The following is a 50,798-nucleotide window of genomic DNA, read 5'->3' as shown; positions in this document are numbered from 1 at the left end:
GGTGTGCAGCTGTGTTCTCAGAATGAGGATTTGGTGGGGAGTTGTACCAGGACAGGTGAGATAACCTCTGATTTGTGCTCTGGAGAAAGCACATCCATGGTAAGGTACATTTTTGGAAAAGTACATCCATGTACAGAAATACTGTCTGGAAATTTGTTGGAGGTGGTGTGTGACACTGAGGCACAAACACGTGAGTTGCAGTGTCAGGAGGAGCAGCAGATCCTGTACAATGACTGTACAGTCTTCCCACATGACATGAGCCTGAACTCTGACATTCCTTTCATACCAAGGACCTCACTCCCACCTGTGTGTAAGGTAGCTGGACTTGGCTCCAGTTCTGCAGACTTAGAGTAGATGAAGGTCTATCCCACATTTAACCATGGAACTAAAATCTCAGCCAGGAAAACTTCCTCATGTTTTGGTTTTTAAAGTCATGGGTTCCTCCATAGGTTCAGTGGTCACAGAGTGCACCAGGCTCTTCCAAGCTCCCAGTGAAACTGGGCAGAAGATCACCCCAGGACCACTGAAATCCTGATGGCATGACATGCCATGATGATGTCATGCCAGTATTTACTTGATCTTTGTACATTTTCTTCGCTGCTATGTGCTCAGCCACAAATTCTTGGCTGTTTCAACAAGGGAGATAAAACATCAGTACAGAGAAGCCGGAGGGACAAGAGCAAGATGCAACTGTAGAAAATATTTTGCTTGCAGCCTTGCCAAAATCCACAGCCATGTTTGCACTGAAGGGAAGGGGTCTGTCCTTACTTTGAAGGCTTTCAGAGTGCTGGAATGCACTGATGTGTGCCATACATCAGCTTTTCTTCATGCTACACCAACCCCATTTCTCACTCCTGCTCTCCAGCACTGTCCCTTGGCAGAACCAGGGCTCCAGTGGGCTGTGGGCAGCTCTTCCTTCACAACCAAGAGGAGTTTTGAGTGAGTGATATCTGTTGAAGCAGAGAAGGTGCAGGTGCACAACTTTGAGGACCATCCAACCTGCGCAGGGATAGACCCCTGTGGTTCAGGAGCAGGTGATGCTGAGGAAGAGACATTCTGCACAGGGCTTTCAAATACAGCACTTGAGCAGTGTAAACAGTCCTACCCTCTGTGGTTATGCCTACACTGAATGTCTTCCTTCAGGCCAAACCTTCCCAGCATGTCTATGAACCCACAAAACCATACTGGTCTTGCGAGGATCCCTTTGGGGATCTTTCCATGGGGAGACAACTTGGGTCTGCACTGCCCAAAAGCAATCCCAGGACGCCATAAGATGTCATAGGGATAAGAGGATGTGCTGTTCCCACCATATTATGCTTCCTCCCGCCTCTGGACATCCCTCAGGATGCACCTACATCACCGTGGGTATGTGTCCTGCCTAGCACTTCTGTGTCCGTGTTTGGTCAACCATGCTGAATTATTGTGGTGATAACCACTTTTTATATCTGCGTGAGTGGGGAAGGAGGACCACTGGAATCTGGATTATCACTGCAAGTATTCAACTGAGTATTTCCAGATTGTTTGGCGTTTGGGCTTTCTGGATTACACTGGGATGAATTCCTGACTTCCAAACTTTGTTTGCTTATCCTGAATTCAAAAGTTTCTTTTCTTTTTTAATCTTCAGGGTTTTTCTTTTTATAATTGCAATATTTTGGTAAAGTTACGGTCAATTAATGATTCATTTACCTTCTTCATGCAAGTGTTTTGTTTAGGGAAATTAATAATAATAGAGCTGAGAGGCAATTTGTTGTTCCCATCAAACTCACGAACTTTGTGCTTTCTTTGGCGCCGTATAGACTCTTGTATGTTTTTCATTTTCTTTCTTTAGGGCAGAAGCAAGAGCTGTGTTCACATCTGTGCCTCAGCTTGCAGTCTAACAGTGACCAGAAATGCATAATAAGTCTCAAACTAATGCTTCTTTTTGTTGCAGTCCAGCTGGGCAGGTACCAACCATACTAAAGAATCACGTATCACTTCTTAAAGTTTGCATTTTCTCGAAGTAGCATCTGAAATGTAACTTTCCCTCCCAGTCTTTGACCCAGTGCAGCTCAGTGTAGCCCCTAAGTGGATGAGATCACTGTTCCACTACAAAGAAAATCCAAAGTTATAGCCATGGTGAGCCCATACTGACCTCCAATGGGAGTTGACAAAAAACTCCTGTTCTCAACAAATAGAGCACAGGTACATGATGGACACACACTTGGAGTTGTAATATATGTAATGCAATGTTATATTATATTATATTATATTATATTATATTATATTATTATATTATATTATATTATATTATATTATATTATATTATATTAGACAGTGTTATATTATTACAGTCAGACTGTATATTATATTATCAGACCAAAGCAGAGGGAAACATGGCAGAAACTGAAGGTTTGGCACTAGACTGCTGTGCCTTGTCAGTACTCAAATGATAGGATTTTACCATGTATTTCAATTACTTTTTGGTCACAATATCTAAAGAGGGAATTCATCTATGATCAGACTAGGGTTGAATTTTGAAGACACTCTGCAGCTTTGCTGCCGCCAAACATCGACAAGTTCACTGCGGAGTCCACTGACAATCACCTTGGAGACTTGAACTGAGGGACTTCCTGCTCGTCTTCCCTCTCCAAGTATTTGCAGTATGCAGAGGACGCCATGTGCTTGAGTTTACCAATGATTCCCATTAAATCTATAGAAAGAACCGACTGACCAGCAATTCCTCTGGAAGAAATTCAGAGATCTTCAGGAAAGAGCCAACAGCACTGGTTAAGAAGGGTTTGTTAGCAGGACACCTGGGGATTTCACTTCTCTGTGCAGAGAAGGTGGTGACAGACCGATGAGATGATTTAGCTCCAAACATGGCTGAACAGAAGGATGGGGTCCTGACACGTGTTCCTGGAAGTCACCATGTCCAGGGATACCTGCAGCTATGGACAGGGCTGTTCTGCCTTGCACCCAGGCCGTGGTCCCCAGCAGCTGATGGACCTGTACCAGGCTGTGCCCATAGCCACTAAGCTGGTTGTAGTAAGATGAGCTGAGCACCTCAACTGCAAAGTATTTAATTCTTTGAATTCTCCTATGGCGATGTAATACAGTAATTCTCTTCAGCTTCAGCCTCGTAACTTGTTTTGATTATCTGTGGCCTTATGGTGGTGATTTAAACCTACTGATTTATTGATTCAGTCTTAATTGGGTCCTGAACTGGGTCATTGCATCATTCTATCTTTAATTGCTTTAATGAAAGTCTAGCAAATTAGGCTGGTAATATGATTGCTTAGAGGAATTCTTGCCTGTTCATGCTTCTTAATGAAATCCATAAAAGTGAAAAAAGGAAGGAGTCTGAGCAAAACTCAGAAAATCAATCTGCAGTGTCCTTGGCTCTTCCTCCAAATATATGTTCTCAGAAAGCGAAAACCTAGCACTTCAGCAAACATCCCCACAGTAGAAGAAAGAAAGGGAAAAAACAGTAACATGTGAAGCTAAAAGCTGGGTTCCAGTTCCCATTTCTCAGATTTCCTTTAACTTTGCATGCAAGTCATTTAGGAGGAGACCTAAAAACCTACTTATATCCCAAAATTGAACTTCAGCCCAGTGGCTAGAGTACACGCTGGGATCCCTTCTGCTCTGGGAGCCCAAATCTCTCTGGGTTTTGAGGTCTTTCATCATGTCCCCAAAAGTTTGACTCATGCCCCGTTCTCTTTGCTTTCAGTTTGGTGCCCAGACAAACATTTTAGGCAGAGGATTCAGCACTACCTGTGAGAAGGACGATTTTCTCCTTGTTGGGTGTTGTGACATTCATGAGAAGCAGCTTTGGCCCTCGTGGCTGCCCTCCATCACCACTGGCAGCTGCCTGTTGCCCGCACAGTTCCTTTCCACCTCTTCCACTCTGGATTTCCAGCAAGGCTGCTGCATCTGCGATGCATTTTCTACCCACTGGGCTAATGAGGTCTGTGTTGCCAAAGCTGCCTGTAACTTCTTAATGTCCCCCTGTTTTATAGCTGGAAATATGCTGCTTCCTCCCACTCCCTGCTCATCAGTGAACACTGTACTTCACATCTCACTTGACCCTGGCTCCTGCTGCAGAGAAAATATCATTACTTACCAGCAGGGCAAAGCCCCCCACCAGCCCTGCTCATATACCCCGAAGCCTGTTCCATAACGATTACAAAGAATCTGCTTCAAAACTGAATTTGCAAAACCAGAGAAAATCTGCAGTCAATTAAAATCAATGAGAATTAAGAATACAGCAGATGAGGAATACGAAGTTCAGATCAGCTTGATCCCCAGTGTGACAATGCATTTTATTTTATCCCCCTAGGAGAATGGGGATTTTTGTCTCTGCATGGGCTGTAACGATGTGGCTGGAAAGCTTCCATTATCTTTTAATTAAACAGTGTGATTACATTTTGCTTTCTCCAGCTCGTTTAGCCCCCGAGTCAGAGCACAGAACAAAGTACCTGTCACGGGTGCTCCAAGTGCAGCACTAACCACACTCCATTGATCAAGGCTCAATCTGGAACCCCAGTACCTGTCCCCAGGCTGCCCACAGCTCTGACTGCGTTTCCAGTCCCCCTGCCATTAGCAAGGACATCTTCCACTATCCCAGGTTGCTTAAAGTCCCATCCAGCCTGGCCTTTAACACTTCCAGGGATGGGGCATCCACTGCTCCTCTGAGCAACCTGTGCCCATGTGTCACTAACCTCACAAGAAAGAATTTCTTCCTTATTTTTTGGCCATGCACTCTGTCTTGGAGCAATTTCAGATTAATGGTGTTTTTTGTCTCCTTAGGGTGAGATATCAAATGTGTGGCTACAGAGTGGACTTCCCAGGTGACATCAGGATGTAGCTACAGGTGGTGATTTCTGGCAGGGGCTGTTAGCAAGTGGCACCACTGGGACCATCACATTGCACTGTACTACCCAGCTGTGGTACAATGCTGGGGATCCACCAGTGACCAGTGGTTAAGAGGAAATTTGGCTGACTGACTGCAGCTGAAAAATTTTCAGCCATTCATTATAACCTGCTTGAATTGGTGTGGATTTTCCACAGAAGTAATAGACCAGATGTAAAAATGTCCTCATCAAACTCCAGCTCTTTGCTCCAAAGATGGTGATGGTAAAAAATCAGAAAAAATATTTAGAGAAAAAGAAAATGTTTTTCAGTTGCAAATAATTGACAGTTTGGAAACTACTTTTTCCATGCACTTGAGGCAGAGACCAGCACCAGCACGGAAACTGTCAACTTGAACAGTGTCAATACAGCTACTGAAATGTTGTAAAGTCACAACTGCCCTGCTTTCCTGGTGAGCAATGCTGCTTCCAGGCACAATTTTAAGGTACATTTCCTAAGGCAGGAATTAGCTCTTTATCTTCTGTTCATGGGGAGCAAAATGAAGAATTGAAAAATGGATTGTAATCCTGAAATGAGCCTGAATCACCTATGTATGGACAAGAAAAGAGAGATCTGGTTATGTTTTGGTTTTACTATAGAAAAGGTTTTCATTGTTGCCAGCTTCCAACTAACACACTCTACTTATAGGTGCATATTGCAATTCCTAGCATGTCTGAAACAAAGAATTTGAAGATGGTATAACCCATGATCTGCTCTCCTACAGCAAGAACTGCTTTTCCTGGCATCAAGAAATGGGAAAAATAATTTATTGACAACAGTCTGTGACATTTTTCTTCCTTATCTCTTTAGGCCAGGGCTACAGAAAGCAGAGTATTTCAGAAATAATCATAAGAGAAATAATAGAAAGAGGAAAACAAAACAGTTGCCCTGTTCCCATGGAAATGCATGGGAAGAGTTCAAGTGAGTGCCCCTTCTGATGTGGCCATTTGTTTGTTCCCAGATGGTGAACAGAGATCAGGAGGTTCATCCTCTCTGTGATCTGCCTGGGGTTTACTGGCATGGCAGATAAATAAACACCTTTGGCCTTGGAGGGTCCCTGCTCTTCTCTGGGCAGGGCAAGCGGAACAGAAATGTCATCTGGAACAACCTGCTGGTTTGCACTTTCCTCCTCCCTTCTTGGTTGGTCCAGCCCTTCCCTGGTGGACCCACCCTGGCACAGATCAACACAAGGGTCCCTCTGACCTCTTCTCAAGCCACCAGTGGCCCCATGGAATCATCTGCCCATCAGTCTCACTCTTACCTCCTGGGTGAGAAAGGGATGAAGAAAATTGGTCTATGGAGCTTAAAAGAAGTGGTTTTGCCCCTCCACTCAGCTGTCCTGAGACTCCACCTGGAGTGCTGCATCCAGCTCTGGGATTCCCAGCATGAGAAAGTCATGGATCTGCTTGAGCATGTCCAAAAGAGGGACAAGGAAATGATCAGAGGACCGGAGAACCTCCTGCATGAGAACAGTCTGAGAGTTGGGGTTGTTTAGACGAGAGGAGAGAAGGCTCCGGGGAGACCTCATAGCAGCCTTCCAGTTCTTGACAAAGGCCAACAGGAAAGATCAGGAGGGACTCTTGTCAGGGAATGTAGTGATAGGACAAGGGGGAGTCATTTTAAACTGAAAAAAAAGGTGGGTTTAGATTAGATACTAGGAAGAAATTCTTTACTGTGGGGGTGGGGAGGCCCTGGCACAGGTTGCCCAGAGATGCTATGGGTGCCCCATCCCTGGAAGCGTTCAAGGCCGGGTTGGACAGGCCTTGGAGCAACCTGGGATAGTGGAAGGTGTCCCTGTACAGGACAGAGGGGTTGAAATGAGATGATCTTTAAGGTCCCTTCCAACCCAAACCATTCTATGATTCTGTGAATGAACTGAAATGCTTTCCCATGAGGCTGAAGCTCCTCCCCTACTCTATGAATTCATGAGACAACCCACAGGAAGCTCATCAAACACCTCTGATGCCATTTTTCTGCCCAAGGTCTCAGATTTGCTTTACTGACTAACCAGCAGTTTAAAGAGCTGCTTCCAGCTGCAGGTCCAGGGCTTCCAGGGAGGCTGTGGGCAGAGAGGAAAATCCTCAACATGTGGGCTCCAGCACTGACTCAGCTGAGCAAAGGCCTGGCATAAACAAACATTTCCTTTGGAGCCTGTGGGATTCTGTGCATGGGCGGAGGGAACAGAGCAGATAACAGGGCAGACACTTACCAACTTCAGAGACAGGACTGACTGAATCATGTAAAAATTAGGATTTGGATTATGGCCTATCTACTAGAGCAAACAGAACAAAAGAAAAGAAGTGTCAGCAATCCTCTCTGCTCTCTGAAGAGCATGTCAACTCTGAGCAAGGAAGAGTCAACTCTGAACTGAGGAGGAGGAAACACTGAGAAAAAGCAATGGGTTTCAAACCTCTGCTTGCGTGTGGAGCACTGGGACAGCTGATGGGGAGATGCTACAGGTGGTGGTTTACCTGCCCAAGTGCTCCTCATCCTCTGTGCGTGGCCACATCATTCCTATCAGGAAGGATTTCCCAGTCTGCCTCCTTCCAGGCAATCTGGGTGTATAAGAAGTGCCAGATCCTGGCAGTCCTGGAGAAGGACCCACAGTCATGTGGACTGTGTAAAAACCTTCAATAGTCCAAGGCTGTCAAAAGAGCTCTTGACACTGGAAAGCAGAATAGACCTCTCTGGGCTTTGCTGGAGCCAAACATTTGTCTCCGCCTTTAGCTGAGATAGGTGTTTTCCTGTCTGAATAAACAATCCAAAACTTGGCAACTAATGCAGATTGCTCTGGTTCACACTCAGCAAGGCTCTACACCTCTGATGTGCCAGCACCTCCCCTCCCTGCCCCACTTGAGCAGGTGACAGTTCTAGAAACTGAGGCAGGTGCCAAAAGTCAAGGGACCCTGAATTCTCTTATGCAGACCTGCCACTGGACTGCTGTATGAGTTAAGGGATTTACATGCATCTTGGTGCCTCTGCTTGACTTTGATTGGAGACATATTATGCAAAATGCTTAGGGCATTTTAAGGACCCAGGGTAGTCAGTGGAAGGATGAAGTATTTTGTTGCATTTGTTCCCAGACTGTGATATGTAGGCTGCACATTGGCATCTGGTGACCCTCTAAAACCATGCAGTTTTCAGTTTCCTTTTGATGGCCTTTCTTGCAGAAAAGATCTCAAGAGTCTGTAAGAGCAATTACAAATGAAGAAAAGGAGCCAGACCACTTTGTGTGCTCTGGATGTTGACAGCAATGGCTTGAGCTCACCTCTACTCTTCACCATGCTGCCAGGTTGCCAACCAAAAGCAATGTCTCCAGGTCAGCAGCTTGCCTCGACCACTCCCTCCACAGAAGGAATCACTTATCCACTGCCCTCCAGCCTGGTTCTTTACCTGGAGCTAAAGCTGGAGCTTTAGGAGCTTTAGATGGCAGCTCCTGGCCATCTGCTCATACAAAACACGAGTGACAGAGGCTGTCTCTCTCCAGTGGGGACCTTTGGGCTCCCTTACGCAGACTCTTGATGGACAGAAAATGGCTGTCCCTTTTCCAGAACCTTTTCCAGATCTCCAATCCAGGTGCTGGTGGCCACTTCTGTAAGAGCAGTTCTGGCCCTGTGAGTGTTCCCCGTTCCAGTGTCTCTCCTGTAACTGCTCCACGCCTTGTTGAGCCTATTGGACCATTGTCATTCCTTATGGCACCACCCCCAACACATACACAAAGCCCTGGGCACTGCAGAGGAATCCAGGAGCTGGAGATCCAATGAAAATGTGCTTTTATCAGTCCTGGCCTGGCTGGCTGTGCTGCCACCTATGCTGGACTGTCAGGAAGGGACAGGCTCAGGAAGGTTCATTTAGTGCATTTGCTGTGGTTTTAGCCATGCAGCACCATGCATGCATTGCAAACCCAAAACATTTCAAAGGCCTCCTGCTGATTTTTCTTGGGGCAAGGGCTGCATAAAAGGGACTTCTGCCAAATGTTGTCACCCCGTCAAAGTGGGAGTTTGCCAAAGAAAACTTTGTCACTTTACTGATTATATTTTAACATTTCAAAACAATTATTTACCACCAAAAACTTGTCCTGAGAAATGACTCTTTGTTTGTGGAAAGTTTCAGTAAAAACAAAAATTAGTACCCATAGGCAGATAACCAGAGGGGGAGATGCCATTATGTGCAGTCAACATTAACCAAAGCAGCAAGCAATTGCTAGGACACTCTGACCAGAAGAAACCATCAGGCACCTCAGGAGTAGTGTGATGCCACCAAGCCCATCTAATGGAAAACCAGCCAAGTCATAGAATCGTTGAATCATTTATGTTGGAAAAGACCTTTAAGATTGAGTTCAACAGTTAAACCAGCACTGCCGTGTTCACCACTAAACCATGTCCCCAGGTGCCACATTTACACTTCTTTAAAATATCTCCAGGGATGGTAATTCCACCACTTCCCTGGACAGCCTGTTTCAAGGCCTGATAACTATTGCAGTGAAGAAATTTTTCCTTATATCCAAGCCAAACCTCCTCTGGCACGACTTGAAGCTGTTTCCTCTTGTACTCTCATTTGTTACCTGCAAGAAGAGCCTTTCTACACCCTCCTTTCAGGGTGGTGTAAAGAACCACAAGTACTCCCCTGAAGCACCTTTCCTCCAGGCTCAGCCCCCCCAGCTCCCTCAGCTGCTCTTCATCAGACTTGTGCTCCAGACCCTTCCCCAGCTCTGTTCCTTTCTCTGGACATGCTCCAGCATCTTTCTGTGAGTGAGAGGCCCAAAACTGAACCCAGGGTTCAAGTTGTGGCCTCACCAGTGCTGAGTACAGGGGAATGGTCACTGCCCTGGTCCTGCTGGCCGCACTATTGTTGGTACCAGCCAAGTGCCCTTGGCCTTCTTGCCCACCTGGGCACAGCTGGCTCATGCTCAGTTGCTATTGATCAGCACCCCAGGTCCTTTTCCGCTGGGAAGCTTTCCCGCCACTCTTCCCCCAGCCTGTGGTGCTGCACAGGGTTGCTGTGATTGAAGTGAAGGATTTCACCGTATTTAATCTCATGCAATTAGCCTCAGCCTATTGAACCAGCCTGTCCAGCTCCCACTGTAGGGATATCCTCAAGCAAATCAACACTCGCCCAGCTTGGTGTCATCTGCACCAAATCCTGATCCCCCAAAAGATGATTCCTCACAAAGACAGCATTGCTCCTGCCCCTCTAAATCCCTCTTGGGCCTGCCTTCCCAGATATCCCTGTTGGGATGGCTTGGCCTGGTTTCCTGCACAGCCAGTGAACCCTCGCAGCAGTGCCACATGTGCTGGGACGTGCTATCCTGCTCGCTGTGTTTGTTTTAGGGGATTAGGAACATGCCTGGACCCAAGTACATGCTGGAAAAGAGGTTTCACACACAAAGCAGGCTGGTTTGGAGGGAAATAGGTACATTTCTGTGATTAAATAAAAATAATTGGGGTTTAATAGGGAGCAAAATGAAATTTCCTTGCAATTACTTGGATTTGTTGTAAGAAAGAATGACACATTTTCAGTTTTATCTGCTTTCTACAGTTTTGCCTCTATGCTTTTTCTCCTACTTTCAGAAATTAATTTGGACTCCTTTGCCTCATTAATGGGAGATTACCTAGCTTGGTGAGAAGTTCTGTGTATTAGAAATGGGCTTTACTGATATAGCTCTGAAACACTCATGTGCTCTTCAGTTCCAAAACCCCCTTCTGCCAAAACCCAACAGAATAACATGACTATTGCCCTAAATTATTTTTCAAACATAAGGAAGTGATTTTTTTCTCAATGGTTTTGGTATTAAGGAGCAAAGAAAGCTGCTAACATTTTCTGCTCTCCATAAATCCTCCCTTAGTTTGTGGTTCTTTCCCAGTTATCCAGGTAGGGTTGTTAAATCAGGATGATATTGGGATTTATGAGAATAGTTTATTTGATGCACTTTGTTCTATAAACATCCACTTTCAAAAACCACAGAAAATTCAGCTGTAAAGTCTAAAAACTCAAGGTATTTGTGGGTGCAGACCACCATCTGAATTATCCACTTACACTCTGGTGAGACACACAAACCCTGCAAAAGTTGTGACTGAAATAGTACAAGACTGACATGTTGATGGTAGAAAGAGGACAATCCCTAAGAGGACAATTTCCCCTCTCCTGTTTATTCTGTCATTTCTCTTTTCTCTTCTCTTCTCTTCTCTTCTCTTCTCTTCTCTTCTCTTCTCTTCTCTTCTCTTCTCTTCTCTTCTCTTCTCTCCCTCTTCTCCTCTTCTCTTCTCTTCTCTTCTCTTCTCTTCTCTTCTCTTCTCTTCTCTTCTCTTCTCTTCTCTTCTCTTCTCTTCTCTTCTCTTCTCTTCTCTTCTCTCTCTGTCCTTGTTACTATTACTCTGTCCTGTTACTATTAATTTTGCTCTTTCACTTCTTCTTGTCATCCTCTGGATCCATCAAGAAAATTTTATTTGTCCACAAAAACATTCCCACAGTGAACACAGATGCCAAAAATCCCATCCTTCTCTCCAGTTGTGTTCAGCTGCTCTGAAAACCTCTAGCACTGGTCCTGCAGATGTTCTGGCAGCCTTCAAGCTCCTGATATGTTTTGAAAAGCAGATGTTACTAATTTGTAAAGCATCTTTGAACTTCTCCGGGGGGGGGGGGCTGAAACATTTGGTGTTGTTTCTAAACAAATGGGGGGGCTTGTCTTTCTTTATTTTTACCAGGATGTTTTTTGGGTTTCTATACCATCCCTTGCCAACCCATCCAGCTATGCCAACTTTCTCTTCATTTCTGCACCTCAGTCCCTCCTTCATAGCTTTTCAAGAGGAACATACTCAATCATGCCTTTTCCATTACTCTTGGAAATGGCATGATATTTTGCCCTTTTTGCAGGTCTCCAGATGAGCTGATCCCTGAAATTGCTATGGAGTGGGTCTAAAAATTATAGCATATGTCAGGCTCTGTGTGATGTGTACCAGCCTGGATAGACATAACCCAAATTCCTTGTCCCACTTGTGTTTCCTGCATGTGCAGCTTTCCTGGTCTGGATGCTCTCTGGATACTGTCACCAGCAGGGACAGGCAATCAGTGCTGACACTTTAATGGCACTTTTATTTAGGTTTGACATCCCCTGTTACTTGTTCAGAGGGTTAACTTGTGACCTGATCTGACTGCTAGTCCTTATCTTTGGAAATGATCCAAACTCGAGCAGGAATGAAAGGGAAGAAACTCACAAGGAAACAACCTTTTTGGGTTTTGTACCCAGTGAGAGCATTTTGGGTTACATTTGGACTTTGCATTTGGGGGGGTTCTTTCTGTTTTCTTAGCAGGGTAAACAAAATTCTCACAAAACGTACAAGGAGAACTAAATGTTTTACTTTTTAAGGTAGACAAAGGGGGAAATAGGAAGACAATTACAATCTTTTCATCAAGCAACAAAAATACCAGCCAAAAGTAAAAGATATTCAACACTGTATTTGGAAAATCTGTAAGAATAGCAAAGGTGTAACTATATTAATTATACTTTCTCAGCTTTATACAAACACTTATAAAACATGAATTAATACCAGAGGGAATATTTTTCTTAACAAAAAATGAAAACACAAGCTTTTAATACCTATCCCAGGAAAACCAGTTCATTTATTTAAACAGCAGTTTAGAAACCAGAAAATAAAACAATAAAAAAGTAGTTACTTTTCTCTGGATTTAAAGTTTGGAGTTAAAATCTCTTGATGGCTTCTAGGGAAGCCTAAGTTCTGTAGTAATTCTCAGGAAACAGCATTGCTGACTCCAGCAGAAAACAATTCAAATTGTGGTGGTGTGGGAGGTGGAGCCTTTGAAACCAGTGGAGCTTGTGGAGGAGTCAGAATCTTAGGAAATGCCAATATTATTTCAAGAGGGGGGAAAAAAGTATTTCCAAAAGGAGCAAAACTGGAAGGTAGTGAGAGTCAGATCCTTCAGTTCTGCTTGGACTGAAGCTCACGTTTGAAAGCAGATATGGGCTTTTCCAAATGCAGGGATAGTTTAAAGGATTAACATTATCAGCCATGGATACTGATGCCTAAACCCATACTGCTTGACCAGAATTCAGTTTGTAAATGTCTAATGAAGGATATGATGGACTTTTCTTTTTTTTACGAGATAACCAAGAAACAGGTTTTACTTCATATTTTAAGAAATTAGACTATATCAAATGTGTAATAAAAATATTTTCTATAGGATTTTAAAATATATACATATATAAAATACCTAAATTTTTAATGCCCTGTTGATATTGATGTGGTCTCTACAGGTTTCAAGTGTAACTAAGTGAGGCTGCCCAGCAACCTCCGTTATACCTCAAACAGTGTCTACAAAACTTGAAGCTTTGTCCACACTGCAAATTAAACCTGCTTGAGAATGGGATCTGAAATTGCCTGCTGGGCCTGATCCAACACCCACTCATAGTCTGAGTCCACTCCTGACTGCAGGATTAGGTCTTAGACACAGACCTGAAATGATGTGGTTTCCAACCTGGTTGGCTGACCACTGATAAAGGCACCTGAGGGAGTTACTGAGAGCCTTGAGGCACTTCTGGGAAAAATAAAAATTATTATATATTTGATTTAGAATATTTAAGGATATATAGAAACAGTCTTAAGACAATTTGGGCACATCTATATTTCATGCTGAAGAGAGGCACAAACTGACTGTGTCTCAGACGTAGCCTTTGCCCAGGCACTGGATGTAGACTTCAGTCAAGCTTAAGCAAGGTTGAGAGCCTGGGGGTGATGAGGGAGAAAAGGGCATTCATAACTGCATCCTTCCCACTGCATCCATCTCTGTATCCCAAGCCTTCCTTGCCCAGCCCATGGAGAGGAGGTAAACTGGGAAGAAGAGCTCCTGTGTCAAGTGCCTGCAATGGCCCAGGGGGCTGGGCTGGCACTTCCATCAAAGACAACCTAAAACTGGTGGTGGAGGTGGGTGAGGGAGGAGAAGCACAGATGACTGTCTGGCCCTGTGTCCACTGAGAACAGCGAGGACATGGCTTTGGGCTGTGCCAAATCCAGCTGGCATTCCTGTTTAAACTAGCACTGTGTCTAAAGCAAGTTCAGATTCATTTTCCATGCGAGGTTTGAAGCACAGCATAGACAAGGTGTGAGGGCCAGACCCTGACCTAATGCAGGCAAAATTTGCCACTACCATTGGCCTGAGCACTTACCCTTGCATTATACCTTAAGGTAGGTAGCATGGGAGTTCTCCTGCTTCAAAGAGTTAATATAGGGGATTTGACCACCTGCAGAGGAAAGTTTCTCGCTGAGCTTTCGATTCACCAGCTCCATGTGCCTGGAATTTTTCCTGGCTTGCCGGAGAGACCTCTTGACTTTCTTCACTCGATCTCGTAGCTGTTTGTTGCGTTTCTCCAGCGTCGCCACTTTCTGCTGCAGCTTCTTCACTCTGTCCTCCTCCTCAAACAGGGCCTTCTGCACCGAGGAGCACATGAGCTGTGGGGACAGCAGCAGGTGAACTTTACACAAGAAGTTATCATAGCAAGGGTTAATTTAGGCATTCCAGAAAACACTTCTCAACTTTTCAAAAGTAGAATGCTTTCTTTTGGGAAACTTTTACTCTGGTTTTATCTCTTTTTTAGTAAAATCCTCTCTTTCACTAGTGGATTTAGCTAAGACACAAAACTGTAGATCTTAATGATATCAGTGACTCACAATTACTTTTATGAACTGACAAAACACTGAGGCTACATTATGGAGAAAGGCTGCCCTAATTCTGGTATGAAACTGGAGTTTGGGTCAAGGGCTGTCACTTTTGGAAAACTCTCGTTTTCATTCAGATTAACAGCACTTCAGAAACCCCAGACTCTGACGAGAGCCTGCGCTTTGCTCTTTATGTCAACATGTGAAACCTGCCAAACACAGAACTGGTTATTTTTCCTTTCCAAGAACAGAGGTGTCTTAAATACTGCATTATATGGGCTTTGTTTAAGACCAAACCCTAAAGGGTAAAATCTCAGCAGTCCCTAGGAGCATCTATGATTCCATAACTTTAACAGAAGTTATTATTTAGGATGTCGTTGGCTGAAAACTGCCCCTCCCACTCTACCCTATACAACTTAACTGCAATTTTGCCCCCAGAAGGGATATCAAGCTCTTGATGCTCACTCTTGCCAGTGGCTTTTAGATAGGAAATAAAAAAGAGAGACAGTTTCAAAGGTGCTGACCCCAAGGCTTAACTCAATAGAAGACAGAAGAGCAGCTCACAGCGCTTTTCAAATCCACGGGGTTAGGTGATGGTCCAAACACAAAACATCTGTTGGACAAGTGTTCAGCTTCTACTGCCTCATCCCAGGATGACCCAAAAGACCTCCTTCATCTCAAGGGTATGTGATTGCCATGTTTATGGTCTCTTGTTTCTCACTTGTTTCCTGTTTGTAGGTGCAGCAACAGAAGTGGGATGACAAACACCAGCTACAAGGGTTGCTGAGTAGTTTCAATGCAAAGGAGTTCAGTTCCCGACACACAGCCTCACCTGGGATGGGATTCAGACCTTCTCTTAAGGTCTGGGCTCCTCTCTTTCCATTTCCCCTGTAATGTCTGCAGGGAGAGACACCCTTTGAGGCTCCACTTCCTGGGGCACAGGGAGGAATCACTCTCTGAACACAACCCTCTCCTTTTACTGACCACAAAGGCACCAAGTTCCATTTTTTCCTACCTGGAACACATTTTCCAGGCAGAAAAATAGGAGGTTCCTGGAGCTCAAGGACAGCTCCACCAAAAAATTTCTGATTTAGAAGATCCACATTGAAATCTACTTCTTCTCAGGTGCCTTCTTCCTTTTTTTTTTTCTACAAAAAGCATCAGGAGATATTTTACTGTGCATGTGGGACTTTCATCTTGCTGCTGCACTGTAAGAACAGGCAGTGTCTTCTGCTGGGTCTATCTTTTGAATACATCTAGAAATTTTTTTATGTGTGTCAAGCACTCCTGGAATCTGGATGGGCTTTCTCTGGCAGAACATTTGGAACAGACAGGGAATCTAAATAAACAAGCAGAATCCTGACTGTGATGATGAAGGATTACATGTTTCTTTCCATCTTACTTTGTAGTATTTTCAACAACTGAAAGCTGGGGAGGGAGCCTGCCTTGATGAATACCATTTCATTTGCTTTGGAAACCCCCAGCAGTGGGAAACCATGGCCAGTCAACACAAACACAGCAACTGCTTCCACTCCCTTGGAAGCTCTTGTTCCTCATGCAAAAGCACTGTGGGCCTTTGCTATATGGCAAATTCTTGCCCCAACTGTTCTCTCACTAGGGCTCTTCTATAAATGTGTGCTAGGAAGATGGGGAGATCACAGAGGGCCAGAAACTGGGCTGAAAAGGAGGGAGTTTGGTTTTGATCACAGCTCATTTCAAGTGCTCTTTGAAAACAGCCAGCACATCTTGGCTTTTGTGTTTGCCAAACCCTTGCAAAACCTCAAGCAGAACACTTCTTGAATTTAAATCCCTGCAAAGGAGGACACTGAGCTAGGGAAATATGTTTGCTGGGAAGACATGAGGTGGAAACTCTATTTCATGAGGGATTTCCTGCATTTTCCATGGATGCAGTGATAGGCATGACCTATGCCAGAATCCAATGCAGAGGAACAAACACTTCATGCAGCTGAAGTGGGAGGTTGTGTGAACCCAACTGCGTTTTCATATGTCTGGGCTGGCTGGTGGGGGAAAAGAAAACATCAGGGATGGCAGATGTCTCATCCCAGAGACACTCCTAAACATTCTGAGGTTGGTCCTCTGTCAGCAGAGGTAGACTTGCTCTATAGAGCTACTCAATACCACTCAATTCTCAAATACCATCAAAAGCTAGCCAGCTCATTTGCTTATAGCATTTCTCTACAGTCCTTGCTCTCCAGTCTGAATCACACAGCTTAGTGCTTAAATTATCTGGTGATACCCAGAGACATCACAGGAACATCACAGTTATAAAAAACCGAGGTACTATCAGACACGCACGGCTTTGTTTGCCAGCAGGGTAGGTGATAGGAAGAGCCCAGCTTTATAACTGGATGCCTGCCTGCGAGACTACCAGCTGGAAAATAAACACTTTGTTTCTTCTGCATGGGGAAAAATAACAAGATGGAGTCCTCTCATTTTCACTGGCTGGTTACAAATAGCATTTTTCACAGGGCTTTGCAGTGGGGATGATGAGGATGATGATGATGATGATGATGATGATGATGTGTAAGTGTGAGTGCTGTCCTGCCCTTGCTCTTACTGCTGGGGCTGTGATTCACCTGGCTGCAACCAAGTTACCCTTAAACTGGTGCTGAGAACTGTGTAACTGTGACAGCTGTGAGCTCAGCACAGCCTGGATAAAAAACCCAGCAGCTGAACAAGCAGGTGAGAAGTTAATCAGTCCATGTTGCTACTCGGATGCTTGGGAAATGAAGAGAAGGACCAAGAAATGGCTCCATAGGCAAACCTTATAGTTTATTTTCCAAATTCCCTTCAAAATTTGAATTCCCTAGTGACCCATAATTCAGAAGAGTTTTTTGGTCTGAAGATTTGTCTGCACGTTTGCTTGTTCCACAATTTTGTGAGGAAGGCATCCTCAGTAGTGGTACACTCAAGTTCAGAGCAGTACCAGGAGATGTAATGAGAAAGGTGGCACAAGAACCCTACAGATCCTGAGAATTTATCCCAGACAGCCTACAACTGTGAAACTGCATGTGAAATGTATTTGAGTGTTTGTCTGAGAGACCATATCACAAATATACCCATTTTAAAATTTCACCCTATCTAGGCGATTTACAAAATCTGTCCATTTGCCAAAGAAATCAGCACTGAATAGAATAGAAATAGCACTAAATATAACAGAAACATGGAATCGTTAAGGTTGGAAAAGACCTCCAAGATCATCCAGTCCAATCATTAACCTAAAAAACTGATTTTGGAGCAGCACATTATAGGCATGCAAACCCCTTACCAAACACCCTGAACTGATGCAGATATACATTTGTCTGATTGACAGACACACACCTTCCTTCTACAAGCTTGATTTGAATGGGACAGGGGATAAAGGTGCCATGGATAAAGGTGTGATGGTAGTGTTCATCCACCACAAAATGTCCAGAAGTGGTTGAAGTTAGTGTTACAGAGCTCAAGTCACTCAAAACCGAGCAGTGGCACCCAAGGCTTGCCCTTCACCTACCCAAGGGAGAGATTTTGAGTCCCAGCAATCTCCTCATCCATGCTCCTTATGGCAACACTGCTAAAAAACACTGGAGTCCCACTACCTAAAAGTCTTTCCTGTGGGAGCGAGCATGTTGCATGGAAAGAAAGACAAGGAATCAAAGAATAGCAGGAGGGGTCTGGCAGTGGGGAGCATTGGGTTTGGGATGGAGTGTCCTAACCTCCAGTTACTGGGATTTTTTCAGCCAAGACTAACACTCGTGCTGAAGTGTGGAAAAGTTCCTGTCAGCACTGTTAAAGCATTATGTTGGTTGAAGTGGTGGGGGCATGGCAGGGCTGAGTTAAACCACCTTTGCTTGCTGCAAGAACAGCCTTTTTCAGAGGTACAAAATTGGGGTCACAAGGACATATCCAACATCACTGGCATTAATGGAGATGAGCTGGAGTTTCACCCTAGGACCTCATATGAATCACCAAGATGCATAGGACCTGGATGGAGAAAGAAATTGTTGTGGCTGTTGTTACCTTACTGAATGTTGGGTCAGCATTTGCCACAGGAAATGTAATGTTTGTAGCATAACTCTCCAGTTCATTCAAAATATTAGAGATGGGGTTTCTTGGGGGGTATGAAGCACTGCCTACAGGAAGCCTCTGCCAGGCTACACCCACCCTGAGGTGTCTCAGCTCTCAGTACTGTTTTTCATCCTCATTTCACTCCTTATGAAAAGCAGATTTTCTCTTTAATCTCCTTAGATGCAGCTAGTCAAGGGAAGTCATCTTTCCCAACAGTCATCAGAGAGGAATGGGCACATCCAAAAAGAAACTTCTTGCCTATCTTAGACACTTACCTTTGGTGGACCACCTTTGGAGACTCCTGCCTGGATAACTATCTCAGACTGGGATTCATCCCACCATGAGTCCCATCAAATGGCATCTGAATGGCACTGACTTCCTAGGGCAGGCTGCAAGGGCAGGATACAGATAATTTTCTTGGAGTTTGGAGAAGCTTGCCCTGGAAACAGACTGAAATCCATGTCCATGGGCACTTGGGGGTCTTTAAAAAGAGCTTTGTTCTGATCTGCATCAAGCCACTGTTTGGTGTGAAGGTATCTGAACTGCTGGTGGCATCCATTTCAAAACCCCACACTTCCCCTTCAATCTCACAGCCCTTGCACCCCTGCTCTGGCTGGGGTGGTTTTAGAGGATGCAGGGTCATTAGAGGGCACTTGAGGACTAGTGAAAAGACCCTCAGCCCTGGAGGTACCTGAAGAAAGGTCCCTGGCCCCAAAACCACACCTCGAGCTTGTCCTGGGGCATTGCTTTCCCCCAGCACTTTGAGCCCTGAAGCCTGAAATGCTGCTGAGAGAGAGGAAGCAAAGATACCAAGTGAGAGTCACACCAAGTCACCTCTGCCAGGATTGGAAATGGAGGTGGGAACACGTCGTCACAGTGACTGCAAGTGCCCAGGAAGGGATCAACACCTTATTCCCTATACTTGTGAAGGAAAAAAAGCCAAGGGTTTAGCGAGAATAGAAACCACACTCATCAAGAAGACAAGAAAGGGGGGAAAAAAAAAGGTGTAGGGTATGAGCCACACTGCCTACCACAGGCACCTCACTCGTGCCAAGTGAGCAGATAAGTCAGTCCTGACAGTAAATCCCTAAATTCCCTGCCCAGGCAGTGGGAGACAGAAGGTCTCCAGGAAGAGAAAAATAAATCAAGAGGGTACGACCTCACTCTGGGGCACCTCCAAGTTCCTTTCCTCTGCTCACTGACCACGCAGTCAGCAAGGGAGGCACACAAGAGCCAGCCCGCTGCTTTTCCCCGGCACTCTGCGGCGGAGGGACGCCGCTCTTGCCTTGTTTCCTTTGAACACTTTCCTCCGAACGATTCGCCCTGGATGCCACAGGAATGCGGTGGTGGATGGGGAGGGGAGTGGCAGTGAAGTCTAAGCTGTTTAGCAGGAGCAGCCGAACTCCTGCTCCTCGCCTGGGCTCGGTGCTCAGCCCCACCTGCCCCGTGCCTGCTGCCTGCTGCATTTCCAGGAGCTTCCCAGCCTCAGCACCTCCCCAGCTTCCAGCAATGTGTGCCCGCGGAGATGGGCCAGGGCTGGGGAAGCGGAGGGTCTTGGAGCCCTCCCAGGGTTTTAATCCCCATGAAACCCTGCCAGCCTCTTTGCTGAGACTCACATCACCCTCCTCTGACTCCCTCCACCAAAACTACCCAGGGTGGCCCGCGGAATAAGGAACGCGGGGTGGCACATGCCTCCACAGCGTACAAAAGCAGAGACAGCAGCCAGGACACCACTCCCTGCTCTCCACCCCTGTTACAGGGGATGTACAGAGCTCATTGCAAGGACAGAGAGCTCACAGACTCTGCAGCACAGCTGTTCGCAAGGGAGAAACACAATCCAAGGAAATGCAGCATCTGCCCTTGTTTCTTCTAAGCACCATGCATGGCTGGTGGGTATTCCTGATACACTTCTGTCCTGTTCCTGGTGAGGAGCATGCAGTGCTCCTAACTGGATTAAGCTGCTCAGTTACAGGTAAATGATCCTGAATGTTAAAGTGCACTACCTAGCTGAGCTTAAAGGAAAATGTTTTGAGGAAGGATGAACAAAATATTTTCTCCATGGTTTTAACAAGAAAAGGTAGGTTTAAGTCGACCTTACAGAACAGGCTACTTCAGAGATATCTGCATTTTGCTCTGCCTGAACGCTAGAAATGTCCAGAATTACACAGTTACTGTTTTTTCTTTCTTTTTTTTTTCTTTTTTTTTTTTTTTTTAATTTCAATCTCAGAGCTATGGTAGCAGTTTCAGCATGTTTCAGCTGGGCTTCAAAAGTCCCTGTGAGAGGCTTTTTCCCCCAACAATATGTACAGAAGCTTTTCATTTTCACAGCTACCAAACTTACCAAAACTTGCTATCCACTTTAATTTTCAACTCAGCTTTTTCCCACCTAGTATTATTATTGTCACAATAAAACCAATTAGGTCTGATATGCCTAAAACGACTTTGCCAATATACCTTACCCCAAGTGTTTTGTTGTCTGACTGGAAGTTGCTGTGTGACCAGCTAAACTTGTTTTACTTGGCTTGTATTTCAATAGGATTAGATCACCATTCCCCCCACATATACACACAGAGAACTAATTAAATACCAAGGAAGGGATAAAACCAGCAAGATCCAAAATCAGAATGTATTGTGTCCTTCCCTCTCACTGGTGGGAACACAGGGAAAGGAGAAACTGCTGATCAGAGCAGCACAGCATCTTATGATTTGCCCCTATTTACTGAATTTTTTTTAATTAACTGACCTTTACCTTGTGTTACAGCAGCTTCTAGAAACTTACTTCATTTTAGTGGTCCTGTCACGTAGACAGAATACACCCTATAGCACAGTAGCAGTCAGGGAAGTACAGTATATCCAAATATACCATCCCCAGATGCAGCTGAAGCTGAGAGCGAGCATCAGATTGTGAAGAAAAATATGTATCTTTACTAATATTAATTTGCATGAGAACAGTATTAGTTTGAAGTAGTATTATCCTTGGTTTGGGGTGTTCACATTAACTATGGTTTATTTCAGTCTAATGTATTACAACTCGTAGAATTCTCTGAGAGTCCTGACAGAGGGGACTGATGTTTGGTGTGGCAGGTGCTGCAGGGGTATCTGTGAGCTGAGGTTTAGCTTAAGCATGGGTTTTAAGGGGTACAAAAGAACAGGTGGGAGACGTGGACTGTGGGAGAACAGGGGGCATGTAGAAACAAGATTGATTAAGGGCTGAATGAATTCAGAACCTCTGGGGGGTAAGGCCATGCCAGACCGCCCTGTACCCCTCAGCAGGTTCAGAGTGCAAAGGCTCAGAGCCCACCTCCTCTGTTGCTGAGGCAGGAAGATCTGGGATCAGTAAATATTTAATAAAATAAATGTTATGTATAATATGAAGAGAACCTTTGTTTCTCTGTCACCTATAAGTCAAAATGGGGAAAGAGAGAAGCAGAGCAAATCCTAGCAGGCTGTGGGTGGGTATTGGCATACGGCCACAACGTGACTGCAATGCATTAAATTCTGCCTCTCAAGAAAGCAAGGAAATGGACATTTACTGTAATTGGAGTCCATGTCTCCCCCCCAGAAAATATATCATAGCCAGGGGCATTTGTATGCACAGGGGGAGAACCCATGCTGAGAAAGGCAAATGTTTAAAGTTAATGCAACTTCTATAAAAGTCAAGTTGCCCTATAAATCCCTCCACTCTGGATATGTTGGCTTCACACTGCACACAAGCTGCCGCAGCTCAGCTGCCTTTACAAACAGATAGGATTTCCTTGGCTGAAGGCTCAGCTGGAAGCCCTGAGTGTGCCTTGCTGCTGTGCACAGCTTCCGTATTTCAAAGAGAAATTGCAGGTGCCCCAGGGCAACCTGCTGCCCTACAGTGCCACTGGGGAGGGGAAATGTTCACATCTCTCCTGAGCATCCATAGAAATTTATGGAGACATTTCACTTCATTTGCCAAGTCCATCTGGGTCCTGAAAAGCATGGGGAGTGAAAAGGGCACACTCAGACTTGTATTTATCCGTGTTTGGTGGGTCCCTTGTGGTAGTCTTTGCATCACCCTGCTTAATGTATGTAACCTCAGTTCTGGGTAGGAAACATTGGCTTTCTGATCTTTTTCTACAGTCTCTACAGAGAGAGATTTCTCTGGAGGATGAGTCAGAGGAAGTAATTTAGAGCAGGGAATCAGGCACTGAGTTGAATAGTACTGAAACAACTCCAACACGGTGCTTACGCACACAGTGGAGATGCCCCTGTCATGGCAGGAGCAGGACAAGAGGTTCTAATGAAGCCTTTCCCTGCAAGAAGTAAGGGATTTGTGAAACCTGGATAGAAATGATGGCAGCAGCATTGAAGTCAGGCTGGATAAAACACACAGGCTTGACAAAGAGCACCTGCATCAGCTCCCGAGCTGCTCTGCAAGCCCAGAGCAAAGAGGAGACCTCAGCAAGGAGCTGTCTGCTGTGCCTCACACCAGCAGCCTCGGGAGAGGTGACTGAGCCAGCAGGGCTGAGGACCAGGTCCAGCCCTCATTCAAGGACAGAAGTGCCATGGGTTGTCACAGGGGTGAAGTGGAAAAGCTTTGGTAAGGTTGAAGAAGCAAAGACAAAGGGATGGAAAAACAAACATCTGTGATCTGCAGGCGCTCTCTGACTAATGTCAGTGCCAAGAAAGGGACCAAATGCCTGAGAGACTAATCAGCAGCTCTGAAGCACTAACATCTGGCTGACGGGAGCTCACTGCTACTCACAGATATTCCTGTCCCACCAGGCAGCCCAGCACAGCCTGTCCACAGCTCCGGCTGCTGCGTGGGCTGTAAATCCTGAAAGGGCCCCGGACCACCCTGGGTGAGATAAATGGGCAACAGGCTACTCCGAGGATGGCAGGATCTGGCAAATAGGCATTTTTCAAGATGGAAAGATGTGGTATTCAGGGGACTGCTCTCCTCCTTGCACGTACTCAAACGGCCCTAAGCATTTGGGGTGTTAATGACTGTTTCTATAGGAGAAAAAAGGTGCAGTTTTCGCTCTAGCCAATTCCTCAGATCTGGTTCTATTTCTGGACTAGTATTTCAATTCTCAGCAGAAATACAGGGTCAGGGAAATACAGGGTCATACTTGAGATCCAGCATCATATTTAATGGCCAAAGTCTCTCCTTGCTGCTTTGCTGCATTTCACACAGACACAGAAGCACCAGAAGTTCCCACCATGTGCTGCACAACTTACTGCCTTATACAGGGAAAAGCTTTTCACACAGGGCTGGCTACAATGCCTGTGGAAAATAAGGTCATAAGGGAAGGTTGAGTCAGGCCTCCCCATACACACACGAGTGCTGGGGCACTCTTTCCAGCCTCATTTCAGGACGAGGGTTGCAGCCACAGTTACACAGGACGAAATGCTCGCAGGGCTGGTGGATGCCCTGTGGTGAACTCTTCCCTGCAAGCATCTAAATTATAAAGCACACACCCTACTGCTGGTTAATGTTGCAGTGATGGCTCTCAACTGTTTAATCCTATGTTAATAATTGTGCTGGAGAGAGATAATTACATAGCAAGTGCCACACCACTGCACAGTGAGCACATGGTGATACCTTTGAGCTACAGTTCAATCATGCACTGCCTTGGGGTTTGGCTCTTTTGTGAATAACTGCACCGAGGTCTGAAAAATCTCAAAATATCCTGCTGTTACGTCCATTTACCTGTAAAATCTGCTATTGTTTCTGGCCAAATATTTAGGGACAGGGCAGCAAATGCATCTCCCTGTAAGATTGTGTTACTGTTTGTGTATGCAAGGGCTTTCAATGTGATTGTGAAATTAATTTTCTCTATCAGTCCAAAATTCTTCTGTGGAATTTGTTTTGCCTTTCTCATATTTCTCTGACACAGAACTTATCTGTACTTTCGCCAGCTTTGTATTGCGTCGCTTTAGCAATAGCAAGGGCCAGGGAATGGACAGCCTTGAAGAAAAGATGATCTGGATTGCCTCACACCCCTCCTGCAGCAGCAATCACAGTACCCACACCAGTCACCATCCCCACAGTTCCACAAAAATTGCCTAACATCATAGTATTAAAAAAAAAAAAGACAAAAAAAGATGGCAAACCCACTGCGAGGAAGCCAGGACCTGCGCTCCAGTCTAGTCCTATAATTAGGACACTTGCCCTGTCTTTTGACAATGATAATGTTGGAAGAACAAAATCTCTATCATTCTGAGCTGTGTTATATGAACAGCTTGTTCTCATTCAGCAACACGTGCACTTCACACCTCATCAAAGAGGGCAGATAAAATGCATGTCCTCATCAGAGGAATGGAACTGGAGATCTCTACTACAGTGAGGGCATAACCAGTTTGGGGAAAGTAGGTTCCTGTGCTTCAATTCCCTGTCTGCAAAATTGGGGATTACAGAACATCTATGACTTACACAGTTTTCTGAGTTATTATAATCTAATCCAGAAAGGTCTATATTCAAGCCTGAATAGTGTGGGGACAGGAGCAATAGGAGAGCCAGGACCTATGGGCAGATACTTCACTTGCATGCAGAGTGGCCACAGTGCTTCTCTGTGCAAGTTCAGAGTATGAGCCCAGAAACCGTGTTTTTCCTTAGGTGCTGGTGGGCATTGCCCATAACTGCAGCCTTGTCTCCAGCAATCTGGAAACACATTGTTCAGTAAGGATCCCAAATAAATTGCCCATCACTGGACCATGTGACTGAGCTTTCAATATTGAGGGATCTAGTCAATACAAATTTGCAATATAAAAACTGTATCTTTCTGTGTCACTGATCAAGTCATTGAAGTCCACATTTTCCAAGAAGGGGAAAATCCTGGCTTTGTGAACATGGCTTAGATATGGCTCAGATACATGAGCAATGTCCATGGTCCCAAGACCAAAGGTTTCCAGTATGATCCAAGCGACAACTTCCAGCAACTGCATTTACTGGGCCATGGAATACAAAACTAACCATTCCTTAGGCACCATTCACCAACAAAATGTGTGTGAGTGGTTGGGCGACAACATGCTGATGGTCACTGCTCTTATTATTCTGTACCTAAGGGTCAGAAAACCAGCAGAAAAGCCAGCAGAAGGATACACAAGGGGTTTTTGCAGGAATGGAAGGAAACTTTTATTCTCACTCATCATCTAGGTAAGAAATTAATGGGAGTATGAACTAATCTGGAAGAGCACAGCAAGAACACGGCACTCAGCCTCTGGAGGGAATGGTAAAGACCCTTTCCAGAAGGTATTTCTGAGGCCTCTCTTCATCTGTCAGGTGTGGTTTAGGGGTTAGGACATGTAAACTGCAACACAAACTCAGCTGATAAAACTGTATGACCAATTTGTTTAATCTGAGCCCCATCCAGGCTGATCTCTCAGTTCTACCTTGCTGTTTAATCCTGTCAATAAGTACATCCCTGTACTGGCATACAGCACCTACACTTCTCATGGCAGCCAGTATTGCTGAAAGTCAATCAAACTGATGGTCTACACTGCTCCCTCCGGATATTTGTGAGGCATTTCAAGTGAAAAAAACCAACAAAAAAAAAATCCTAAGAAATTGCATAATTCCACATGTTTTTCCTTCCACATTCTCCGCACCCTAGAGACTCTGCCACTTAGTAACATTGCTTTATTTAATCCCTTCCTAAAATACTCTTTTACCATTGAGAACTTTGCAACTGTTTGGGAGTGGGATGAGTTGTTTGCTGTTTTGATGGAAAGAGAGAAACTAAATTATTTCCTGGCTGAGATTTATGTGTCAAGTTTTATCTTGCAGCCAGGTTTTTTTAGCCAAGTTATAAAATCTGAAGATAATTCCAACTCTCATCATCAGTGACTTTTATGAAGCAATTCAGGATATGTGCAGGAATAAAAGGAAACTCCTCACCATGGAGCTTTTCATGGAAATGAAGAGACACATTCCTGCACAGAAGGAAAGGGCAGGAACACGTCAGCCTAAGCAGAAAGCAGAATCCCAGCTTACTAAAAACTCATGAACATGTTGATGAACCCATGTTTCTTTAATGCTTTGGATGCAAATTGAGAGCGAGGCAGAGGTTGCACTTGACTGTGGACAAAACAAAGCTGAGTTTTGCTTGAGACGTTAGGCTTTTGAAAACTTAAGAGCAAATGCCTTGATGTGATACTGTAAAGATGCTCCTGATCTCCTGAGATTATTCAGTTCAATGCTGGTCAGCTGGAAGGTATTATGGTCATGTTTTCTACCAAAAGAACACTAAAATCCCTTGCTAAGCCATGGATAATGTTGTACTTCTCCACCCTTTCTGTCACCTTTGCCATGACAGACCCAGATGGCCTGAGCCATGCCTGAACAGTAAGTTGGCCAGAGCAGTTGCCAGGTGGACAGGCTTAAAGGAAAGAACAGAGAGGCAGAAGACACAAGTAACTGAAAGTTCCAGAAACCCACAGTGAGACTTGTGTGCCTAAAACTCAACGTCTCAGGCAAGACACCCCAAAAAGTCTGGGGCTGTTGGTTGTGTCCACATGAGCAAGTCAGTTGGAGCAAGAGGAATGTATCTGTGGACTGAAGCTCTAGATGTGTTTGGGGTAGGCAAACAGACAGGGAAAGGGTTCAGAAGGTGTGTGAAGGACCAGCCATGAATCTCTCATGTTCCCATTAGGAGTTGGTGCACATCATACAGGCAGCTGGAGCTATCTGGCTGTGTTTCCCCCAGGAAGAATCTACTCATTGTGCAGCAAGGCCTCTCTGTGAACTGAACCAACATTTGTCAAGCAAAACTACGTGTCTCCTACTCACCAGACTCATTCCCTGTCATGATGGAGATTGCACTGATTTGACACATCTGACAAACTAAGACATCCCTTTTACCCTCAGGTGCTTTGCCTGAGCTCCATAGCTTGGGAAACTTCAAACAGGAGTCCTTACAACCATTGCAAAGCCTGCAATGCAACTGGTTCCACATTTGCCTCCCATCCTTCCTGGTGGGCCAGCTCCAGCCTGTGGAGGTGTTTCGCTGGGCTGGTGAAGGCCCCTCACAGCTCAGCTGATGACAGGAGGTGGTGATGGATGTGCAGTGCAGCTCTGGGAATGAGTAATCCAATTATAACTCGGAAACAGCAGCTGGCGGCTCTCCACAGTCATCTCCTGCCACTACTCACTACGTTTCTCTCCCTGAAGTTCCTCTAGAAGGCTCAAGCAAAGAGGAGGCTGGCTCAGCTCTAAATCAACTTGCCTGTTTGCTGCCACTTGATGCACTGCAAATCTTTGCTGGTGCTGACATCCATGCTCTCCCAAACTCCTACAGTTTTTAAGAACAGTTGAACCAGCAAGTGCTGGGAGAGCACTCAGCCTGTGAAGCCACCCTGGCTGTGTTTCAATGCCTTCTGGAAAGATCCTAATGCAATACAGACATTCATTATATGTTTGCAATTGCAGCTAAGCGCTGAATTCACTTGAGCTTGTCTGTAATGAGCACTCCCCACAATACCACACATGAAATACAGGCAAAGAGACAGGCATATTGCTTTCAGCTTTACATGGGGAGGAAGGTGGATGTCTAGCAGCAAAAAGAACTCAGTAGATACAAGGATATTGCCTCCCAGCTCTGCTAATCAGTGTCCATGCCTTAAAGCCAGGTAAAAATTGTTCAGACACTCCAGTTCTGAAGCGAGTTCCTGAGATACAACCAGAACAACCGTGAGGTTGGAGCTGGACTGAGTTCAGTAAAAGTCACAGATGTTCAGATCTACTAAAAAATGTCAAGAAATGAGATTTACCCTGATCACTTGCTTTTAGGGCTGGAGAGTGACAGACCAGAGATGCTTTACTATGGACTCAAGGCTGTGAGTCCAAGACTTGCTTCCATGGCCAGTCAGCAATTTGAATACAGCAACAGAAAAGAGATCAAAAATAATGTGAGAGCAGCTAAAGAAGCTGCCATCTGTCCCAACAGCTCATGACAGCTTAGTCATGCCTTTTGAAGTCAGTGGTGTCATTGCTGGGAAGGTGTAAACTCAAGTTTTGGGTCAATGACTTAAATACTTAATAAAGACTGTTGCAAACTCATGCCACATTCTTTGATTGCTGAGGGAATAATTCCCAGGTATTTCAAAGCTTAATTATTCAAAAAACTTTTCAGTCAATTAGAACTGTTGCATATGTATCAATAATAAAGAAACACAAAAATTATAGTGATAATGCAACTTAAATATCAGTTGATTCAATTACTGGGCTCAGCCCTAAAGTTCAGGTGAAAGAAGAGCTCACAAGCAGTGTACCACCTCTACCACTTATCAAAGTAGACCAATACCCTAAACCAACAAAGCTACTTTCATCCAAAACATTCTGAATGTGTCTTCATATTTCAAACTCATTTATTACTTTATTTTCTATGTATGGCTCATAGTTTGTGAGATCTATACAAAACCACATAAAAGGGAAAAGGAAAAGGGAGGGGTGCTATAATAAATTCTGCATTACCTGAGAAGATAGGTGTCTTCTCATGCCAACTCCCCTTGGTGTCAAACTGCAAGAAGGGATTATATGCAGTTATAATTTCATCGATTCTGAGCTGAGTTTTGAATCTTGGGTGGTGACACAGTGCTTACAATTGTGGGTTGCCTGAACATTAAAAATGTGGTTAAGTTACAATAAAGTTACAGTAATGGCCATGACAAAGAATGTCTGTAGCAACCACAAATGAGCACTCCTCAATCTTCACCCTGTGTGTCTGTTATGTATTTAACCACTACAGGCATTACAGCTCACAAGTAATTCTCACACAGCATCTGCGAGGCTTGCAGAAGCTCGGAGGAAGAGAGCACAGCTCTGCTCAACTTTGACAAATTACAATCAATTCAATGTTACAGACTGCCCATGTCTTCAAGGGCAAGACAATGTTGGGGGGCACTTTCACTCTTCATAGCCAGCTGAGCCAAGAGCTTCCTGAAGGCTACCCCAAAAATCTGTCTCCCTATTTCATCGGGACCAAAAAACCCCAACTCTGCAGCACCTGTGAGCAGATGTTATTCCATCCTCCCTTTCAACAGCTGCTAGACACCTCTGAGCACAGTCTGCAGCAGCAGGACCAGCGTGATGCATCACTGTGTCCCCAGCTGGTGGCAGGTCAGCAGTGTGCTGCAGATCTTCGTCTCCTTCCTGCTCCTTTTCAAACCCCATGGTGTCAGCTGAGTTGAACCAGTTTTCTGGATGCCTTCTGACTTCCCTAATGCTTCAGCAAACAGCACTAAGAGCGTGAAAGGGCTCAGTGCACATCTTTGAAGGAACCTAGGCATGACAAAAACTTCTTGGCTGTTGCTGCTGTGTCAGAGATGTATTTGCCCTTGTTTTCCCCTTGTTTTTAAAGCTGCTCTGCAGTGTTTTACTGCATTTGATGGGGAACTTTAAAAGGCTCCATACAGCAATGCTTTTTCTCACCCTGACTCTTCAGCTATGGTAGAAATTGGAAAAACGGTGCCTTGGACAGCTTCTGACTCTGCCCTCAAGGCTGCTTCTTATTCACTCCTGTGGTTCAGATTTCTTTGTAAACATGGCTATACATGGTTTTCTATTACCCACAGGGAGGAAAATCCCTAAGGATGGGCTTTGGGGCAAGGACAGTGAATTCTCCATTATATGTAATATAGCCCCAAATCCCACATTTTCTGTCAGCCAAAGTAGAAATAACGTGCTGTCCAATACAAGGCAATTGGGGCAACAAGAATCAGCTCTCTTTAAACCAGATCATATCAGACTTCCTGTATAAAATTGTTGGAAGTCCTTCCTTTTGCTCACCAAATGACTTCAGCAGGTGCATATCTTTCCTAGAAAAGAGATCCAATCTCTTTCTCAGTGATAGAAAGTCCACCATGACCCCTGGAAAACTAAAGATTAAAACTTAAGAAACCCACTGTATTTAGGTTGAGTTATATGGATGCAAATTGCTGACAGTTTTGAGCTGCAGGTCAAAAGAGAAAAAAATTTGAGGCAGAACATTTCTGGTTTGATTTCTGAGTCAGGAAATCCTTGCTGTAATTAAAGTCTCCCAGGTAAGGCACACTTCCCCCCATGCTCTCATCCAGACCACATCCAGGTGTTTGAAGAGGTTCTACTTTCCTCTTCAGAGAGACACGGTGGCCTCTAGCAATGGCTAATTACCACTCTGCTGATTGACAAAGTGCCAAAGAGTGAGCACTGCTACCTCCATAACTGATAATTACATTTTTGTCAGGCTGCCAAGTCCTCACACACACCTGCACGCTGCCCACAAGGTTGTTAGGAAGAGATTTATAATAATTAATTGTAACATTCCTATCGTGCATCTCCCCACCCGCTTCCAGCAGCGACACGTAAATCCAGCGATGAGCATGTCTAATTTCCTCTCCTTGTTAACCTCAGAGTAAAGCCAGTTAAGAACACCTTCTGTTTGCATCCTTTGAAGCCTTGATTCATTTTTTTTCCTGACATCTTAATTTAATTCTAGGTGAGGAATCACACTTTTTTCTCTTCTTCTTCTATTTTACCCTGGTTATTTGTTTGCGCCTTCCTGACTAGTCTAGACAGCCCTACCGCTTATGATTTTCCCGAGATGGATGCTTTCCAAACAGTACAGCTCTCCTCCCATAGAACATGGGCCAAGCTTCACAAAACCAAACCTCTTCCCACGGATCACCATTTCCCTGGCTAGCAATTGACTTCCAGAACTGAAGGGGTGGGAACTAAAGACTAAAACCAAGATATTCATCGCCTCCAGGATCCTCCCCAATTTCCAGAGGCATCTACTGTTCATGCAGCATCCCATCAAGCTGCATCCCTTATTTCTACCCCCCTCCCTACTTCATGCTCACCCCTGGAACCTCCCAACCTGCTAACACTGATGAGCCCTTGTTGCAGTGCTCCTCTTGTTGGTCTTCATGCTGCGCTTTTTTTGGGAAAGCAGAAAGCCCCATTGAAATTTTCCTTCTCCCTGATTTAATTCTAATCTGTTTTGCATTTTATTCTTTCTTTTTCTTTTTTTTTTTTCCGCACCATGTTCTGTTTTTACATCCTTCTCAGTTTTCACTTTCTCTCACAGGTTGCTGGCACTATTGACATTCATCTGCATTTAATCTTCTTGGGGTTAAGTCTTACACAGAAATATTTGCTTTCCCTGTTGGCACTTCCAGTAGTCTAGGCAAAACTTTGAAATTTCCCTGTGGCAATAGCAGTGGGAGGTCCCAGACAGCCAGGGAAGGGGCTTTACTCCCTTTTTTCTCAAGGACTTGTGTTGCAGAGTGTTAGTGGTAGCTATCCAGGATAGGGGAGAAACAACCTTCTTTGAGTCTCAGACATTAAGATTTTTAGTAATTTTTAGTCCTGTCCTGTGAGAGGGTTTAGGATAAAGGTCTACACTATCACGAAGGCCGTGGAGGGAGAAAATAGAGACTGACAACATCTTCTAGAAGAAGAACTGGGAGTATTAGATAATAAAGTAGGAAACAGGTTGAAGGCAATCAAAAAGTTGTGATTCTCAAGAGAAGGCTGGACTGCTTTATGGGAGATAAATTGACTGGATGTCACTGAATACATAGAAAAAATAAATATACAGAAATTACTTCACCACAGAGACTCCTTCACCTGAAAACACTGGAGACTGGGAGAGCATCAGCTAGAACCCTCTTCCTATACTCTTTCATGGATATGTGACTTAGGTATCTCTTGGCATACTGTGGGTCTTGGGGTGGGGACAGGGGAGAATGCTGACAGTCTTTTACTTTACTTCCTCAGAAACTCACCACTTTGCACCAATTCAGGACTTCTGACACTAAAGCACGTAACAAAAGGACTCCTATACCCCACTCTGCTGTTGGCTGAAGCACTTTAGAATGTTGTATGCAATGAAATTCAATCTTTCCTCACATTTTGAGATCAATACTGAAGTAGACAAGCACCTTAACTCCATTCAACTAATACTTAAATACATCCAACCAAAAAGCCAATCCAAAGCAGGAATATTTATCATAAAATGCATAGAAAAAATATATTCAGAGTCCCATTTACAGTGTATACTTGAAGTCCAAATAGAAAAAGCCCTAAAATCAATGTTGAAGTAATTCAAAGAGCCCTATGACAGTTCCAGTAATGTTGACTGGATTAGAAAGATTATTCCAGTTGTTTTGCAAGCTTTGGAGTTTAAGGCTTTCTGTGTTAGAGACAATGGTCCCTTTTGGTTGAGTATTGATAACATATGTGTACTCTCTTTTTTTATTTTTCTTTTCCTAACACTATTTTTTAAAAATAGTTTTTAATTTCATTTACACATTTTGCACCATTTCCTAAATCAGTCTGTGATTGAGCCCAGGCATTAAAAAAAAGGGGGGGGACAGGGGTTTCAGAATTTTGAAACACAAGGAATTGCTTTAAAGCAATTTAGAAGATTGGATTTAAATCCACAAAACAAAACTCTACATCCTTCATGCATTCAGCAAATTTTATCCAAAAGGCTTTATAAGCTAGAAGATAAAGACTCCAAAATGCATCATAAGCTCCGGCCAAATTCAAGCCACCTGCTCCATACAGCAACTGATACAGAAGGAGGACTCCAGGCATGCTGCAATGCTTGATTCAAGCTCTGGACTTTTCCTCAGCCACTGAATCTAAGCTGGAACTGCTATATCCAGAAAAAGAAGCCAATGAGACAGAGCCATAGTCATGGTCAAGGTGTTGTGGCATAAATGGCCCAGGCCCACATCAGTCCCTTTTAGACACAAATAAGTTTCTACGTGGCCAAAGCCAGACCACAATGTGAGCTTAAATGACCTCTGTTTCTGCAATTAATATATTGTCTTTGCCTTGAAGGCAAGCAGAATCTGAAACCAGTTACTTGCAGGGCTACACTCAGCACTGGGTGCAACATTAGGAGATCTTTCCACTCCCATATTGTGCTGGGCAAGGATTGCCAAATCACTGTGCTGCTCTACAGAAGTCAGGAATACCAACTGCAGATGATATTGTGTGAGAAGAAAAGGAAAAGGAAAAAGAATAAAAGAAAAAGGAAAAGAAAAAGAAAAAAGAAAAAGGAAAAGAAAAAGAAAAAAGAAAAAGAATAGAAAAAGGAAAAAAGAAAAAGAAAAAGAAAAAATAGAAAAAGAAAAAGAGAAAAAGAAAAGGAAAAAGAATAAAAGAAAAAGAAAAAGAAAAAGAGAAAAAGAAAGAAAAAGAGAAAAAGAAAAAGATAAAGAAAAAATAGATAAAGAGAAAAAGAAAAAGAAAAAATAGATATAGAGAAATATAAAAAGAATAAGAAAAAGATAGAAAAAGAAAAAGAGAAAAAGAAAAAGAAAAAGAAAAAGAAAAAGAAAAAGATACAAAAAGAAAAAGATAGAAAAAGAAAAAGAGAAAAAGAGAAAAAGAAAAAGAAAGAAAAAGAAAAAGAAAAAGAAAAAGAAAAAGAGAAAAGGGAAAGAAAAAGAAAAAGAAAAAAAAAGAAAAAGAAAAAGGGAAAAGGGAAAGAAAAAGAAAAAGAAAAAAGAAAAAGAAAAAGAGAAAAAGAAAAAGAACAAGAAAAAATAAAAAGAAAAAGAAAAAGAAAAAGAAAAAGAAAAAGAAAAAGAAAAAGAAAAAGAAAAAGAAAGAGAAAAAGAAAAAGAACAAGAAAAAATAGAAAAAGAAAAAGAAAAAGAAAAAGAAAAAGAAAAAGAAAAAAAGAAAAAGAAAAAGAAAAAGAAAAAGAAAAAAGAAAAAGAAAAAGAAAAACAAAACCAAAAAGAAATAGAAAAAGAAAAAAAGAAAAAGAGAAAAAGAAAAAGAAAATATTTCCTAGGACCTGGAAAAGAGGAAGGATACTGCCTCTGATATATATCGAGAGGAAACATTAACACTTCCACAGCCACGTTCCCAGCTCGATAGTTGTGGGGTTGAGGCCACCCCAGGACGCTGCCAATGTGTATGTTAATGTTTAAAGATACATGTGGGTTTAGGAGCAGGTTAAAGTACACAATTAGCCCTGGGCAAGCCTGAGATTTCTCCATTTCAAAACATAGGAAATGCTGTAAATACCATAGCAAATGCAATTACCAGAGCGTGATAAACACCACTTCGTTAGCAGGGACCACAGGAGGCTTCTCCTGTTTCAGACATTTCTGACAATGAGCAGGAACCAGAGGTCGATCCTGAAGTCCGGACACAGAACAGGCAGGCAAAAGCCTCAGGGATGCCTTGAGTCTGGGATTTTGTTTTTAGCCCTTCTTTGGCCTGATGCTTTGACGGAAGGAGTCTGCTCCTTCACATCCTCAACATCTGTAATGTGTTTCTTGAGCAATGACTGTAAGGATGCGATGCGTTCCAGTGGCTCCAGAGTGCCACTGACTTGGAAGCACCAGGACATTTCCCATCAGTAGTTCAGCTGCTTTCAGACATGGATTAAATATATGAGGATTGTGTCACTGGATGTGGTTTCAAGCCATTTTTGTTACGGAGGGCAAGATTTGAGCACAAAGTATTATTTTCAGGACACATTTAGTTGAGGATTCTACACCTTTGGGAAAAGAAGCAAGAATCACATTTGTTCCTCTGCCTTTTGCAACCAAGACTTAAGAAAACACAGGCTCAGTTAGGATTTTGAGGGACAGATCGTGAAGTGTTCACTCAATTCAAACAAAATGTGTCTGAGCCTAAAACACATAAAAGTAAAAAACTCCAATCATTGATGGTAGTAAAAATGCTTCCCTGGGGTCTTCTTAAAACTCTTTGTTTCCAATCCTTAGAGGCTTTTCACAGCATCAGCACTCATGTCCAGCATAGCTGTAGCTGTCTGAAGGGCACAGAGAACTTGGAAGTGATTTTCAGAAGAATTCACCTCCAGGTTGTCTTTTTTAATCCATCTGGTGGAGGTGGGCTTTGGATGCTACCTGGTACCTCCTGGAGCTACTCAGCCACAGCATGGGGGACATAGACCCTCTCCAGAGACAGCAAGTCACTAGTGCCAGCACAGACATCCAGTTTGAAGAATAACAGGACAGGAACAGGGTCCTCTGAAGCCCTATATAGCCCCTCCCACAGCCATGTCACGAGCCATGCAATGGATCTTTCTCCAGAGGCAGGCAGCAAAAGAGGAATGTCTTCTGACCCACCTCAATCTCCCAGCTTGACCCAAGCCTTGTAAATAATGGAGATTTCACCACATTAGTTGGCCACACATTTTGGTGGATTGTTTCTTCATTTCCTATTTCCATGAGTTATTTTAATTTTCTCTCACTTATGTGGTTATTTTTTCTTTACTTACAGATGACTCTCCTGCAGAGGTACTTACAGACCAACTTTCTTTCCCACAGATAATCTGTGTACACAGAGATTCTCACTTAAGACAACTTTTGTAGAGCATGAATAAACTCTCTCCCAGCCAACTCAGACCTCAGAGCTCTTTTAAGAGATGAGCAGGTATCTGGCCGAGGTGTTCTATGATTACTGTGACTAAGCCCCTTCCTCATTATTGCTCATATTCCACACCCCAGAATGTTGCTTTTAAGGTGGAAAACAGCTTCCTCACTCTGCAACAAAATGGAGCATTTTGAGTGGATGTGGCTGCTGTGTTTTTGCTTCAAAGGCTCTGAAATAGGATTTCTTTCTCCATGTAAGGGAAATTAGGACTTAAAGCATCTGAATTTCTATTCCTATCCTGAGCCATTGTAAGTACACACTGTTCCTCCACTTTGACTTTCCTTCCTTTCTCTCCCCAACCACCATCCAGTTAAGCAACTAAATAGTTTTCCACAATAAAAAATCTAATAAGCAACATCCAGAAGAACATATTTGTGTTTGTACCCTGTTTAAAGGCTCTGGAAATACAAAAAGAAAGCCAAACAAACAATTATGCTCTGAAATTGGTGTACAGCAAACACAAATGAAAGCAAGAAACTCATTGCATTTTGAGGAAATGGAGAGGATGCCAGTCACCATTCACCTGAAGAAGGAAGCCAGACTTCATACCACCAACATGCTCTGTTTGAATGAACAACCAAACCCCAGCTGCTCATGTGTCACCTATCTGAAGAAAACTCCCTACTCAAAGTACAGCACTACCTGCGCAATAAGGCTGGAAGTCACAGGATGGGAAGGGCACAGAATTTCAACAAATAAGTTTACAGGTAAAAAAATAACTCAATAATCGGCTGTTTCTAATTCCAGAGGGTATAAATCCAGGATCAAAAATAACTGTCTCCACTGGACTGGGATACAGAGCCCAACACACCTGCCTTGCTTTTACCTTCTGCAGAATGGAAATAGTTCTGCTGCCCCTGCATAGTGAAGAAGATGGGTCAGTTTGAGGATAACAGCCATGTAAACAGCAGCTTGCATTTTAGTCCCCCATATCTCAATATAAAACATTGCACCAACATTCCCCCTTCCAATAGCTACTGGTTCCTTACTGATCTAGGAAATGCAAAAATACTGCAGAACAAGTCCATGAAATGCTTTCAGGTCTCAGGAAATATTTTTTTCCTTGCTTGCTCAAAAGTTTTTTTGGGCAGAAATTCAGACCTGGCTTTTTAGTCATATTATTTTCCTTTTGTATTTTACAGTGTCATGGAAACTTGTTTCTCCCTTGGTGTATTTTTCCCTGCTGTCATTCCTTTCACAGATAACTCGACTAACAGTTGCAGCAGCCTTCTTCCAAAAATAAGTTGACAGACTGGAGCAGCAAAAGGAGGGAGTCACTGCATCAGCTGCCAGAGGCACCTGCAATGATTTCAGCAGCAGTCAGCTGCAATTGGTCCACCAAAACCCTATGTTCCCTGTCCCTCGAAACCAGGCACTTTGGTTTGTCACTTCACATTAGCTGCTGCAAGGGGCTGAGTGCTGCCAGGGCCAGGGGCCAAGCCAAGCCTGGCACCACACGGCTGCTCCTGGCCGAGCACAACAGGGCAAGGACACTTCTCCAGGGGAATTTGGAAAGGTCCTTGGCTGGCAGAGGCAAGACCGGCTTTAAAAGGCTCTGTCTGCAGCTTCCATTAGGGACTCAAACTCCTGCTGCCTCAGAGCCAACTTGGCTTGTCATTTGTGAAAATAAACATCAAAATGCATGGGTTGGGAGAAAATATGTCCCAAATTAAAAGATCTCATCTCCCTATAAGCCACAATGGCTGATCTGGTTACAGGCAGCATCACAGGTGTCCTGCCTGCCAGCTGCCAGCTGGATTTTGGTGGCTGTTGATTTTAATAAATGTTTTTGCTCCATCTTTTTTTGTGTATATCTCGCAGGTGGGTCAGGAGAAAGAGAGAAATTGAAAGAAAATACTTTCCCTGGATTCAAGGTCAACTGAAGCCAGCAACTAAACCAAAGGACAGGTTTGCCTGCAGTGACTGTAGAAGCAGCTTGTGCATCAAGGAGAGATCCTGGTCCAGGACTCCTGATCCACATGAATCATCCTTTCCACCTGCTGACCAACACAAAGTATGGATTTGCACACAAGAACCACCCAACACACCTACAGACTCACAGATTTACAGAAGGGTGTGGTGGCTTCCAAAATTGAGTTGAACAACACACAATTTGGGTACCTCCCACATTCATTTTGGCAGTTCTTGTCCCAGAAAACTTGCCTGACACTCACTCTGAATGTATTCCCCAAAAGAGTTGGCCTAAAACAAGGTCTAGGAAAATCCAAACAGGTGAAGAGCCATGTGCAGCCAGCTCTGGTGTTTCTTTCCCCCTCCTGCTCCCAACCCAACCAAAAGTACTGGAATAGTCCCAGTGTGTTTCTGTGAGCAGGATGCCAGGACTCATATTTGAGGATCTTTCAGTGGCTCCCGGGCAAAGTCCATACCTTCACTCTCTGAGACTGACCTCCTGGGGCAAGTATGACTCGTAAGCATGAATGGATTCAAAAATACCCATGATCTGCTTCTTTGGACTGTACATTCTGTTTTGCCTTGGGTTAGTAAGATGGTACATCCACCTTAAGAACACCGACCTCAACTCTTCTCCTTGGAGGCCATGTCCCAGATATCTGGGGAGCACCTTGAGTACACAAACTTGTGTGGAGGAAGGGGATTCGGCTTTGGACACAAGCTCTTTCAAGCACACATTGCCCTTCACTACTCAATTTCACAGCCCAGATCCCCACCAGCCCTTTCCCTACACCTCTTCCTTCACCCTTCGCAGTCTACGTGTGGTGGGATGTCCCTTCTCGCTTTCCCACTCTGGGGAGGCCGTGAACAGGAGGGAAGGAAAGCAGAGGCATCACTCACACACAGGGAAGGAGACAATGGACTGAAGTCAGCCTCCTCATGTCTTCTTGTTGCCACTTTTCCCATGACAGTGTCATCTCCAGAGGGGATGGATGAGAGGTCCACCTCTCCCCACAATGCTGCAATTCCCAGCTCACTTTCACATGTGGATGCTCAGGGTGGGCTTCAAACTTCCCACTGGCCTCCCATGAGGGAGCCATCACCCCTCTCAGCCACTTCTGTGCTAGCATAGAGGGAACGTGGCCAGCTCGATGAAAGTCCCACCTCTCCTACCTACACAGTGCCTTTTCCCTTGGCTAAGAGGCTTCCAAAGGTCAGGGGCTCCCAAAAAATTCTTCATCCAGCTAAGAAAGCACTGCAACAGGCTTTGTGCCTGGCAGCACCACTGCAAGACTTTCAACCATGTCTGGGCTGGAAAGCCAAAGGGTATGGCATCCCTGAAGACAGTCTTGGATCCGAAACAGAGCAGGGACAACAGGATCCCTTCAGCCCCACCTTTGCATCTCTCAACATGCAGAGCTCAGCCTGCAACTATCAACTACCTCTGTGGCCACCAGTCAGATGAAGAACCCAAAAGGTGTCCTGGGCCTGGGGTCTGTTCACCACCAAGTTCAAGTACAGCAGCAGACAGCCCTGTGCCACAAAATATGGAATGATTTAGTGCTTTTGGCAGACCTTCATTAAAGTGTGACTCTGGATAATTAAAAGCAGCCTGGAGCCATGTGGCTCTCCATTCCCTGCCAATTCCTGGAAGGATTGCTGCTTCACCCTTCGAGGAGGCAGCAGTACATACACACACACGCACATACCCCTGGTTGTCTTGGCATTTCCTTGCTCGGAGGGCTGGAAACCGGATATTTTTAAGGATATTATGTACTTGGATGTGCCTGAGACACATTCAGAGAGAGCTGTGCTCTGGAGTAATCCGCATTGCTTGATAGGCAGCAAGATGGTCCAGACACGTTCACCAGGAGCTGTGGCACTCTTTGGGCTCCTCTGTTGGTAGCAGGAGGGTGCTAAGTGGGGGCCTCACCTTGGCACCTCCCCACCAGCGTGGCTGCCATGGAGGACAAGAGTTCAGATGGATGGGGAAAAGCCATTTCACAATGACTGTTCACAAATGATACCAAATCCAAAGCTTCCACATTACATCAGGTCATCTCTCCTGCATTGTATATAAAAATCAGCCTACCTACCCGCAACAGAAATAATGTGCCTCTAAGAAGCAACCGAAAACCAGAGATATCTCCCCATTTTTCTCCTGGGAAGCACTGTTCAGAACACCTTCTGGGTGTTATGAATATTATAAAGACCATATCAATGGAAACTTCCTGTGGATAAAGCTATCATGTATTCCTTTGTGATCTTTTATTCTGTATTTTATCAGCCTGAGTGCATGTGGAAAGATAGAAAACTGATCGGGATATGCCAATCAGAACTCTAAGAGTCCCCTACCACAGCCTGGGTGGGAAGATTCGGAAGAGTCAATGCCATTTCTGTGCCAAAAGACTCATGGGGATGTTACCCAAATGTGTCAATAGTCTCGTGGTCTTCCCTTGTCCCACACACTTGTCAGCAGTTCTTCATTTCATCTGATATTGCTTACATGTACTCAAATTAAACCCAGATCATAGGGAGGGGGTACACCCTGGGTGGGTTTCTGGGAGGAAAACAAAAGCGCTGTAAATCACTATGAAAACAACCCAGAAGTGATGGCATTTGCTATCATGCTATTAGGTTCATGGAGAAACAACTCCACTAACCAATGGCAGGGCAAGAAACCACATGTAAAAGATTTTCAAACCTCTAGATATTGGACCTCACTTCAATTCTATTTTGAGGTCTTTCTGTACTGCCCTTGCCATGTAGCACTGTTTTGAACTGAGATTATTTTGTATTTCCCTAGTGCCTTAAGACCAGAGAAGGGAGGATCCCTAATGCAGCTCATGCCACAAGCAAACACCAAAAATCAGTACATGGGAAATAAAGAGAACTGTCTCCACCAAGCCAGGCTGCTACCTGCTCTTTTTCAGACCGGTTCTTCTCCTAAAACTGCTGGCTCTGAACTCCATGACCAGCATTTTCCAGTCTTGAAATTCATCTCCCAGCACTCAGAGCAGAGAGAGAACTCTGAAAGAGCAGACATTCTTAACTTTGAGAAAAAAATAGTACTTTTTCTTTTTAATTTTGTGGATAACATGGACAACACAATTACCAACTTATTCTTCCCAGTGGCCAGGATTTGCATGACTCACAGAGCAGAGTCACTTTTGGCATCAGCAATGTCCATCTCAGCCACCACAGGAAGACCTCTGGCCCGTGCATCCAAGGTAGCTCAGGATCTCTCTGGACATGATACTATTTAATCACTTCCAAAATCAGGGTGGTCTGAAAAATTATGGGGACTTTCCCAACTTGCCTTCTTCCTTCCCCCTCTCCAGGGGCATGTTGCCTGGGAGATGGATTAAGAGAAGTCTCCACAGCAAACATCATGTGAACAAGCCCTTCTCTGGTAGGCAAAGAGATCAGGGATTTACCCAACCCAGTGGCTCCCAGTCCATGCACACAGGAGCTGCTAAAATACAAATAATTCTGAAGCCATTTCCTCTACTTCCACAGAGGAAGAATATAATTTAATTTAATTTTTGCTTTGTACAATAATGGCAAAGCCATTTATGCAATTACATTGCTTTTCTTATGCTGTTCCCTTTTCAGCTGCTCCAAAGTCTTCCAGGTGTCCCAGTCAGGTCATTAGGTTGTTACAGCAGCCATGGTGCCACCAGAGAAGAAGATCCAAACCCAAAGATGCTAAACAGATACTTGTAGACTGCCAGGCTAACCCACTAATTACCTTGGTTTTTATTTAGGACACTGACTACTCTCATAAAAGCTCTATTATTACCCAGATAAAGCTCTGGAGGTACCTCAGACGGCAAGTCCATTCATCTAAATAAATTGAGGTAACAGTATGGTTGTGTCCCTGCTGCTTGAGAGCAAAAGAGTCAATGCAGAGAGAGAGGCTTAATAAAAGGTATAGTCTCCCCCTGCAATCTTGCCAAGCCTAATTGAAGTTACTGGACTCCTTAATTTCCATGGACTTTATCTCAGTGCTCTCAGTGTTGCTCACGATTGTGTTGACACCTTGACATTATTCCCTTATTGTGATGCACATGGGGTCATTTTGCAACTCTCCTGCATACATAAAAAGAGAGGCCAAAAGAGCACATTTCCTTACCAGTCTGTTGACAGAACCAGGAGTTAAAGCCCCTCTGAATAATAACTACAAGTGCTGCCAGAAATTTCTACTGTCCTTATTGACACCAGACCTTGAGTCACTTCTCATGTAACCCCTTGTGTGCAACAAGGTCTTCTTTATGAGATCACACAACCCTGCAGAAGGCCAGGAGGAGAAATTACAGCCCCTAGATTTGCACTAAAATGGTAAGACTTTGCACGGGGGCTAGATTTCAACCCCAATGTGCTGCATCACCCCTTGGTTCTAGAAGCAACCTTGTGGAAACCACTGCAACAATGAGCTGGGGTAAAGCAAGAGGTCTGCGAACATCATTAAGGGGCTGAGAGAAAAGTCAAGATGAAGCCACATTAGTATTTGCCTCTGCAAATGTGGAGGCAAAAATGCAAGTGCCTAAAGAAACAACAGCAGGAGCTATTGTTGCTCTCTGACATGGCCAGAACAAGCATCTAAGTGAATTTATGAGATTGTGGGGTTATGGGAAGACTACGGAAAGCAGCATTTGGCTCTTAGCCCAGACTGCAAGGGGCTTAAAAATGCAGCTGGAATTCGCTTACAGCAAGAGCAGCAGGCCCAGGATGAGGAAAGTATTATATTCAACGAGATGTGCCTTGGGTCTGACCTCTTTTCATCACATGCCATGGTGCTTTCTGAAAATTAAAAGCATTTTCCCATGATGGAAAAGGCAGGTGGCACATCCCAGTGCATCAAAAAGTTCCTGCACATCTCTTTGCTCTCTTTTGCATCATCAGACACATTTGCTGGAAGGAGGAAAAGGTGCTGTCAGGGTTTTCCTCGTTTCACCCCTTGGGCAGCCCAGACAAGGCTGCCTGCATGCAAGGAGAACCACAGACAGAAGACACCAAGCAGGAGGACAACATGCCAGTGGTCACTTTTGGGTCACCTGCTCTGTGGCCAGCTCAGGCATACCCTGCAGAAGGGACCTCTTGCTGGGAGCAGTATTACATGAAGCAAAGACATTCATCCATCATGGGGTTTTCTCACATTCTGGCTGAGCATCCCAGAGCTGCAAACACAAGTTATCCATTGCAACTGCATGTGCTCCCAGTGCCAAAACCTCCCTTAAAGTGTCCACCCCAGAAGTATATCAAGAGCAGGATTCAAAAGTCTTTCAGAGTATGGGATTCAGCTGTAAACAGAAAACTTCATCATTCGTTTATTCCAAACCTCCTCTGGCCTGCTGCTTTTTAAGGTGCCCCTGCATACAGCTGTTCCAACACCTGGAAGCAGGACCCTACCTACGAACTCCTGGAATGAGACCTACATCCCAGCTGCCTTCTGCTCTGAACACCTCAACATTTCCACCTCTCCTCTCTGACTGCACAAAACATCCATGATGTATTTTAAGTAACAGTTTATGTCAGTACACAGAGGCTAGTGAGACCCCTGACTCCTCACTACAGTGTGAGACAACCCTTCCCTCCCTGTCCACGCTCTCCACAATTTGACACCATCACAGAAACCCCCTTTGGATGTACCTAGCTCCCAAAGAGGTTTTTCTCAAAAACTTCAAGAATAATGCCCTGAGTTATGTTCACTTTCTGTGCCATGAAGCTGGCATACACCACAGATTTCAGCTTAGGAGCCAGCATGGGGCAGCTCGGCCAAGCACATTTGGAAACGGTAATTGCTCACACCGTGATGGGATGCGAGCAGACACGGTGGCAACTGGAAAAGCCACCACTGCATGTAACAAGGCAGAGAGAGGAGGGAAACACAAAAGAGAGCTGTACCTGGGAAGAGCTGAGAAACAAATTCCTAATATTGCAGAAGCCAGAAATGTCATCCCCTTCCCAGGCTGGGGCACACAGGCGTCGGGAGCCGGCGCTCGGCTGGGCAAACACAGATGCAGGAGCTGAATGGGAGCACAGTCAGCCCAAACTATTTTTAACTGGTGCAAAGGAAGCTTTTACTTTTCATTATGAAGGCGAGACAAAGTGTCCATCAGTTGTGCTGAATTTGTTCACTGGATGGGTGGGTGTTGAAGCATGTAAAACCCCCGGCCCCTGTCTGTGGGACCAGCAGCTCTAATCCCCCCCAGTCTGCTCGCAGCTGCGCGGGTCAGAGTGCAACAGCTGAAATGAGCTTTTGATACATATACTGAGGGTCGTCCCAACTTACCCTGCGGGTTTGTGCCTGGTGATTTCCATTAAAGCTGACTGGTGAGATTCACCTCTGGCATAAATGAGCACCAGCCCATCAAGATCCCCTACATTTAGCTCAGCAGGACTAAATAAACAGTGCAGAGGCATCACAAGCAGACACAGGCAGTTGGATCTGGTGGTCCCCCCAACACCACTTTGCTCCCCTGGACAAAAATCTGTGGATTTGGCAGCACCAGCACCTTTACTTGCCAAGTATCTTGCTTGGGGCACTGGGGAACAGGGGAGCTGGGAGGGAGGAGGCAGGGCTGAGACCAGGGCTCTCCACCTCCCCTTTCTTGCCCAGACAGGGTTACAGGTCTGTGATTTAATTGTAAGATGATTGATGTCCTCTTAAACGTCAGTTCCTGCTGCTGTCCCCACACATATATTTGAACAGCACCGTTCCACACTCCCTCCCCAAAATATCAGCAGGAAGAAAACCCTTGCTCACAGGGCATCCCAAGGAGAAGAGCTGTGTCACTGGCCAGATGGCCACAAAGCAGCTCAAACTTTGTATGCTGGCATTTGGCCAGGTGGCAAAAGGAAAAGGCTCAGCCTTTTGAATTCCCTCCATCCATCTCCCAAACAAGCCACTCATGCATCTGCTGTCATACATAAACATCATGCCTTGGGTGAATCCACAGAAGACACAAGCGATGACACCTGTCCTGTCCATCCTGACCTAGAGAGGTGCTTAAAATGTTCTCAGCTACCAGAGGAAAAACAAGGTTTGGCACTAAACCAGCTGTCCAAGTTTCCCTTTTTCAAAAGTATATGCACATCCAGGACATGCACACACATAACAGGAGGTTGCTCCTCTCTCCCAAATAAGTATTTATTAAAATCCTGCATTTATTACACACTAATCCATAAAGGGTCTTAATCCCATAAAGGGGCTCAGAAGACACCAACAGAGGGTATCTTTGGACTTTCCATACTTCCTTAAGGGAGGATCCCCTACATGGTGAATTACGTTCTGTGGCCTCCCATGAAAGGAGAAAGAGACATTTTTGTCTTGTTCAGAACTAAGTGCTGGCATGGTGCAGACAAATCCTGCCCTCATTGCTCACATGAAATGTGCCCTCAAGAGTCTAGTTTTCCCCAGCTGCTACAAAGGCAGCTTAGGGCAATTAGTTCAGTAGATGTTTATGCTGTTATGTGGAGTCAGGCAAGAATAATCCCTTACAGTCTGTCATGGTCCAGGCACTGCTCTTGCTACATGAGATGAACACAGAAGTACAAAAGCAAAGCTCTGCTCCTGAACATTTCAGCCAAAGTTAAAAAATGAGGTCTAGGGATAGCAAATCCAGGAACCATCGGGATGGAGGAGGACAGGATCACAAGCAATACTATTTTCAACCTATTGTTTATGAACAAGTTGATAGCAAGCTTTGCTCAGGTCCATGGGAAGCTAAAGAGCTAACACAGAGGTCAGCTTTGAAAACAGTTTAATATCTCCTCACCAATGTGTTACTTTGCTAGTGATACCACCCAAGGAACAGGAAAATCAGAGACCTGCTGCTCTGCATTCATATACATATGTTCACAAAGAACATGGGAATGCCTATGCCCATTTAGAAAACAAGCACTGGAGACCAAATAAAACCCTTACCCGGTTGTCCTCTTGAATCTCCCAGTCACTGGAGAAGCTCAACACATGCTGTGCCTGTGAGCAGTTTGAAAACTGGAAAAGGCTGGCAAACATCCTTCTGTTCTCCTGGGTATCAGGGAAAATCGCCTCCTGGAAGTTGACTCCATGTGGCAGGAGGATGTAGTTCTCATCCATTCTGGAACACAGATTGCATAGGCAGCCCACTGTGACAATGAACAGCACTTTTTCTCCTGCAGAACTCCCCTGTCATACTTCAGCCTGGCTCAACAAAAAAGTCACACAGACTTTTAGCTGGCAAGTGGCTCTCAGCTCTCCTGGCACTTAAGTCACCAAAATGACAATGTCCACCATGGGGACTGGATCAGGCAGCAGCAGTAAGGATCTAACAGGCTCCTACCACCCTACAGACACCCATGAAATGAAATTCCATGAAGGAGGCAAATCTGTACTTTGGACCACAGTTTCTACTGAATTTGCATCATTTTGCCCTTGAGCCCAGAGTTTAAGTACTCCTTCAAACAGTCAATAAACAACTTGTGTCAATAGAATGTGTTTAAAGATGTAGCTGCAGACTAAGCCCTAGACAGCATCAAAATGAGTTTTGTTATGCACGCTGTGTAAGAATATAGCAAGTATTTCAAAACAAGCCACTGAGTAGTATTTCGCAAATGCTCTTGAATTGAAAGGTCACAGTGATGGCTCTGTTCCCATATTGTGGTTTATTTTCTTATTCTTTCGATGAGCCCAAAGTCAGGGTTTGGCTGGGACTCGGGAGAGTCGATGGAAAGCTATCGGGTGAATATTTGGGGATGGGTTTTAAACTCCCGTCCCAAACTTCGGCAAACAGGCGCTGGCCTCTCTCCAGCTCTGTGACCGTCCCGCCGTAAAAAACAAAAGCAGCAGCACCCACGAGCTACTCAACAGCAGCTCCCCGTGCATCTGCTGGGCGACAGTGCTGGAATACGATGGAGTCTGGTGTTTCGGGTTTTTCTTTCTCTGTGAGACTGGGTGGAAGCGCAAAGGAGAAGGCGCTGCGGGGAGAGCGGCAGCGGGACGGAGAGAACCCTCCGGGCAGGGGCGGGCGCGCATCCCCCGCCCGCGGAGATGCCCCGGAGCCGGGGGACGCGACATCCTAACCCCTCCCCTGCTCCCCCTACCCCAGGACTCACCGGAGGAAGAAGAAATAAGCGTAGCCCTGCATGACGGTGTGCGAATGGCAGGAGAAGTAGCCGAGGCCGGTGAGGTTGAGGCGAGAGCCGGCGGGCACCTCCAGCATGCTGCCCCACGCCTGGTCGCACAGCAGCTCGATCTCGGCCGAGTAAAAGAGGTCCCCTGCTCCCTGCTGGGGGCCGCCGGGGGGGCCCCTCTGCCAGGGCAGGTAGTTGTAGGCGCCGTAGGGGTCGGGGTGCAGCGCCAGCACCCGCGCGTACACGATGATCGCGGCCAGCTCGGCCCGGCAGCCCTCGCTGAGCGGCCGCCACTCTGCCGGCAGCTGGCAGCCCCCCCCCGCCGCCCGCCCGGCCCCCCAGCACCAGCAGTAGCCCCAGCACCGGCACCGGCACCGGCAGAGGCAGCATCGCGGGCGGCTCCGGGCCGGGCGGGCAGGGGAGGGCCCGGGGCCAGGGAGGGTTGAGCGGGGGGCAGGACGGCCCGGAGGCGCTGAGGCTGCCCCGGAGGCTGCGGGGGACTGGGGGTGGCGGACAGCGCAGGGAGGCAGCGAGGCGGAGATGAGAAGGGGTGGGGGTGCAAAGGGGCGGGAGGGAGGAGTGGAGGGTGCCAGGGGCAGACGCCCGGAGAGCTGAGAGCCAAGCAGGCAGGGGTGCGAAGGGGTGAAGATGCAGAGGGTCGAGGGGCAGGGGGTGTACGGGGGCAGAGATGCGAGGAGCAGAGATGCAAGGGGGAGGGATGGGAAAAGGCAGAGATGCAAATGGGAGGGATGTAAGTGAGAGAGGTGCAAAGGGGGAGGTGAAAAGGGAGGGCTACAAAGGGGAGGGATGCAAAGGCAGAGTTGCAAAGAGGAGGAATGCAAAGGGAAAAGGTGGACAGGACGGAGACTACAAAGAGGGAAGACGTGAAAGAGCAGACATGGGAAAGGCAAGCACACTCCGGAGTGAGGACAGCTGCTGACAGGCACTCCCTGGACCTGGGGTGGGCACCGGTGGCACCCAGGGCTTTGGAAGGTGAAGGTGTGGCTCGTAGGGTGTTGGAAGTGCAAGGGTCCCAGGGGAGCAGGGGGCTGTGCACAGCTCCCCTAGGAGAGAAAATCCTGGGAAACTTAAGATGTGTTTGTGTACAAATTTGTAACCCTGGTCATCCACTTCTTTCACTTCAAATGAAGCTGGAGAAAAACTTGGAAGTGGAGGAGAGCAGCTCTTCCTAGCAGCCCGCAATCATTTTCCAAAATACATCTGGTGAGCAAGGTAAAAGTAAAAAACCAGGTCTCAATATATTTAGACTCACCACTGCTTCATCCTAGAACAGTCTGATGCAGCTTAGGACTTCTCCAGCTTTTTGGCAGATGGCTCAAAGACTGACCCTCTCCCCGCATACAAACTGCAGTGGAGCTTCTCCCAAGGATCCCTGGGGGTCTTGCACCACTCACAGCCTCCAACAGCCTCTTTCTATTTCAGTATTCTCCTTTTCCCACATCTGATCTCACTTGGGATAATAGTCAGGAATGGGCATGGGATGCTTAAAATCTTTTGGAGCTTTTTCTTTATATTAATACCATGGAGACACAGTCCCAGTTAAATCTCTCCCTAGCTGTAAAGGTTACTCAAAGTCTGACAGCATGTCCTAGCTGGTTCCTTTAATCTCACCCTCCATCTGCCTCTCCAGTCCTCTGCAAGGACTAGGAGATCTTGGAAGCAGAAGGTGCCTCTTTGTTTCATGTTCATGCTGTGCCTGGTATAGGAGAGTGCTTGTGCAGGACTGGGGTTCAAAATAATGTGCAAAATAATGAATCATCTGTTAAATAATGCTGAGTCAACTTCATAATAGTGAGACAAAATATCTTCAGTGACAAGTGTCTTCATCTGGAATAGTTTCATCAGACTCAGCTGTGTGCTGAAGAGTTTAAAAAAGGAATATTCATATTTCATGATGGCATGATTCTATAATACATTTCATCGAAGTTTTATGGAAGAACAGCAAAGTTGCTTCCTGCTAAAAGAGAAAAATATTTTGATTTTTTTTCCTAACAAACATTTCAGAATGACAGATAGAGTTTTTCTAAATTTTTTCCCTCTGTTTCTCAAAGATCAACAAATTGCTTCCAACTTTCAGGAAAAAAGGTTAAGACAATTCTGAATTTTTTAAAGAAAATATCCCCAAGAAATCCCAAAAGACCAACCAGCTCAGTATTTCTTTCATGTTAACCATTAGGAAAAACTGCTTTTTGCTGTGGAACCTGAAGGGATAAAACTGTGGTAGAGAAGGTTTCACAGCCTCTTTCAGTAGGTTTTAGATACATAAATTAAAAAAAAATAAAGAGTAAAACAAAGGATTGAGGCTGATGTTGACTTCAGATAAAGCTGAGGCAGTTTTGGAGGCATTTTGTGCAATTCATTGTAAATGGAGGCTTTGATATGAACCTCAGATTTCTATTGAGAAATGGTATCTTGAGATGCTGGCAAAGAATAAAGAGAGAAGTGCTGCAAGTGATGGGAGAGATTTACAGCTCGTCCAAGGTGGTCTCTCCATGTCTCTCCAAGCAGTATTACTGGTGTCAGAGCCTGGCAGCTTCACCCACATGAATCTAGTGTTCAGTGTGGGCAACAACATGCAAGCGTTTTATTACTTCAGTGCCACAACTCAGGAGGCAGAGCCCCAAGAAGCTGATGAGAAGTTTGTAACCATAGGTTGGTTGGTTTTGTCCTAGGAACCAAATTCTCAGCTTGTGTGACATGCAATTGCTACCTCCTCTGTGTATACATCCAAGATTGATATCTTCTGGGTAGAAAAGCCTCATATTTAACCTTCATCTGTGTTTACTGTGTGCTGCAAGTAAATAATGATCAACTGTCCTCAAACCACTTTGGAAATATCTGATCTAAGCTGTGATCTGTTCTGCTGTTCCTCACATTTCATTTAGCCACAACATAACATAACATAGCGTAACATAACATAACATAACATAACATAATTTAGCTGAGAGGGAGGACAGGGTGAGAAAGGACAGGCAGCTCACAAGCAAAATATGGATGTCTTTCCTTAATACTACTATTAATAGCCTAAACTGCTTGTATTTGATTAGAGTGCTTGAATCAGTCAGCTAGCCCAGAAAACACCAATTTGCTGGCATACACTGGTGTTGGCTGATGGTCTCCAAATTGCTTTTTGGTGAGTGTGGATGCAAATAATTAATGTTCTGTGTAACTTCTCTGTCATTCTGCAGAGTGGTCATGTCAGCATCTTGGGGATAAAGCAGGTGTCCATGGAGCTGACTTCAGAACTGAATGAGCTGAAAGTGGGTCTTAGCCATAATTCTGGAACAGACACAGTAGGAGTGTAAGTCTGCACATAAAAATACCTCTCACTTGGAAGTGCCTGATTTCCTTGTTCTCTTCCATTCATGTTTGCAGGTGCTGTGCCCACTGTCACTTTAAGGGCTTGGGGTGGCTCATCTTGTCCTGCGCCCTCTGTGAGATGTCCCCGTCTGAGACCTCTCCCTGTCAGGAGTCTCTCTGGAGATTTATCAGTGTGTAGCCTTTCCTTCCCATCCCAACAAGCTGATCCATTTGCTCTTTCAGTTCATTAGCAACTCTTGGATATTTTGGCTAAGAGTTCAAACCACCTACATTCAGTGATGTGATTTTGTTCTTAAATTTCTCTGCACAGAAGCATCATCAATTTTCTTCTCTCTTCCTTCATTTCTGAGGTAGTGAAAAGTAACAGGAGCATCTGAATCCATTCCAGGAGTCCTTTCTCTTCCAGCTCAAGATAACAAGGA

General features: G+C 44.9%; 1 protein-coding gene across 1 annotated transcript; it reads right to left on the bottom strand.

Annotated features, from left to right (window-relative positions):
- Positions 1-13,959: 13,959 nt before the first annotated feature.
- Positions 13,960-47,439, bottom strand: CCDC3 (coiled-coil domain containing 3). The gene is given in 4 exon segments (XM_032107290.1): positions 13,960-14,354; positions 45,848-46,022; positions 47,017-47,357; positions 47,359-47,439. Coding segments are annotated over 4 exon segments (858 nt in total). The 5' UTR covers positions 47,425-47,439; the 3' UTR covers positions 13,960-14,078.
- Between the last annotated feature and the right edge of the window lie 3,359 nt (positions 47,440-50,798).

Source organism: Corvus moneduloides, chromosome 4 (genome assembly GCF_009650955.1).
Source record: "Corvus moneduloides isolate bCorMon1 chromosome 4, bCorMon1.pri, whole genome shotgun sequence".
NCBI classification, from domain to species: Eukaryota; Metazoa; Chordata; class Aves; order Passeriformes; family Corvidae; genus Corvus; species Corvus moneduloides.
This window is presented reverse-complemented; position numbering and strand designations above follow the sequence as displayed.